Source organism: Columba livia, chromosome 1, assembly GCF_036013475.1.
Source record: "Columba livia isolate bColLiv1 breed racing homer chromosome 1, bColLiv1.pat.W.v2, whole genome shotgun sequence".
Taxonomy (NCBI): Eukaryota; Metazoa; Chordata; class Aves; order Columbiformes; family Columbidae; genus Columba; species Columba livia.
In genome coordinates this window covers 27,654,976-27,727,064 of record NC_088602.1, presented here as the reverse complement: position 1 = coordinate 27,727,064, position 72,089 = coordinate 27,654,976, and positions in this window count along the sequence as shown.

Below are 72,089 nucleotides of genomic sequence, written 5' to 3'. Positions count from 1 at the left end.
AGAACATGACTGAATAGTCCCTGTCTATGTGTTACACTGTTCTACTGGTTTTCTCTTATCAAATGTATGCTCCTGTAATCCTACCTTTTGAAAGCAGGTTTTACATATGTCTCCTGGTCATCAGAATGAGTGCTGAGAACAAATTAAAAGCCTCCACGTGAAACCCCGGGTTCAGAGTTCAGCTGCAGTGGAACCAGACCTAAGACTTTGCTGATTTCTTGATTTTTGTTGGGGGCAGGGAAGAGGCAAAGGCAGGGAGGGCAACAGCCAAAGGAAATCACAGTTCTCCAGCCTTTACATTTGGCTCCTAACTGTCCAGCACTGATGTGCTCCTGTTGTCTTTGTGGTTTTGCTTGTTGTGCTTAATAAAGTGATAAATATGGGATAGTTGTGTAGTATGATAAGCGCATGTGAAAAAATGAATCTGTTTAAGCACAGTAAATTAAATCTCTGGTTCTTATTCCCATAACAAAAGTCTATTTATCTCAATTTAATTCATCTTGGATATAAAGACTGTGGTACAGACAAATAAAGACACTCCACATACTGTTTCTGTTTATTACCAGAAATCTATCTCAAAAGACATCTGTTAACATTTTTAATCAAATTGTAATCTTCAAGGAAATTTTCAACAACAAATGGATTAGTTTATTTATATTATAAGTTCCTCAGAAATCTTGGCCATTTGGATTTGATATGCTTAAAAGAAAATATTTTGTAAAAAGATTATATTCATACAGTGAAGTTGCATCATTCAGGGACAGGTCCCATTTCTCTTTTTAAAACCCAAATGGCTTTTTGGAATTAGGAATCTGTCTGTGTAAACAGTGAGCTTACAAGCACTGCTGCAGGCGGGGAAGTCATCCAGCTCACAGAGGACACTGTGTGTCACCATAGGACTTCCAGCAGACACAAGCACACAAACCTCGAGGGCCTAGGCAGGAGTAGGTGCAGATGGATAGTCCTCTGCAGCTGCCTCTTCTGCATGGCATGCCAGGGAGTCTACATTTCTCTCTTAATTTGGACAGGCAATGGTTAGATATCTAGTTGTAGGTCTCACCTGCACAGCATTGAGTTCAACTACATTGAGCACAGATGGCTCTCATACTCAACACCACAGCTAGGGTCATACCTCTGCCTTGCCAATTGTACAGGGTGTTTCAAAAAGATGGACCAAATATCACAATGGTAACATGTTACAGTTACACAAAAATTTCCAACCTGTTTAATGAGTTATCGAGTTTTAGTAACCTTTGTATAAATGTTCCATTTTCCCTCCACCTGCTGTGTGGACAACATCAAGACAATAGTTTAATTTGTATATAGTGATTTCAAATTTGGTCCTATTTTTGAAACACCCTTTACTTCTTTTTCCACACAGGAACAGCCACACAGCAAACTGCCAGGAATCACCAGTTTCTCACAACTGCAAAGTTTATCTCGTCCTCTCTTTCCATAATTTCTTACTTTGTACCCATGCATTCTGACATCTGAGACTAAGATTTCTTATGACCAGTTTGGATTTCCAGTCCTAGTATACTGTAGTTCTGCTATTGATATCTTTCTCTGTGGAAGACATGCAGATGTGGTACTTAGGGACACAGTAGACTTGACAGTGTTGAGTTTATCTTTGGACTTGATCTTAAAGGTCTTTTCCAATCTAAATGGTTCTACGATTCTATGACTCTATGAAATATACATGCTTGAAATACTGTGCAAGAGGCATGTAACTCCTCTGGCCTGCAACTCTTAATATCTATATTCTATGTTAGCAACCAAGTTACATTCTATGATATGAGTTATTTTGGCCTCCTAATCAGAAAAACAGGTCTCTAGCAGCAAGATCTTATTGACACCTATTTCTAAGATTTATTAGATGAGTTTTTATGTGACTGTGTATTCCAAAAGCAATATTATATAAATCTATATTTGTACATATATATTTCTATCTGCATTTATACACATCAGCAGTTACACTGCTCTGTCACTGAGATTCTTTCTTCTAGAAAGAAGTACAAGCCCATCTCAGCTTTTTAGGCTATGGACATATGGTTAATGTAATTAATCTAATTTTCTCATGATGTGTTCTGGGGACTTTAAGATCCTGTAATCATTGTGTCAAGATCGTTATTTTATAAGGAAGCTTCCTACAGCTCAGATATTTACTCTACAAGCACTGCAATCCAAAACAATAAGTCCTGCAGGCACCCTCTACAATACCAAGGCTGTATTTCATTTCAACCTCTGTTGCGTTGTTTTGAGGGTTTTTTGAGATAGTTTTGGACAATAACAGTGTTTATTCCTGGCTCAGCTGTGACATGTCCTGGCCATACTGAGGAAATCCCATTCACAGTAGAGAATTCACTGAAGGAATATTTCTGTTACCCTAACAAAATTCATTGTAGTTACCAGAAAAATAATAGTTCTAATAGTTTTTGAGTCTTGGACTGAAAGCAGCTGTCACTTCAAACAGCAAATTTACAAACTTTGAATTAAACTGATTTTACAAAAATGCATATTTCCTCATACTCCCTTTTTTCCTGGTAGAGAAAGGTCACCCTTCAGAGACATGTGTACTTCTTCCTTGCTCAGGGTGCCAGAAGGTGGAAATCAGCAATTGCTTTTAAGAAAAGGACATGCATCCTTCAATATGTGCTGGGCAAACCAATGCATTTCCAGTCCGTTCCTTGGTCATATTTGGTCCAGAGGAGTTTAAAACTAATAATGCAGTGTTCCATATAACCATAACAATTCACAGAGCTAGCTTGTCCTCAAGAGCAATTACATTTAAGCTGTTATTAAATTACAAAGGAAAAAGAAACAATCCTAGTTTCCTATTCTCATTCAGATGTCTGCAAAGTTGTTTGCATTCTAGTCTCCAGTGGTCAGAAACTGCTGTGTCATTTGGCTTTTCTTAACATTTGCCTGTGTTAGAAAGGAAATAACTGAAGTAGTTTGACAGCTAAGAGAAGAAAATATACCAGAATAATTAATGTCAAGTATCAGGACTGGCAAGAAGAAAATGTAAGTGATGTGGCCCACCCTTCCTCTCTGCCCTATATTTGAAGTGCTGAAGGTGCCAGACACATGTTGTACCTCAGTTCTTCTTGTGCTCTGCCTTACACTTCAGCATATTGCAGCTTTAAACAATAATTTCTGCCATTCAACCACTTCCTGTACAGTCTGTGTCTGCATTTGTTGCCTTCATTCCTCACCAAGCAGATTTGTTAAACAGCTCACACTTTCTCCTATTTTGCTGCTTGTACGGCTCTCTTTTTTGACCATTGTCTTGCTGACGTGATTCTCTCTAATACTTTACCATTTTTAAATGAGCACATGTACCACGGTTGATAGATCTCAAAACTCTTTGCAACTGCAATGGCACCCATTAGCTATATTTGAAGCACCTATTCTGAGACAGGAATTCAGTCTATCTATCTTCCAGCTCTCAGCAGCACCATCTAAAACAGAAGACACTTTGTTCAGCCAGATGGTTCCAAGTTTGTTAAAGTTATGGGCTACATATCCTAAAGACCAAGTAGTACTCACAGAGGAACTTGTAATATCACAGAAGATCACAACTTGAGACCAAAACTTTAATTTGTAGATGTGATTGTATCAGACTTAAGTGACTAGTTTGGGGGGTCTGGATTTAAAATAAGATATAGAAGATGTAAGGTATACAAGAAAAGATCTCTAGTCTACCACCTCCACCAACCCTGGGTTTTGGTTTATTTACTGTCATCAGAAGGTGAGTGAATTGGTGTGGTGGTTCTTTCAAGACTATCTAGCAAGAAATCCAACACTGATTCACCACATGTACCCAACCTCATGGCAAGTTACGGTTCCCCTGTAAGTGCTGAGGATCAAAACATCTAAATATCACATTCATGACTTCTCCCTTTCCCAGCAATCTCTGCAAAGCCTTATAAAATTTACAGGAAATGGAATCTGAACTCATTAGAAATTAAAAATACAATTACTCTTTTCACATATATTTGATTCTGAACCTCACTGTACACCACATTCGGTTCAGATTTTTAAGGTCAGTAGTACTGGTGTACCCATACACTACAAACCCCACACTAACATTCACAGATATCCTTCCCACCATCATGAAAACTGATGGGCAGTACTGGTGGTCCCAGTTAATTGTTTTTACATTTGCAAGTAAATGGCATGTTGACATTTTATCTCTTAGTCAATAAGACAGATAACACTGTAATAATAACTAGTAATGTTTTATTGGACTAACCAACAGTAAAGAGGTAATGCATACAATGATGTTTAAAAGCACATGGATAGACTGGATGAAGTTGTCTATCCATTTTTCCTTTTGCAACAACAAGCAAACCTGGAGGATATGCTAATATTTGTACCTACAACTGTCAAAAAATACAGATAGTTATGCTATTGATTTGTTGTTTCTTGATATTAATAGACATTGTATAGCCTCTGAAAGATCTCAGTAGAGTGTAAGACTTAAATGCAATGTGATTTTTAAATGTATTTTGATGAGCTGTTTCTTGCACTATAATTCAGATTTTGCCAAAACTCATAAAAAGGAAAGAATAGTAACAAAACCATACTTAAAAAAAACACAAAATCCTGTTGCTCCTCTGGGAGGTTTGAACCCTATGCAATCCTTCTGAGTACAGCAACTATTTCCAGTGCAGCACTGTAGTTAGATGAGAAGTTTTTGAGGCTGAATGATGTCCATGAGTAATGTAGTGCAGTGGCATAGCACCATGTCATGCCAAACTAATCTTGTTAAAAATACACTATTCACACAGGTATTTCAGTGATGTGCTCAATGCAGCCATGAACCATGAGAGTACTTCCACAGGACGCTGTGATTTGCTGTACGGATCCATCACTTGAGTTAGGTGTTATGAAACAAATATTGTTTATGAAATACTGTTACCATAAATACTTTACTAAAATTGATAAATAGGGAGTGGGTTCTTTCACTTCCATGTGAACACTCTCCTTAGTTCCATACTTTAACCAGTAGTATGAATTTGAAATACTTAGGTACTTCAAAAGAATTTGTAAGATATCTTACTGGCAGGTACAGAGAAATTTATTGTCTCCAGGTTTTTCAATTTTCTGTGCTGTTTATTAATGAAGAATAGCAAACTCAGAAGCATCAGATATTAGGAATTAGTTTGTGGTTAAAATAATATAAGATTTAATTAACAATACAAGCATACTTCCAACTGTTTTTGATCTAGCAGCAGCCCCTTAAGAAACTTTTATCAGATATTGACGGCGTCTGTTGATTTTAATGCTGAGAATTTTTCCTCATTGAAAACGTTGCACACTTTCTTCTGATTATCAGAGCATTTCCAAAGTGCTTTCCACTAGACCATCTGAAGTGAAACTTTGCCCAAGGCAATTTTTAAGATGTGAGCAGTTTCAAGTAGCTTGGCAGATCTCTAATTCTTTCCCTAACTGTCATTACTTCATCTCCCAGCCTCTTCAAAATGTGGAAACTGAGCTGGAGCTGTTTTGCCCAGCACAAGAGCATGTGTAATTACCATCTGTGATTCCAGAGACAAAGATCAGGTGACTGGATGTGTCTGCTGTTGTGTTTTATGGAACAAAAAAAACAGCTGCCCAAGAATGGCTGAAAGTACAAAATTTTAGAAATATCAGTACTTTCAGAGTTATCCTCAAGTTAATTTGTGCTTAACTCACTCATGGGTAATGCCTGTAGACTGACAGCCTTTGGTTCAGAGAAGCTATAAGAAAACTGTTGAAGAGCTTTAAAATGTTCGTTACACTGAGGGGAATGATATCCCACAATTAGCAAAGCAGAACCATCATGGACCTGATGCCAGAACCATTTGGTATCTTTAGGAATAAACACATTTCTGTGCCAATGTGGATAAAGCTGGTCTATTATATATGTGTAACATTTAAGGTATAATAGCTTCTAATTATATTTCAGCAATCTCTAAAACTGTACAATTACTGTGAAATAAATTGTATTTATATATGGTTACAATTAGTGGCTCAGACCTGGAAGCAGAACAACGGTTTTCAAGAAACTTTCTCTGCACACTGGGAATCAGGGAGTTTACAGAGAAATCAGATTCCTCAGGAACTTTGCTAAAGTAAGCACTTATATAAAGTAGAAAACACTGTGAGAAATAGCTTGTGTGGTAAAAAGAACCTAATAAAATTTAATCATATAAAATTCAAAGCCATATGTCTGCATGATATACTAGTTAACCTATCAGTTTTATATTATAGCACAGTAATGGAAACACAACAAACCACCAGGGTTTAAAGGACACCCTGCACCTAACATAGGACAAAACCAAGAATTAAAAAAAGAAAATATGCCGCCTCTGCTCCAAATTGGTTACAAAGGTTTGTATTATAGCTCCTTGCATCAGTTCAAAGAAGAAGACTCAAATACTTGGGTCTTTCTCTGTTTCAACCACGGCCCAGAGACTCCTTACCTTCCCTGGACCCCTGCTACTTTTTCTGGGTAAATTTGTCCATGGATTGTGAATAAGAGATCATTCATACCCTGCCCTTTTCTCCTTGTGTTTCTTCCCAAGAAGCCAGACTGAGGTTGGATATTGTATTGTACTGTCTTTTGTCAGAGGCAAAATTGAGTCACCCTAGTTTATTGTCCTCCTTTATTCAGCTTCTCAGGAATCATTCAGTATAATGCTAAATGGAAAATATCCAAAGTGGAAAATATCCTCTAATTTTTTATTTTTTTTTCTCCATCAGAGTGCATTACCTTATTTCTATAACCATCTTCCACTGACTTAAAAGAATTTGCTATCACTAACTCCTGAAAGGAGTTGTGGACAAATTCAGGTACCTAATCAACTTTGTTCATAGAATCGTAGAATGCCTTGAGTTGGAAGGGATCCACAAAGATCATTGAGTCCAACTCTTGTCCCTGCATAGGACAATCCCACAGTTCACACCATGTGTCTGAGGGTGTTGTCCAGTCTCTTCTTGAACACTGTCAGGCTTGAGGCTGTGACACCTCCCTGGGGAGCCTGTTCCAGTGCTCCACCACATTCTGGGTAAAGAGCCTTTTCCTAATGTCCAACCTAAATTTCCCCTGGCACATTTTCCTGCCATTCTCTCAGGTTTTATTGTTGGTTGCTGTGAGGTCTCCCCTCAGTCTCCTCTTTTTCAGGCTGAACAAACCAAGTGACTTTAGCCGCTCCTCATACGGCTTCCTCTCCAAACCCTTCATCAAATTTGTAGCCTCTTCTGGACACTCTCCAGTAGCTTTATATCTTTTTCATCCTGTGGCACCCAGACCTGCACACAGTGCTCCAGGTGAGGCCGCACCAGTGCAGAGCAGAGCGGGACAATCACCTCCCTGCCCGGCTGGCAATGCTGTGCTGGATGCACACAGGACACGGTTGCCCACTTGGTTGTCAGGGATACTGTTGGCTCGTGTTCAACTTGCCATCAACCAGAACCCCCAGATCACTCTCCACAAAGCTGCTTTCCAGCATAGATGATAGTATAGAGTCTTTAGAGTCTCTGCATATTAAATGAGAAGAGAGGATGAATTAGCACTTCAGTAAGTAGGACTCAGGTAATCTATTTTTAGATAATCACAGTATAAATGTTTATTGTCTGAGCCAGTGATTCTAGACTCTTTTCATTGTCAATGGGAAGAAATAAGCATCTGCATTAGGATCAACTACTCTCTCAAGGTACCTAAATCAGATATCTAAAGTGTGGTAAATTGTTCCTGCACATATTTCTCCATACCTGTTGCTGACTACAGAAGGAGTTTAGCACCACTACAGACCTTACCTGATATGAGGTGTTACATCTGCACAGAATTCTTGCTTGGACAAAGCAGAATGTGTCACCAGTTGCCATACAAAAATAAGCATATACTTTTCAAAGGAACTGGACACACTACACCAGTTGGAGCCTCAACAGGGCAGAGTAGAGGGGCAGAATCACTTTGCTTGGCTTACTGGCCACGCTCCTTTTGATGCAGCCCAGGATACTATTGGCCTTCTGGGCCACAAGCACACATTGCTGGCTCATGTCAAATCTTTCATCCATCAGTACCCCCAAGTCCTTCTCTTCAGGGCTGCTCTGCAACATTTCTTCCCCCAGCCTGTATTGATACCAGGGGTTGCCCTGACCCAGGTGCAGTACCTGGCACTTGGCCTTATTGAACCTCATGAGTTTCACAGGGACCCACTTCTCAGTTTGTCTAGATCCCTCTGAATGGAATCCCATCCCTCAAGTGTGTTGACCACACCACTCAGATTGGTGTCATCTGCAAATTTGCTGAGGGTACACTCACTCCCACTGTCTATGTCACTGATGAAGATCTTGAACAGAACTGGTCCCAAGATTTCACCATATTTACTGTGCATATTTCAACTTTCCACATCTTCTTTTTCTGCCATTATACTATACTTACACATAAGCAACTTAGAAAGTTGTTTGTAAGCTGTCTTATTGTGTCTTATCATTGAGACAGTATTGACAGGTAACGATCAAGGCCTGTTTCCATCAAAACTTTGACTCAAGTTAATGAGTCTATAATAAGTTTTACTTAATGCTGAGGTACATGTCTTTAACTTCCGCCTAAGCGTTAAGCAGAAAATGAGATTTTTTTGTTATGGAAAATATTCAGACTTCAGAAAAGTTCCAAAACTGAAACACGAGTTACAAAACTGAAACATGAGTTCCAAAATATTTCTGAAATGCCGCCACAATGCCTCACAGGAGCACTTAACATGACAACTCATGATCCCACCCTAATGTCTAGACAGGGTGTCTTTCCTAAACTACATCTCCCATCATTCACCACAATTGATTGTTGTTAATATGTTCAGTCATAGGCAATGATGTGTGACTGGTAATAAAATTTGCAGGTCTAGTACTGGGCATAGAAATGCAAAGAGGTTTCTAGGACAGTCAACATCAAGTATGATGAAACACCACATTAGGACTATAAGAGGATCAAAATATTACTGATTTATTTCAGACAAAATCTTGGAGTTTGGAGCTGTTTTGAATGAGGATACAGAACAAATCCATTCTCCTTTGGTTTTCACAGAGGCACTGATGACTTAGACTTATTAAGATGTTAGTAAAAAGACCTACAACAATACATTGTTTGCCTGCCATGAAGGGTCAAAAGGCTGAGTCAGGCATGAAAGCATTTTAACATCTGTTTTCAAGGAATACAGATTAATTTAAATGTTAATACTTACTGACTAAACCACTCTTTCAGTAAAACATGCTGTAATTCACATATTGCCTCTGTGATTTTCAGATGGCAGCAATTCAGCTGTGTTTTATTTCCTGAGAAAAACAATTTCTCAAAGCACAACCAAGAAATTTAAAAAATAGAATATTCATGCATCAGGACTAAAACTATTAATTACTTGAAAAATGCACTTAATTGCCCACTGAAATATTTGAGGGTGGTATAAGTATTTTCAGCTGCTGTTCTGTTAGTATTTCTTAAAAAACAATGTTTAAAAGACATTTTCATTTATTTTTTTCCAGATCTAAGAGCATTCAGCACTGTACTTAACTCATCATTCACTACTATGGATAACTCATCATTCTCTAAGCGTTCAAGTTCTGACTTTAGATGCCATTTGTGCTACTGTCCAGTAACTTTATTCTAGATCCTTTTTTCTGTATAAGTCTACATAAAAAGGGCTTTTATATTATAACAACCATGGGGAATTTTCAAGGGTTTTTAATATCTTAAGGAACTTTTAAAGCCTTCAAGAAACAGAAGAAGGAAATTCTAGCTGAGAAGCACTAGACATATTATTGGTCCAGTACCTAAATGACAGGTTTCAAAATGTAGCTGTCAGCAGGTATTTGGAAAACACACATGCAGACATTGTTCAGGTGAGGTCCTGCAAGAATCAGTCTTCCCATGTGTCACAGTCCATTCGGTGATGGATCCGTGATGGTCCATTTACCTTGATCTCGAAGCGCAAAATTAAGGCAACCAAAAAGGAAAGGGGTTAGAATTCAATCGGTGTTACTTTATTATTTTGCCTGTAAAGTGGCACGCGATAGAGAGAGAATAAGAAAAAGGGAAAGGAAAAAGAAACAGGGAAAGAAAAAGAAAAAGGTGGGAATGAGCATTGGTTTACCACCAGACGAGTTCCAAAGGCGTCCCTCTGTTCTCCAGTCCCGTAGAGTCCTGCCAGCCCTCCGTCATGGTTTGGGATCCTCTGGTGGGAAGATCTTAACAGTGTCCATTTGGGAGTCATCTCTTATGCTTCTTCAGCCCCCTCACTCCCATTGTTTGAGGCCAGACTCCGTCTTTGTTTTGCCACCCAGGCTTAAACTGTGAAGGCTTGAAAAGTCCTCACCTCTTTTGCAGGACTCATCTGCACTTGCATGGTCTGCATTCAGGGGTCTCTCTCTGGTCCATTGGGTGACCTCAGGACCTTCAGCGAGCTTCTGGGCATGCTCTTTTTCGTTGGCCTTTGTTTGAGGGAGGAGGTGGGGGGACAAGGTGTGACTGAGGCTGCAGGTGAGAATCCATCTTCTGGACGGCAGCTATTGTCCCTGGGTCGAAGAGACCCACATAACTATTGTTTTTAGGAGATGGGGGCTAGTTTGGCTGAGGCAGCAGGCAAAGTCCATTCAGCAGCCATTGTAAGCAGTAGCAACCCCAGATTGGAGAAACCATTGCAACACAATGCTTCTCCTCAGGCCACTCTCCAAGTCATTGCCCATGTGTTCTTTCCGTCATGGCTTCAGTTCTCTCAGTTCCTGATGATGATGTTTCAGGCAAATACTGCTCCATCTTGAGACCGACTCTTACACCATGCCACATGACATTCCAAGTAATGAACTGAAAGCATAAGCCTTTACTGCTAGAGACTGAAAATAACACAGAGATTTGAGGTATAATTCATGATAATCAAAATCTCTGTTGCCCACTTCAAGTGGAATAAAGAATATGTTTTTCAAATATCACAAGACTTGAAGTCAGAAATTGTTGAGAGGACACTCTATCCTTGCAAGAAACATCTGAGAAAGACTAGGGAGCACACAACCAACCTGAAAAATGTGAGCTCCAGGAATCACAGAATCACAGAATCACAGAATCGACCGGGTTGGAAAAGACCTCAGAGATCATCGAGTCCAACCCTTTGTCCAACTCTAGTCCGTTTACTAGATCATGGCACTAAGTGCCATGTCCAATCTCAGTTTAAAAACCTCCAGGGACGGCGAGTCCACTACCTCCCTGGGCAGGCCATTCCAATGCCTGATCACTCTCTCTGTAAAGAATTTCTTTCTAATATCCAGCCTAAATTTCCCCTGGTAGAGTTTAAGCCCATGCCCCCTTGTCCTATTGCTAACTGCCTGGGAGAAGAGACCAATCCCCACCTGGCTATAACTTCCCTTCAGGTAGTTATAGAGAGTGATGAGGTCACCTCTAAGCCTCCTCTTCTCTAGACTAAACAACCCCAGCTCCCTCAGCCTCTTCTCATAGGTCTTATGTTCAAGTCCCTTCACCAATCGTGTTGCTCTTCTCTGGACCCGCTCCAGCACTTCAATGTCTTTCCTGAACTGAGGGGCCCAGAACTGAACACAATACTCCAGGTGTGGCCTCACCAATGCAGAGTACAGGGGAAGGATCACTTCCCTTGTCCTGCTGACCACGCTGTTTTTGATACAGGACAGCTGATAGCTGGATAAACTAAAATTGTCCTTGGCTGCACAGCTGGCATGGTGCTGCACAGCTGCATGGTGCTGCTGGGTGCAAACCAAAGGCAGCTCAGCTGAAGGAGGTTCAGCAAAGAGCTCTGCAAATGATTACAGCAGTGGGTCATGAGCTTTTTTCCCCTGTGACCCTTTTTCCAAGAATTGCCATCCCTCTGCCATTTCCATTTCTGACTTCACAAGTCCAGTGGGGACAACAAAGCCTTATTCAGAAACCACTCCATTACAGGGCTGCAAAACTTGTCTGACACTGGAAGACACAATAATTTACTTCAGTCTAGGTAACTCAAAGGCACATGGTGCTGTTTGTTCCAAGGCTCTAATTATTTACACAGGGAACAGAAGCTTGATAATGGAGGACTTTGCAGACAGACATATGACAAAGTCAATCTCCTAGGCAGAATTAGCCAGTCTGGTTTTTCTTTTGGGTGATCAAAAGACATAGTGCAATGATTTACCAACAGCCATGGTATCTCTTAGTGCCTCTTTCAAACCAGGAATAAAATTAAAAAAAAAAAAAAAAAGAAGCTTCACTTCAAACAGCAGTGAGTTCAAAGAAAACATACAACCAGGTGTAGGAATTGAACATTCAGAAAGATTCTTCAGCCTCTTCAGTTCATTTGTGACCTAGTTTCAACTTTGGTAGTATGGGACTGTGCATACCAAGCATATGCTCCATCTTATTGGCCTTTAGACAGCTGCAGTGTAAACATTTGTACCAGAGCTCCTGTTACCCTCAGCTCCCTTTGGAGTCAATGGAGAGAAATAGGGACCTCAAGAGTGTGAATTGTCCAACCACACATAGATTTCTACTTTTGGACAAAACGTTTCAGAACAAAAAAAAAGGCCTTTTCCTTCTCCACTGACTATACAACCAGCTTAGCTGGAAGTACCTGTATCATAGATGTCTATATCTGCTCTGAAGAATGTAAGCCTGAAAGTTTTTCCATCAGAGATAAGGAACCAATCCTTAAGTCTCAAATGCTGAGCAAAGTCACTACTGTTTTTTCCGCAGCTGAGCTGTGGCTGTGTCAGAATTTTAAGATTTTCTGCATGGCAATAAATTTTTGATTCAGTGGATCATTTAAGTTGAGGCATTCATCCAAAAGCAACAAGCCGGCAAAACTGGTTATGTGGTGACAGGTTGTAAGCAGATTCTATTTGTTTCCTGAGGCAAGTCAGCTGTTATCCACCCACATCTGAAGGATAAGAGGCACTAAAAAAGGACTAAAAAGCTCCGTAAAGGACCAAAAGCCTTCACAAGGTGAAACGACTTCAGCAGCAGTGTCTTTGGAGATAGAGCAACTGCTGCATCCATTCTGGGAAAGGTTTAATTTATAATAATTTCTCTCCATTTGTTAGTGTCATAATAAAATTAAACCCCAGGAAGAAAACAGAAAGTGTTCTTGAAGGTAGAAGTCTTGTTGAGAATAGTTTCTTCCAGTGTTTCCGCATGCATTGACTAATTTGCAGCAATACCTGGACATAGAAATCAACAAAGAGCTACATAATGTTATGAAAAGTAGTTCACAGATCCCACTTCAACATCATTAGTCATTTCTGACTTAGTATGAAGCTTCTTCTTCAGCCATCCCTCCAGGGGCTAGCTAAGTCTTGCCCAACCCTTGGAGCTCATTCAGCAGTTAGTAAACTAGAGCACTTTTGATTGTATACATGGTAAACCCAAGGGATGGGGCTCAACACTGCAGCGGTGACGGTTCCGTTGAGCTGGGATGACCCTTACAATCAGTGGGGGGGAACATGCACAGCTAGAGCCCAGCTTTACTTATTCCAATGTGTAGTCAGTAAACTGAACCAGAGACATGTTGTTCTCCCTCCACCGACTCTAAATGAAGTTAGGAACTAATAGGTCAGTTGAACCTTTCAGAAGTAGTGAAATGAGTCCTGCTCAGTTGTCTAACACCACCTAGCATATTCCTGTCTAAATACAAAGCATGTCATAAGGGTCTGCTGCTTGCTTGATCTGTATGTAGAAGACCCATCATTGCAACTGTTTTATATTAATAAATAAATAAATAAAGGTCTGTGCAGGCTGGCTGGCATTAAAAGTTGCCTTTTCACAAGAGCCTGAACCTGTCTAACTGCTGGTGGCACTGGCACCAACCTTCTTGCTGACCCCAGCTGTACACTCCTGGCCTCTTCTTTGTAACACCTCTGATTCTGCACTGAATGTTTCATATGTTTGGGGTGGACCGTCCTGTTCTTTTCACTTATCAGGTTTATTCCTACCTCTTTATCACATTAACACAAAACAGCAGAATTGGAGGCAGTGCACTGAGCAAATGCAAGGTTGTCTTTTACCAAAACCCACATTTCTACAACTGGGGTGCACTCACTGAAACTGGTGGGAGATCAGTTTAAAGTGGACACCAGGAAAATCCAGAAGGCAGTGATCTTCTGCAGTTTGTTGCTGCAGGAGGTGGGCTAAACAGAGAGTATTGGCAGGTTCAAAATCAGATAAAATTGATTGACAGCAGATCCAAAAAGAGAACAGGGTGGAAGGTATCTTCTTCTACCCCACACCCAGTGACGCAGGGTATATTTATCACGATCTGAGTAATTCATTATGGGCTTGTATGAGTGCTGAAAGGGGTACAAAAGGGGAAGCAGGACCACAAAGTGGAAAACAGGAACTGAGATAACAAGCAATATGAATGATCTGCATGTTATCTGCATATTATCTGCATATACTGTATCCAGTTCTGGACTCCCCAGTTTAAGAAGAAGAAGAAGAAGAAATTACTGGATGGAGTCCAGAGGCAGGCTATGAAGATGATTGAGAGCCTAGAGCATCTTTCTTATGAGGAGAGACTAAGAGAGCTGGGTCTGTTCAGCCTGGAGAAGAGAAGGCTGAGAGGGGGTCTCAGCAATGTTTATAAATATCTCAAGGGTGGATGTCAAGAGCATGGGACCAGACCCCTTTCAGTGGTGTCCAGTGATAGGATGAGGGGCAATGGGCACAGACTGAAGCACAGGAGGTTCCATCTGAATATGAGGAAAAACTTCTTTACTTTGAGGGTAACAGAGGACTGGAACCGGCTGCCCAGAGAGGTTATGGAGTCTCCTTCTCTGGAGACATTCAGGACCCACCTGGACACATTCCTGTGTGATCTGCTCTAGGTGAACCTGCTTTGGCAGGTAGGTTGGACTAGATGATCTCCAGAGGCTCCTTCCAATCCCAAGCATTCAAGCATTCTGTGATTCTCTGATTAACCTTAAGTGGAAACAGTCCTATTAATTTCAGCAGTGGACTTTGCAAAATCTGGAGATTTTACCTTTTTTTTTTTTTTTCCCAGAACTCTGTCCTGCACAGTCTCTGCTGAGCAAATTTCTCTTTGACTTCAAGCGGTTTACCACACCCAGTCAAGTGATGATCACACTAAAAATCAATTTTATAATCTACTTCTGTTGAAGAAAATGTGTTTATCTCAGAATCAATGACTGGTTTATTTCAGAGAAAATGGCTTTGCTGATGATCCATAAAACAATCCCCCACTTTATTTACCTCCTATAATTAACCCCTTTTATTTGGAGCTAAAAATTTTTGTCCAAATTTTTCTTAGATAAAGCAAATCAAGCAGAAGCTACTCGCATATGGTTTTATAGACCTAATTCAATGGATTTTCCTTCAGCTTGTAAAAATAACCTATCTGACAAATGCTGAGAAAGTGAGTGATGCTTAGTATAACAGAAACAGAACTACAAATAAGAGTGCCATATTTTCCCTACACCTCCTTGGCAAAGTATTTGTAGCTAATAAAGCACATTTCTTCCTATTCCCTGAAATGGTAATACTTCCTCCAAAATTACCTTTCTTTGACATTTAATCTGCATAAACTGGATACAAACATGTTGTCTATACTTTCATTCTTGCACAATAGTACATGACTTTATATTACTCAAATAACATCTATAATGAACAAAACTATTTCTACTGAAGAGTTAAAACTGATGAATTAGAAAATGAAACACATTCAAAATCAACAGATTTAAAGATTGAATTGGACATATTTACAGATTCAATTATATGGCTGCCTGTGGTAGCTAAGTATGTGAACCAGTGAACCAAAGATCCTTCACAATCCTATGCCCTATGCTTTCCCCAGTGCTTTGTTTCCTGGCTGCAAAAAACCTGCATGATGTAGTTACTAAAGATTTAGAAACAGCTGTTCAAGACAGTAGAGATTATTTTCAACACAGGCCATATTTCTTCAGTGGATTATGCTGATTTTTATATTAGCTAGTAAAAACTGAACGAGGCTACAACTCATAATTTATGATACTGTATTAAAGACTTGGTGCTAAAAGTGCTCCTAAAAAAGGAAAAGAAAGAGCCAGGGCCTCTGGTACTGTTGCTCTAGAAATATACCAGCTGAGGTTTCAGAAATAAGGATATTTTTTTCAAACACATGTTTTTCAGAAAAAAAAAATGCAAATTCCACTTGAAAACTTTTTGTATATTTGCTTTGCTTTTAATGAACTAAAATCTCTTAAGTACATTTGATTAAAATTTCAAAATGAAGCATTTTAATTTTTCCACTCAAGGTTACTCTTCATTTTTAAAAATCTTCCAGTTTGTTTTTTAACTAAATCCTAGAACTAATTTCCAAAATGTTAATGAGTGTGGGAAAATACTCTTGCTGCTTTTTGCTGACCAGAAATTTAGGAAGAGTATTGGGAAAATAACAGACAAGATATTTTCATGTGTGTGATTATGTTTAAGAGAAAAAAAAAAGATTATTAAAGTGAACTCAATGTTTGAAGACCATCTTTATTTTGAAATGTTGTCCCATTGTTAAAAGTTGTTTTATCCCTTCCACCTCTTCTGAATAAGTGAAAATGGATTTGAAACAAAACAAGTATTGCTTTACAGAGGAGTCTGAAGTATGGTTCTGGTTATTACTTTTGCAAATGGTCCCTAACTTTCTGACGAGCTGAGCCAAAAATATTCCGTGTACATGTTTGACTCTGCAGCTGGGTGTTAATTTCTGTTGCTTTAAAGGAGACCAGAAATATAGGCTTGATGGAAGTGTTTGCAGGCCAGGTGTTATATGCTACTGGACTTGTGTCAAGGCTCATGGACACTGCAAGTCTGCCTCCCTCTGCCACCTGCTCCTAACACCCCGAAAACACCTCTACAGCAGACGCCAGCTGGCCAGCGAGGCCGGTGCTTCCGCAGTCAGACAAGCAGGCAGAGCTCACATGCCAGTTGTCAGTGCAGGGTCTCTTGCACTGCCCTGTAACTACAGGAGCGTTGTACAGCATGACCACGAATTCATAGAATCATGGAATGTCCCGAGTTAGAAGAGATCCACAAGGATTATTGAGTCCAACTCCTGTCCCTGCATGTGACAACCCCACAGTTCACAACATGTGTCTGAGGGCATTGTCCAGTCTCTTCTTGAACACTGTCAGGCTTGGGGCTGTGACACCTCCCTGGGGAGCTTGTTCCAGTGCTCCACCACCCTCTGGGGGAAGAACCTTTTCCTAATGTCCAACCTAAACCTCCACTGGCACATCTTCCTGCCATTCCCTCAGGTTCTGTCATTGGTCACTAAGAGAAGAGTTCGGCACCGCCCCTTCCTCCTCCCCTTGTGAGGAAGTTGTAGCTGCCATCAGGTCTCCCCTCAGTCTCCTCTTCTCCAGGTTGAACAAACCAAGTGACTTTAGCTACTCCTTATACAGCTTCCCCTTCAAACCCTTCACAAACTTCTTAGCCTTCCTCTGGACAGTCTCCAGTAACTTTATATCCTTTTTATCCTGTGTTGCCCAGACCTGCACACAGTGCTCCAGGTGAGGCCGCACCAGTGCAAAGCAGAGCGGGACAATCACCTCCCTGCCCGGCTGGCAATGCTGTGCTGGATGCACAGTTGAAAGAAGCCCCATCAGAATCACCTAACACCGAAGTTATGGAAGCCATACAGCATAACTTACTGCTCCAGATCCTTGCCCAGCTCCAAGGTGCAGGCCCCATGGTGCTCTTCAAGGGAGCTGCAGCACAGAAGTGCCTTTGAAACAATCACAGCATTTCAGGCTCTAATGCGTGGGGACTTCTAAGAGCAGATCACATGCATGTTACACAGTAAGACTGTCTATGTTATTTTTATCATTGAAGAACAAATCTAATTCCATATAATATTATGTGGAAATTTGAGAGATATGGGGTCATAATGCTTTTTGAGTATAGTCAAGAGTTATGTATCCAGTCTGACACACTGAACAACCAGCCTGACTTACAAAAGTATGGCTGTTAGATACCTCCTACTGCCAAGAAAATGTCAGGTACTTTTAGATACTGCTTTCGGATTTAAAAGTCAAACAATATACAGCTATTCCAGAACCTTACATTTTAAAGCCTACAAATAAATAGAGATAATTTTTCAAATTTCAACATCCAGCTTTTGCCCTGAGGAAGCACTTAGAGATGAGATCTGAAGGTCTTAGCTAACTTCCCTCTGAAACAAGGCAGAATGATGACCTAATTCAACATAATACTGATATGAGTAAAAAAAAGTTGCAAATTGCTTGCTTCTTTCATAGAAAGTGGCAAAATAATTTTTGCACCCATTGACTAAGTAAATTCAGAACTGGGTGAACAAGAAGCAATGGGAAAAAAGAAGAAATAAATATCTTTTTCCTAAATGTCTAAAACCTTTGCAGGCAACATGTGTGACACCGCTTTCATTTCATCATTGTTGTGTTCTCCCACCATGACTTAAAGTCAACATATTAGCATATTATTCCTGACATTAATTAACCAAAGAGAAGACTCATCAACAGTTAAATCAAGGTGTTTTGGAGTAAAACTTTTTTCAGACTCTAGTAAAATTCAGAACAACAACAACAACAACAACAGAAACAGTTAAAAACATTTTTTTGCTGCCAAATGCTCGATGATATAATACAGGAAGAATGTTATAAGATACATTATACATTTCAGAGGCAAATTCTATCTGTATGCTTTTCAAAAAATCACACATTTAGCCTCATGTGATAAAAGTAATGAAAAATAAAAATTAAGTTCATTTTCAGAAATAATTTCATTAGAGAAACAGAAGATGAAAAATAAATTCATTCCAAGAAATGCATAATATTTAAGAAGCTCTAAGAGACCCAGAATACCAAAAATTTCTGGAACTACATTTCAAAAGACAGAGAAAGATAGAGAGAAGTAAAGACAGACAGACACAAGAAAGACTTAGGTACATTTAAATAAGTAAACTCAGTAGCCAGCAGAGAAACATGACAGAAATGTGGTTTTCGCATGTCAGTGCAAGTGATTCCTTTAGAAGAAAAAAGTTTTCCTTCCTTCTGGTCACACACAGAAACTGGCAGCCCCAAGTTTATGAGAATAGTCTCTCCAAGAACTTGAATGTCTCCCTGGATGGTCCCAAAGCACCTCAGTCCCAGGTGAGCAGGGGCAGCCACAGCCCGCTCCATGAGGCTCTTCTTCAAAGAAAAACTTCCTCTTTCTCATTGTACGTGCCAGATGAATCCTGGAGATCTCTTTTGGGAAGACCACTAGTCACCTTTGAGATACGATAGAGTAGTAAACGCTTGTGGTCAGGAGCAAGGCAGAGATGCTGAGGCAACCCACTGCAACATGAGACACCCAGGTTGGGATTCGGCTCCTCTGGATTTACGCAGCTATAGTGCCCCCCTGGATGTTGAAAAATTGCTCAGATCCTATTAGAGTTAGCTGAGAAATAAGTTGTCCTGTTAAAACAAGTACCATGTGTGAGGGACTATTATTTTTTATTTTTTTCTTCTTTACTATTTCATGTTCTAACCTTCCCATTTTGCAAGGTTCAAGAAACACGGAATGAAGTACTTCTTTAAACATTTCAATAAACTATGTCTGACATGTTTGCTAATTGCAAATAAACACTTGTTGTTTAAGAAATTCTATTAATACAAGACATTTCTAAAAAATACAAGGCATCTGCTCAAGTGAAGAGACATTTTAAAATGAGTTGTGAAACAGAAAATCCAAAGGTGCAGCTGTTCCTCCTGCATTCCCCTAAATTTCAGAGGGACAGTCTCTGGGAAATGAAAAGAGTGTAAGCAACAGGTTGTGCCCATTGCAAAATACCTGACTGCAGCTGATTCATTGTGCAGTGCTAGTTTCCCTCTGGAGTAATTTCAAGAGCACCAAGCATATGATACATCTTTGTGTGCTCTCAAGAGCTCCAAGCCAGTTGAAGAGGAAGAATGTCACTTTTTCACTTAAACAACCTTTTCTATTACATATGTTCATTCCATAATAAAGCCCGTCTCTCTATATTACATTACATACATGTACAAAGTGTACTGTCATTCTAGAATACCTGTCCCGTCTAACAGGGAAAAGCTCACAGTTTGTCTGTGAGACGCAGCTCCATACACACATTGTGTCTAATAGGGGAAGCCAGGGACTTGCTTGTGTGTTAATGCAATATGGAAATCACCTTAGCATTTGCTACCAGTTTTCTCCCACCTGAATCAAATGCCTTCACATGTCCACTTCATTGCCTGCATACATAGAGCAGTTGGAATGAAGTTTCTGCTCTTGGTAGCCACAGCACAGGGGTTTGGACTCAACCAATTGAGGCTGGCTGACAGCCTGGGAAGAGGTGTGTTTGCAGCGTGTCACCAAATGCAGTTGCCATAACCCTTGCCAGTGACAGTGACAACTTGCTGGATCACAGGCCGCTTGATCTGCACCTCAAAAGTGACACGTGACTCTCATGCATATGTCATGTCAAATGAGTAAGAAGCAATTAAAGAGAGTCAGAACATAGCATGAATTCTTTTGAAAGAATGTACACAGGATAGATTAGGTCGTCTGTATCAATATTTGTCTAATTTGAGAGAAAGTATCCCAGCTTCCTATAGAAAGTGTAGTTGCATATTATTTCAAAAAAGAAATGTGAAGAGTCTTGGAGAAAAGCAGCTTCTGTTCAGTCTCTAAGTGACAGCGTGACAGCCATAAATTACAATGTAATGCCTCAGATAATAAAAATTTTGAAAATCTTTGGAAGAAAATGCCACAGGGGTCCTACCACTCCATAGAAGAACACAACTGAAAGGGAGTTGATTCAAGGATATCAGTCCTCCAAAGTTCCAGCGATGTTGTGGACAGTTTGGTGATCCTTCGACTAGCTGATGATGCCAGCACAACATCATATCCCATGGACCTCCTCTATGCAGTACACAGCTACCTACAATAGAAATCAACTAACTAACTAACTAAACCTCTTGTCACAATGACATAAGAAAACAATTTTTGAAAGTCACAAACACGTGTGTGAAATTCATGTGTTCAGTACATGGCTACATACAGTGCTACCGGGACACCCATAAAAATAAGGAGGGACCAGCTGCGGATGGCAACGGTACAGGCATGAAGCATCCCGGGACACATCCATACACACTCGTGACCCAGAGCAGCTTGGCAAAGCTGCTGGAAAGCAACATGGCACAAAAGGTCCAAGCATCCTGCAGGACAGCAAGTTGACCAGGAGCCACGAAGGTGCCCTTGCCCCCAGGTGGTGGCAAGTGGTGGCCTGGACTGCAGAAGGCAAAGCACGGCCAGCAGCTGGAGGGAGGTGACCCTCCCCTCCGCTCAGCGGTTTCAGGCCAGGTCTGAGGTGCTGTGCCAAGGGATGGGCTCCCCAGGATGAGAGACACACGGGCAGATGCTGGGGCGAGCCCCCATTGCACCCCCCCCCAGCCACCCCAGCGGTTGGAATGGTCTGTGGTGTTGACCCAGCGTTGGCCCGGCAACACTTCTGTGCCAACACAGAGCCGCTGGGGAGAGCCAAGCTCCTGTCCAGCAGCTCTGCCCAGCACAGGGACGCCCATTGGCAGCCTCCCTCCAGCCAACTGGGCACTCATTGAGGCACTAGCCAAAAGCACCTCTCACCTCAGCTTTCTGCTGCACTTGTCGAGATGGGCCAAGTCAACTGCTGCCGCGGCTCCAGGTAGGATCCCCCCATGGTTAAGGGACACCTCAGCACAGCCAATCCCACGAGCATCAGACACTTTTTTCACCCCCAAATCCATCTGCTCAGCAGGGACGACCCTGAGCCCGTGCAGCAGTGCGTGCCCCTCTCGGCATTAGGAGAGCCACTGCTCCGGCAGCAGGTGCAGGTGACCCTGGGCCATGCGACCAAGAAGAGGGACCTCCTCCTCTTCAGCCGCAGCTTGGTCATCGCCAAGCCCCAGTAAGACTCACACACCCCAGCTGCCTTTCCTCCCAAGCCCTGGCCCTAGCACCAGGGCAGGGACAGCCCGGGAGCAGCCCCAGACCCGGGTACCCTGCTGCTGGATGCACCCATGGCCATGCCCATGTCAGGCAGACGCCAGAGGGGAGCCAGCGGGCTCGGCACCGCCAGGTCACTCCCTGCCGCTCCTCTCTGCAGACGTGGCAGCGACCCGCGCCCGCAGCTCTGCCTGGCCCTGTGCCGGCTGCAGGTGCTGGGCAGCGGGAAGGGGGCAGCCGGCGATGCCGCTGAGGAGGAGGAAGGTGAGAACACCAGCTCCCTCGTCCTGGTCTGGCCCTGCGGCTCCTGCATCGTCACCTTCTGGTGAGTCTCTGTGCCACGTTTCACTGCAGGGACAAGTCCTGCCCCACAGAGCTCTGTCCTGCCTCTGTGGTCATCCCCATAGGGCAGGGCTGTGCTCGCGCCCGCCTCTGCCCGCAGGCTGTGGAGCAGCAACACTCAGGCTGTTTCTCCTCTCTTTCTGCAGCTGCCGGGCAGTGAAGCAGCTCTGGCTCAGCACGCTCCTTGCGTAAGTCCAGCTGTGGCCAGCCAACATCTGCCCAGCCCCGGCCTCCGCACTGCCGCGGCTCTCTGCTCCGCTGCCCAGTGGTGCCCAGCTGCTTCACTGCAGCTTGCAAGTGCTGCCTGGGCTGGCAGGAGAGAGGCGAGCTGGCCTGGGTCTCACACAGCTCTTTCTTTGGCCTTTCCCTTCCCCACACACAGACCACCAGAAGGAGTGGAGGGAGCCCATGTCACCCAGCTGCCCTCCTTTAATGTGCTGATGAAGGAGCTGAGGGGCCGCAATGCTGTGAGTGTCCCTTGAGTTTCGATTCTGTCCCCAGAGATGACAGCAGCCCAGCAGCATGTGCAGTGTTTCTCACCCTCTGCTCTTTTCCCCTTGCCCAGGCCATGACCCTACACACCAGCAGCCTGGAGAAGCTCCTTGAGGACCAGGCAAAGGTCAGGACTACCCAGGGAGCAATCTAGGCTGTCCCCAGATTTCATACGTGGCAAGTGGCGAGTGCAGCTCGTTGAATGCCCTTTTTGCTGCAGGACAGTTTGGTAAGTGCCGTGCATTTCTTGCAGGCTGGTGCAGAGCAGCATAGACCACCCAGCCTCTCCTCCAGCAGCCCAAGTGGAGTTGGCCACTCAGCTGGTGAGTTTGGGGAAGACAGGGGCAGGACGGCCCTTCTCTCCTCCTTTGGCAGACGGGTACTTGTGCTACACTGGGGCTGCTGTTGCCCTTTCTGCAGGGCATGTCCATCCACATGGCTCTGCAGAGGGAGAGAGCTGAGACTCTGGGATCCCTCATTCTCAAATGATGCGTCTCCCACATGCTCAGTGGTGGGGGAACAGTGCTGAGGGGCTCAAGGACAGCTGGCTTGGCACTTCTCCTCCACGGCTCATTGCTCTCTTCTCCTTTGCAGCAGGCAGGAGGTGCAGGAGAAGGAGAGGGCTGCCCAGGCCCTCCCCGTGCCCACTGATGCCAGGCTGTGTGCACAGGGGGCTTCTCTTCGGCCGGCCCCTGGCAGCTCTGTGCAGCCAGGACGGCATGCTGCCCCAGACCATCCAGGTAAGCAAGTCTGGCCACCTGGTCTCCATTCTGCGGGCTCCTCTGGAGAGATAGTGTCCCCATTGGAGAGAGCTCACATGGGTGTTGGGGACAAGGCTGGCTCCTCCACACATCACCCACCTCCAGCCACCGCTTTCCTGCCCCAGTGACAGCTGCACATCCGTCCATGCTCCATCCTGCCCTTGAGGAAGGTTCAGTAATCCCAGGGCATGTCTCCAGACCAGTAATGATCTCTTCTGTCCCCTGCAGGACCTGCTGGCTCTCCTGCACCAGCACGGGCCATCCACGGAGGGGATCTTCCTCGTGACGGCCAGCGAGCGGGCCACCCAGGAGCTCCGGGAGGCCCTGGACAGCGGCGCAGAGGTCCACCTGGAAAGCCAGCCGCTGCACCTCCTGGCCGTCATCCTGCAGGTGAAGCCTGCTGACCTGGAGCCCGGCAGCTCCCGGCTCTGGCGCTGCTGATGGGACCCTGCCAGAGCAGGAGCCCAAAGCCAGGAGCAGCTGCTCAGCCGGAGGGCTGGGCTTGCTGCCTGTGCTCCCGGCGGCACTGCTCACAGCCTCACGCGCAGCCCTTGCCATTGCAGGACTTCCTGCGCAAGATCCCCTCCCAGCTCCTCCAGGCTGAGCTCTACCAGGAGTGGATGAGCGCCGTGCTGAAGACCAGCAGGCAGGAGAGGATGGCTGGGCTGAAAGAGTAAGTGTAGACAGCAGCTCACGTGCTCCTCAGGCACTGGCAGAGCCCGGCACTTCTTTGCAAAGACACAGCCTGCCTGAAGAAGAAGTTTTTTTGGCTGGCGACCTCTTGCTTCTCCTGCCACTGTGGGGTCAGGTTTTTGGGGAAAGTGGCACGGAAAAGCATTTCTCTCCTTGGAGCACTGCCCGCAGACACTGGGCTTGCTCCCCAAAGTGACTCTTGTCAGAAGGAGGTGGTGGCATCTCAGCCAGGGCACACATTCTGCTGTAAACCAGCCATAGCCAGGGAGCCTTCACTTAACTGGTCTTGGCTGAGATCAGCCTGGGACACCTACCTTGATGACATCTCCTTTCTTAACATCGTGTTCCTATTTCCCCAGGGTGGCCAGCAAGTTACCCAAGGCCAACCTCCTCCTCCTCAAAGACTTGCTCAGCCTCCTGCACACCATCGCCAGCAATGCCACCACCACCAGGATGACAGCCAGGAAACTGGCTGTCTGTTTGGGGACAGTCCTCCTCAGCCCACCCGAGGAGGACATGCTCCCCGTGGATGTCCTGGTGGAGGTGATGAAGGTACGTTGCATTTACCAGCCGGCTACAGCCTCCCAGGCCCACCCGAGGTTTGCTGTTCAGAGGTTCCAGGCTGCCTCCTCAGTTCAGCAAACACTGCTGGGGGAGCTGCTGGCAAGAGCAGCCCCACAGCTGCAGCTTCTGAGCAGAAGCCATGGTGGGGAGTGGGAGAGGCCCTTGGACCTGGTTGCAGCCACCGGGGCAGAAACCAATGGTTTTCTGTGTGCAGGTGACAGGGCTGGTGCAGCTCCTCATTGAGCACCACGGGGAGCTCTTTGAGGAGGAGGAGGAGCAGGCGGGGCTTGCCAGAGCGTCGGCCGAAGAGTTGCCAGTGCCAGAGGCAGACACCAAAGCTTCAGAGGTATGCGAGGCCCAAAACCCGGGTGAGAACAAAAGCATCCCCCCTTAGAAGTTGGGACTGCTGCCACAGGGACAAGCAAAGTCATCCCCCAGCTGGAGCTCTGCCAGAGTGCAGAGCCTGCTGTCCATCTTTTGAATTATAACACTGCTCTGAGTACAGGAAAGGTTTCTGAGGTGTCCAGAGATGGTCCCATAGAAGTAGCACACAGCTGCCCTTGGGATAATGTATCTGGCATGAGGAAAATTCTTACTGCGTCTGTACCCTGGCCTGGCCACTGAAGCAGAGATTAGTACAGCTCTTAGGTCAAAAGCCCTTGTGTTCATGGAAATCTCCCCAAACTTGAACAATCTCAGTCATTGCTATTGTAACACCAAACCCTAACTCCAGCTCTCAGGAGTCCTGCAGAGGAGAACTAGGAATGGCTATTGGATTTCACATGAAAGCACAAGCTGCTGCTTCTTCTCTCAGCCTTGTCCCTAATGCCTGTCTTTTTCCCCTTCGTTCCCCAGGCACTCAAGAGGTCCTGAAGAAATGCCTCAGACTGGACATGACTTGTTTTGCACAACATTCAGCAGTTAGTTAGTTAGTTAGTTTGTTCATTCGTTCTTTAGTTAGTTAATTAGTTAGTTAGTTTTTACTGTAGGTAGATGTGTTTTGAATGTATGTTTTTCACATATGAGTGTCTGTGTTTCATAAATTTAGAATAGGTTTTTAGCCAATATGGCGAGAGAGTTACATAGTCAGTTAGTTAGTTAGTTAGTTAGCCAGTTAGTTAGTTTCTACTGTAGGTAGCTGTGTACTGAATGCATATTTTTCACATACACTTTTGTCACTTTTAAAAATTTACAGTTGCTTTTTCTGCCAATATGGCGAGAGGTTTTGTTATTTACTTAGTTAGCTAGTTAGTTAGTTAGTTAGTTAGTTAGTTGATTTCTACTGTAGGTAGCTGTGTACTGCATAGAGGACATCCATGGGATGTCATGTTGTGCTGTCACTCATCAACTAATTGAAAGATCGTCGAACCGTCCTTGACATCACTGGGACTTTGGAGGAGTGATATCCTTGAATCACTTCCCTTATACCCAAATTCATCTATGGCATAGTAGAACCGCTGTGGCATTTTCTTCCAAAGATGTGCAGTATCTGTACTCTCTGAGGCATTTCCAGTGAACTTCATGGCTGTTGCGCTGTCACTTAGAGACTGAACAGAAGCTGCATTTCTCCAAGATGCTTCACATTTCCTTTTAAACAATATGTAACTACACTGACTGTAGGAGACTGGGATACTTTTCCTGAAAAGCTTACAATCCATTTAATGTTGCCAAGTTACTCTATTGACGTATATTGATAGAGATGACCTAATACATCCTGTGTATATCCTTTCAAAAGAAGTCATGTTATGTTCTGAGTCTCTTTGATGGCTTCTTGCTCATATGACATGACATATGCGTGAGACTCACATATCACTTTTGAGGTGCAGATCAAGCGGCCTGTGATCCAGCAAGCTGGAAGAAGCTGTGCTGCTGGATTTACGCTCACTGTCACTGGCAAGTGTTAAGGCAACCGTGTTTGGTGACACGCTGCAAACACACCTTTTCTCAAGCTGTCAGCCAACTGCAACTGGTTGAGTCCAAACCCCTGTGCTGTGAATACCAAGAGCAGAAACTTCCTTCCAAAGGCTCCTGTCACTGCACTTTTCCTGTTACCCAGCTGCACGTGCTGCAAAAGGCGCATGATGAGCTGCAAGAAAGAACTGAGCTGCAAGAATTTCCTCTAAGTATGTCGATAATGAAGTGGACATTGAAGGCATTTGCTCCAGGCTGGACAAAACTGGTAGCAAATGCTAAGGTGTTTTCTACACTGCATTAACACAAATGCATATGGATGGGCATGCATATATAAAAAACTGAAATGCTGCTCCTTGGTGTCTGTCTTCCCATATTAGACACAATGTCTGTATGGAGCTCTGTCTCACAGGCAAGCTGTGGGCTTTTCCCTGTTGGACAGGACAGGTATTCTAGAATGACAATACACTTTGTACATGTATGTAATGTAATATAGAAGCATGGTCTTTATCATGGAACGAACATATGTAATAGAAAAGGCTGTTGAAAAACGGAGATTCTTCCTATTCAGCTGACTTAGAGCTATTGAGAGCACACAAAGACCTATCGTATGCTTGGTGCTCTTGAAATTACTCCAGCGGGAAACTAGTACTGCACCCTGAATCAGGTATTTTGGGCACAACCTGTTGCTTTCAGCCTGTTCATTTCCCAGAGACTGTCCCTCTGGTATTAAAGAGAAAGCAGGAGGAACAGGTGCAACATTGTATTTCCTGTTTGGTAACTCACCTTAAAATGTCACTTCTATTGAGCAGATGCCTTGTATTTTTTAGAAATTTCATGTATTAATAAAATTTCTTAAAGAATACATGTATATTTGCAATTAACAAAGTTGACATGAGTTTTTTATTAAAATGTCAGAACCTTGTTATAATAATTACTATGCGTTGTGTTTCTTGAACCTTCAAAAATGGAGAAGGATAGAACAGGAAACAGTAAAAAAAAAATAAAAAAGGAAATGAAATTTTTAAAATATAGTTAAAAAATAAAAATTAAAAAAAGGGTCCCTTACATGTGTTACTTGCTTTTAACTGGACAGCATTTTACTCAGCTAACTCTAATGGGGTCTGAGTAATTTTTCAACATTCAGAGGGGCACTATAGCTGCGTAAATCCAGAGGAGCCGAATCCCAACCTGGGTGTCTCATGTTGCAGTGGGTTGCCTCAGCACCTCTGCCTTGCTCCTGACCACAAGCGTTTACTACTCATTCGTATCTCAAAGCTGACTAGTGGTTTTCCCAAACTAGATCGCCAGGATTCAGCCGGCATGTGCAATGGGAAAGATCAAGATTTCCTTTGAAGAAGAGCCTCATGGAGTAGGCTCTGGCTGTCCCTGCTCAGCTGGGACTGAGGTGCTTTGGGAACATCCAGGGAGACATTCAAGTTAATGGAGAGATTCTTCTCAAAAACTCAGGTGCTGTCAACTTCTGTGTGTGGCAGTTCAGCTGGGAAGGCTGTACTGTCCCTGAGGGGACATGAAAGCCTGGGCAATTCCTGAATTTTGTGAAAGATCATTTCTTCTCACAAGTGCTGGGCAGGGACAGGGCACCTGCCCCGAACCGTGGCTGTTCAGGTCTCTGGCTGCAGGGAGTGCCAGAGCCTGCTGCTGCTGCCGGGGGAGGGAGGCAGCATTCCACCTGCGCCAGGTGTGAGCAGCTGCAAGATCTGCTCAGCATGTTCACGAACCTTGAGGAGGAAGTTGAGACACTGATGTCCATCAGGGAGTGTGAAAAGGAGATCGACTGGTGGACTAACTCCCTAGCATGCCAGTCAGAGAGGCTCCAGGGGATACCCCCAAAATCTGATGGACCCCCTGCTCTGTTGAACAGAGCGGGGAGACCCAAGACAGCCCCTGCCCTGTTGCTGTCAGGCGGAGTTAGGGGACCAAAAAGATGATGAGGTTTGGAAGCAAATTCCAGTTTGGTGCCATGGGCAACCTTCCTCCCCACCTGCTTTGCTTCCCCAGGTGCCCATCTGTAATAAGTTTGAGGTCCAGGATCTTGAAGGAGAGGTAGGTGATGTGGTTCAAGGCCCATCGTCAAGGTCACATAGAAAGAGGGGGTTGACTCCACACCTCAAGACTGCCTCTGATAAGAAAGAAAGAATGGTTAATTGTAGTAGGCAATTCCCTTCTAATAGCGACAGAGGGCCCAATATGCAGAGTTGACTCTCATCACAGGGAAATACGTAATCTACCCGGAGCCGGATCAGGGATATCACCCGAGCACTCCCCAGCCTGGTGCACCCACCAGACTACTACCCACTGCTGATCTTCCAGACAGGTGGGGTGGAAGCTGCATCCCGCAGTCTGAGGGGAGTGAAGTAAGATTTCAAGGCACTGGGGCGGATGGTGAAAGAGTCTGCGACGCAAGTGATTTTCACTTCCCTCCTTCCATTTTTGGGTTTTGATGTGGGACAGAATAGAAAAATTCAGTCCATAAACGATTGGCTACAGGACTGGTGCTGCAGGCAGGACTTTGGATCATTTTGTAGTGGCTGGTTTTACAAGACACCAGTCCGAACAGTGATATGTGGGAAAGGTTCGTCTCACAGGGGCAAAAGGATGCTGGGACAGGAATTAGCAGGGCTCATTTGGAGAGCTTTAAACTAGATTTGAAGTGGGATGGGGATTTTACTCAGCTAACTTCAATGGGGTCTCAGTCATTTTTCAACATCCAGAGGGGCACTATAGCTGTGTAAATCCAGAGGAGCTGAATCCCAACCTGGGTGTCTCATGTTGCAGTCGGAAAAAGCAAGATTTCCTTTGAAGAAAAGCCTCATGAAGTGGGCTGTGGCTGTCCCTGCTCAGCTGTGACTGAGGTGCTTTGGGAACATTCACGAAGAAATTCAAGTTCTTGGAGAGACTGCTCTCAAAAACATGGGTGCTGTCAACTTTTGTGTGTGACAGTTCAGCTGGGAATGCTGTACTGTCCCTGTGGGGACTCAAAAGGCTGAACAATTCCTGAATTTTGTGAAAGATCATTTATTTTCACAAGTATGCATCCAGACAGCTAGGAGAGGTGCCCTCCTAGACCTTTAATTTGTGAATAAAGGAGTGATAGGTGATGTGATGGTATGTCAGGGACTATATTTTAAAGTTGTCTCAAAATTCATTTGCTTCTACCATGCCTTAAGCAATGACACGACCCCTGTGGCAGTTGCACTCAACCCCCTCCAGATATATCAGCAGCAGTTTGGCAAAGGCTCCAGGGGAGATAAAGGCCTGAGCCACAGCCAGTCCAAGAACTCCCTCCAGGAAACCCACAGGGAAGCAGAACTGCGCACTGAACGCCAGTGGCTTATGGGAGCACGAAGTATCGTGCATACTTTTCCTACTGTATGCAATTTGACTATGAGTCAACCACTTCATACTATAAATACAACAGCCTGGATGAGCCCACTTGGAGCTCTCCCTGCTACATAAGTGAGTTGTATGGCAATGGTTTTACTACTCAGGAGTCAGTGAATGAGCCCAATTCAAGTTCAAAATCATTTAGCTTAAGTAGATGCACAACAAAGCTAATGGATTATTTAGAGTTATTGGGCTGTATGATTTTTAATATACTCTTGGCTTCATGTTACTTAGTAGACTAGATTTACTAAAATTTTAAGCTCCTATTTACCAAAAGCAACTGCAGAATCCAATAAACACCTACAAGAAAAAGTCTAGCTTGCATTTTGCTGAGAAAAATGGGACTGACTGGGAAAAAACAATCCAAGACTAACGCAGAGACATTGCAGACATCTGCAGTGTGGAGCCTGTTTGCACTTCGCTAAGAAGAAAGGATTTATCCAGACAAAACGACACCTTCAGGAAATGGATCAAAAACAATGTCTATAACTGAACAAAACAGAGGCCCATGTGGTGTCAGGTAAAAGGACTCCAATGGGGAGCAAGGGACCTGGTGGCAAAATTTTGTTGTTGGACTGAATCTTGGTGTGAATGGTCTGTAAACATATAAAAGTTTGTCATTTTCTGTGCTTGAGTGGACCTCTGTGTAGGTACCTGGCTTGAGCCAGCCTTTTGTTATTTTACTCCATTAAATATTTTTCTAGAAAATTTTACTCCCTGAAAGTCTACGTTGCATGCGATTATGGGTCTCCCCTGAAAGTTTGTCTTTGGAGCTCTAAGTACAGGCTCCGGACTGAACGGTTGTCAGGGGAAGAAGAACCCTGAACGTTTGCATCGTGACAGATATACACGTCACCTGAGAGTTTACCTCCAGAGCTTTAAAACACAGCCCCTGGAGTGAACAGTCCTCAGGGAGAGAAGAAACCTGAAGGTTTGCCTCATGAATGAATACACACACACACACCTGGAAAGAAGGTAAGTGATATTTGGTTTGGTATATCTCCCTCATGCAGTAAATAATACAGCAAAACTGCCACAGAAATCTTTAAGGTTGCTCTTCTCTGTAAGAAATCTAAACATTGTTCGGCAGCAAACAGAACCCTAAAATCACCCCCCAGTGACAACCCCCCAGGAGCCCACCCAGCGACAAGCCATGGGAGCCTTCATGCCTTCACAGCTACGAGAACTTAGCTGGGTCCTCAGGGACCCTGCCTGTTGACAGCCAATGAGACACTTGTGTGGCCTCGGACAAATCACCTGCTGCCACCCAAGCACAACTGAAGAGGCAGGGGACCGGCACGCCAGGACCAAGGGGTGGGGGGCACGTGCTGAAAGTGACGAACCAGACATTATAAAAGGACCACACGACAGGCGTGCCGTGGCCCCTGGAGACCCCCAGCACCGACCCCAGCACCATGTGCACACGGCCCAGGGATGTGAGCAGCCGCACCTCCTGAGCGAGGAACCAGCTGCTCCCCTGGACACACTGCCTGCCTGACAGAGCAGCCCATTGGACCTTGTGTCCATGGTGGTAACTTTCCTCTCACCAACCTGTCCTCTCTGCATGCCAAATTTCCCGCTTTCTGTATTTTCTCGATTCCCTCCTGTTCTGTCGCCATTTTCTCTACCAACTTTCAAGACAGTTCCCCAGTTAGGCGACATCTGACCTCGAACTCACTGTGGACAATAACAAACAACGTCTCCAGCTCGGGACTTCCTAGAACGGACCCCAACATGATAGGAAGTTCTCTGGGGCACAGTGATCATCAAGAGGATGAAATGAAAACTTCTGGTTTAATGAGAAGAAAGGTCAGCTGAACTGCTACCCTGGATATCAGGAAGGCAAACTTGAAGCTACAAAGGGAGCTACTTGGCAGTGTCCCCTGGGACAAAACTACTTTTGAGGACCTAGAGGATCTATGAAAGATGGTCACTTTGAAAGAACAACCCTTGAAAAGGCCAGGAGCAAGCAGTGCTCTTGTGCTGGATGTCAAGCAAGCGGGGAACAAGACCAGCTCTGCTGAACAGGGAACTCCTCTTTGAACTCAGTTGGAAAAAGAAATGGGGTGATCTCTAGCAGCAAGGTCAGGCTTTACTGGAAGACTGCAGAGCTGCAGGTCATGTATGGAGGGAGAAATCACAAAAGTCTAAAGCTCGACTAGAGATGAAAATGGAAAGTGTTCTGTCAGACAACACCACAAAAGGTTTTCTGAAGTATGTTAGTATCGAGTGGATGTCTAAGGGAAGGATCAGATAGGTACTTGATAAAGATGGTCACCTGACAAATGGGGATGAAGACAAGAAAAAGGCTCAATTCTAGGCCCAGTTCTGTTCCATATTTTTAATCAATGACCTGGATGCAAGAGTTGAATGCACCATTAGCAAGTGTGATGAAGATACTAAACTGAGAGATGCTGTTGACTCTGGAGGGACAAGAGACCTTGCAGAGAGATCAGAATTGCTTCAGACTAGACCTTAGAAAGCATTGCTTTAAACGGAGAGTGATCAAACACTGGAAGAGACTTCCTAGAGAGGCGGTTGATGCCTCGTGCCTCTCAGAGTTTAAGAGACATATTGACAGTGCCCTTAGGAATACGCCTGACCTCTTGATCAGCCCTGAAGTAGTCAGACAGGTTGGACTAGATGTTTGTTGGCAATCGCTTGTGACTAACTCTTCTCATCTGTTCACACTTGATCCCACAACAGCAAAAGCTGTGCTCATGCTATAACCAGGCAGTCTCCTCCACATACCCACACACAATTATTATCAGAGTTAGACCAAGCAGACTTGTCTTCTTAAATGGCACCTTGGAACTTCCTAACTTCAAGTCCTTTCATGGTCTTGGCTTGCTCAGCAGGGTAGCTATCAATGTCTGCACACACAGTCTACTGGAGAACAGAGACCCTGTCTAAACACAGGCCTAATCATCCTTTCACCTCTTCTATCTTCCCATTAGCCCTCTGCTCGATGTGGAGTGACAAGAAGGTCCAGACTTGTGCCTGGGTCCTGACTGTAATGTTGTCTTTCTCTTGCAGCATCGAGTGGTGACGCTTTGCTTTGAAGCACAGTACATGCCAAGGATTGGTGGGAAGGAGGAGTCTGTAAAGCTGGGTTCAATGCTGCCCAGAAACCCTTGTAAACTGCCAGTGGCAGATGCTAAAATAAAAGTGGTGCGGGCTTCCCTGTCTCACTCTTGAGCCATCCAGTATTTCCTTCTTCACACATGATCTTTTCAAATCAATATTAATAGAGGAGGAGATATTGCAGTCCTGGGAATTCTTGCCTACCACTGCTCCTAGAGGGCTTACAGAAAGTGCTGTTGAATATTTTTTCTCCTTCCTCCCTTCCTCCCTTCCTCCCTTCCTTTCTTCCTGCTTTCCTTCCTTCCTTCCTTCCTTCCTCCCTCCCTCCCACCATTCTCCTTTCCTTTCCTTTCCTTTCCTTTCCTTTCCTTTCCTTTCCTTTCCTTTCCTTTCCTTTCCTTTCCTTTCCTTTCCTTTCCTTTCCTTTCCTTTCCTTTCCTTTCCTTTCCTTTCCTTTCCTTTCCTTTCCTTTCCTTTCCTTTCCTTTCCTTTCCTTTCCTTTCCTTTCCTTTCCTTTCCTTTCCTTTCCTTTCCTTTCCTTTCCTTTCCTTTCCTTTCCTCTCCTCTCCTTTCCTCTCCTCTCCTTTCCTCTCCTCTCCTTTCCTCTCCTCTCCTTGCCTTTCCTTTCCTTGCCTTTCTTTGCCTTTCTTTGCCTTGCCTTGCCTTGCCTTGCCTTGCCTTGCCTGTTTCTTTCCAACAAAAAGCCAAGACAGGATCACACAACAGCTTGGAGTCCAGTTTTTTGCTTCTCCTTTCTCCCCTAAATAGTTTTGAAGCCAAAGAGACCACAGGATGGGCTAAAGCAGGCACAAAGACAGCTGTCTTCTCTCTGCCAAACACCTAAAGCATCCCAGGAAGACTGGCAAGAGGGCAGGACATGTCTGCAAGCCCCAGGGCTGCCCTATTCTGATCTGCTCTGCTTTATGGACTTTACCCTCTCTCCATTCTTCACAACTTGGGCTTGATCACAAACTTGGGTACTGACAAATTTTGTGTGTCACTGCACAGAAGGAAAACTGGGCTCCCTTATTCCATGAGACTGCCATCACAACCTTCTACCTGCACATAATGTGAAGAAGCAGAAAGTTGGCATTAAAAAGCTGGAGGTAGGGAAACTCCATCTCTGAACTCTGTCACCAGGGTGCATCCTCTTTCTCCCCGTCCTATGACAAGATCCGTCCCACTTGGACCACTGCTTTGCCTGGAGGAAACATGCCCTCCTCACCCTCAGAACAGGGGCACCGGGACACCCAGAAAAAGAGGGTGGAACCGACGGCGGATGGCAATGGTACAGGCACGAAGCATCCCTGGACACATCCACACACACTCATGACCAAGAGCAGCTTGGCAAAGCAACGTGGCACAAAAGGTCCTGGCATCCTGCAGGACAGCAATTGACCAGGAGCCAGAAAGGAGCCCTTGCCTCGAGGTGGTGGCAAGTGGTGGCCTGGGCTGCAGAAGGCAAAGCACGGCCAGTTGTGATTTGGAGACACTGGTTGATTTCTATGGTGGTTCTTTGCTTGACTGCTGTTCAGTTTTCTTCTCCATTCTTACTGCAGCTGCACCCAGGCCTGGGGCAGAAACCAATGGTTTTCTGTGTGCAGGTGACAGGCACGGGGCAGCTCATTGAGGAGAAGGACGAGGACCAGGCTGGGCTGGCCAGTGCCTCAAGTGAAGAGTCGGCAGCACCAGAGACATCTGCTGAAACTTCAGAGGTATGTGAGGTCCAAAAGCAGGGTGAGAACAAAAGCCTCCCCTCTCAGAAGGTGGGAGTGCTGCAACAGGGACAATCCCTTTGGAGAACGTGTCTTTCAGGAGGAAAATTCTTACTGAATCTGTACCCCTGCCTGGCCATTGAAGCAGAGATTTGTACAGCACTTGGGTCAAAAGCCCTTGTGTTCACGGAAACCTCCCCAAACTTCCACAATCTCAATCATTAGTATAGTAACACCAAACCCTAACACCAGCTCTCCGGAGTCCTGCAGAGGAGAACCAGGAATGGCTATTGGATTTCACGTGAAAGCACAAGCTGCTGCTTCTCCTCTCAGCCTTGTCCCTAATGCCTGTCTTTTCCCCCGTCTTTCCCCAGGCACTCTGAAGAGATGGTTCAAGAAATGCCTCAGATTGGACCTTATTCCTTTTGAATGACTTAATCCACTTAGTTAGATAGTTAAAGTGTTTGTTTGTTCCTTAGTTAGTTGGTTAATTAGCTAGTTGGTTAGTTAGTTTTTATTGTAGTTAGCTGTTTTTCTACCAAGAGGTTGAGATAGTAAGTTAGTTAGTTAGTTAGTTAGTTAGTTTCTACTGTAGGAAGCTGTGTACTGAATCCATGTTTTCACATACATGTTTGTGACTTTGAAAAATTTACAATTGTTTTTTTCAGCCAATATGATGAGAGGGTTAGTTAGTTAGTTAGTTAGTTGATTTCTACTGTAGGTAGCTGTGTACTGCACAGGATGTCACATCGTGCTGTCACTCAGAAACTAGTTGAATGATCATCGAACCGTCCAAGGCATGGCTGGGACTTTGGAGGACTGAATCAATTCCCTTTAACTCATTTTCTTCTATGGCGTCGTATGACCCCTGTGGCATTTTCTTCCAAAGAACTTTCTCTTTTGCTATGATCTAATTACGTTAGCATTATTTCTTTGGCCGTCCAGATGGTCATGTTAGTATTGATCTTCCTTTATCATCCAGGTGGCTGGAACTGCACATCTTGCTTTCCCACAGTGCTGTGCCCAGCTCCAAGGTGCAGCACAAAAGTGCCTTTGACACAATCACAGCATTTCGAGCTCTAATACATGGGAGATTTTAAAGGTAGATCACACGCATGTTACACAGTAAGAAGGTCTATTATATATATATTTTATATATATAATATATACTCTCTATATATATTATATATATATAATATTATGAGGAAATTGCACAGATTTGGGGTCCCAATGTGTTTTGAGTATAGCAAAAATTATGCATCCAGTCTGAGACACCAAAAAAAACAGCCTGATCTACAAAAGTATAGCTGTTATATATCTCTTACTGCCAAGAAAATGTCAGGTACTTTTAGATACTGCATTTGGATTTAAAAGTCAAATGATATACAGCTATTCCAGAACTTACTTTAAATTACATTTTAAAGCCTAAAAATAAGTAAACGTAGTTTTTCAAATTCCAACATCCAGCTTTTGCCCTCAGGAAGCACTTAGAGATGAGCTCTGAAGGTTTTAGCTAGCTTTCCTCTGAGACAAAGCGGAATGTGGACCTAATTCAACATAATACTGATATGAGTAAAAAAACCTCACATATTGCTTGCTTCTTTCATAGAAAGTGGCAAAAAAAATTTTTACACCTACTCACCAAGTAAATTCAGAACTGAGTGAACAAGAAGCAAAGTGAAAAACAAAAGAAATAAATATGTTCTTCCAAAATGTCTAAAATCTTTGCAGGCAACATGCGTGACACCGCTTTCATTTCATCATTGTTGTGTTCTCCCACCAGGACTCAAAGTTGACATATTGCCATGTTATTCCTGACAGTGATTAACCAAAGAAGAGACTCATCAACAGTTAAATCAATGTGTTTGGCAGTGAACCTTTTTTCAGACTCTGGTAAAATTCAGAACAACAACAACAACAACAAAAACAGTTAAAAACATTTTTTAGCTGCCAAATGCTCAATGATATAATACAGGAAGAATGTTATAAGATACATTATATATTTCGGAGGCAAATTCTATCTGTATGCTTTTCAAAATATCACACATTTAGCCTCATTAGATAAAAGTAATGAAAAATAAAAATTATTTTCAGAAATAATTTCACTAGAAAAACAGGAGATGAAAAATAAATACATTCCAAGAAATGCATAATATTTAAGAAGCTCTAAGAGACCCAGAATACCAACAATTTCTGGAACTACATTTTAAAAGACAGAGAAAGATAGAGAGAAGTAAAGACAGACAGACGCGAGAAAGACTCAGGTACATTTGAATAATTAAACTCAGTAGCCAGCAGAGAAACATGACAGAAATGTGGTTTTCGCATGTCAGTGCAAGTGATTCCTTTAGAAAAAAAAAAGTTTTCCTTCTGGTGACACACAGAAGTTGACAGCCCCAAGTTTATGAGAATAGTCTCTCCAAGAACTTGAATATCTTTCTGGGTGTTCCCAAGGCACCTCAGTCCCAGCTGAGCAGGGGCAGACAGAGCCCACTCCATGAGGCTCATCTTCAAAGAATAACTTCCTCTTTCTCATTGTACGTGCCAGATGAATCCTGGAGATCTCTTTTGGGAAGACCACTAGTCAGCTTTGAGATACGATAGAGTAGTAAACGCTTGTGGTCAGGAGCAAGGCAGAGGTGCTGAGGCAACCCACTGCAACATGAGACACCCAGGTTGGGATTCGGCTCCTCTGGATTTACGCAGCTATAGTGCCCCCCTGGATGCTGAAAAATTGCTCAGATCCCATTAGAGATAGCTGCATAAAGTGTTGTCTGGTTAAAACAAGTACCATGTGTAAGGGACTCTTCTTTTTTATTTTTTTTTCTTTACTATTTCATGGTCTAACCTTCTCATTTTGAAAGGTTGAAGAAACACAAGGTGAAGTACTTCTTTAAACGTTTTAATAAACGATGTATGTCATGTTTGCTAATTGAAAATAAACACTTGATGTTTAAGAAATTCTATTAATACAAGACATACGTAAAAAACAGAAGGCATCTGCTCAAGTGGAGAGACATTTTAAAATGAGTTATCACAGAAAAAATCCAAAGATGTAGCTGTTCCTCCTGCATTCCCCTAAATTTCAGAGGGACAGTCTCTGGGAAATGAACAGGCTGAAAGCAACAGGTTGTGCCCATTGCAAAATACCTGACTGCAGCTGATTCATTGTGCAGTACTAGTTTCCCTCTCGAGTAATTTCAAGAGCACCAAGCATATGACAGGTCTTTGTGTGCTCTCCAGAGCTCCAAGCCAGTTGAAGAGGAAGAATGTCACTTTTTCACTTAAACAACCTTTTCTATTACATATGTTCGTTCCATAATAAAGCCGGTCTCTCTATATTACATTACATATATGTACAAAGTGTATTGTCATTCTAGAATACCTGTCCCGTCTAACAGGGAAAAGCTCACAGTTTGTCTGTGAGACGCAGCTCCATACACACATTGTGTCTAATAGGGGAAGCCAGGGACTTGCTTGTGTGTTAATGCAATATGGAAATCACCTTAGCATTTGCTACCAGTTTTCTCCCACCTGAATCAAATGCCTTCACATGTCCACTTCACTGCCTGCATACACAGAGCAATTGGAATGAAGTTTCTGCTCTTGGTATCCACAGCACAGGATTTTGGACTCAACCAGTTGCAGTTGGCTGACAGCCTGGGAAGAGGTGTGTTTGCAGCGTGTCACCAAATGCAGTTGCCATAACCCTTGCCAGTGACAGTGAGCATAAATCCAGCAGCACGGCTTCTTCCAGCTTGCTGGATCACAGGTTGCTTGTTCTGCACCTCAAAACTAATATGTGACTCTCATGCATATGACATGTCAAATGACTAAGAAGCAATCAAAGAGAGTCAGAACATAACGTGACTTCTTTTGAAAGAATGTACACAGGATAGATTAGGTCATCCCTATCAATATTTGTCTAATTTGAGAGAAAGTATCCCAGCGTCCTATAGAAAGTATAGTTGCGTACTGTTTAAAAAGAAACGTGAAGAATCTTGGAGATGTACAGCTTCTGTTCAGTCTCTAAGTGACAGCGCAACAGCCATAAAGTACAAGGTAAATGCCTCAGATGGTACAAATTCTGACAATCTTTGGAAGGAAATGCCACAGGGGTCCTAACACTCCATAGAAGAAAATGACTGAAATGGAGTTGATTCAAGGATATAGCTTCTCCAAACTCCCAGCGATGTCATGGACAGTTTGGTGATCCTTCACCTAGCTGTTGATGCCAGCACAACATCACAGCCCATGGACCTTCTCTATGCCCTACACAGCTACCTACAGTAGAAATCAACCAACTAACTAACTAACTAAACCTCTCGTCACAATGACATAAGAAAACAATTTTTGACAGTCACAAGCACGTATGTGAAATTCATGTGTTCAGTACACGGCTACATACAGTGCTACCGGGACACCCATAAAAATAAGGAGGGACCAGCTGCGGATGGCAACGGTACAGGCATGAAGCATCCCGGGACACATCCATACACACTCGTGACCCAGAGCAGCTTGGCAAAGCTGCTGAAAAGCAACATGGCACAAAAGGTTCAAGCATCCTGCAGGACAGCAAGTTGACCAGGAGCCACTAAGGTGCCCATGCCCCCAGGTGGTGGCAAGTGGTGGCCTGGGGTACAGAAGGCAAAGCACGGCCAGCAGCTGGAGGGAGGTGACCCTTCCCCTCTGCTCAGCACTGTGAGGCCAGGACTGTGGTGCTGTGCCCAGGGCTGGGCTCCCAGGACGAGCAGAATGCTGGGGAGATCCCCAGTGCACCCCCCCCCTGCAACCCCGGTACATGGAATGGTCTGTTGTGTTGACCCAGCGTTGGCCAGGCAACGCTTCTGTGCCAACACGGAGCCGCTGGGGAGAGATCAGCTCTTGCCCAGCAGCTCTGCCCGGCACAGGGACGCCCATTGGCAGCCTCTCTGCAGCCAACTGGTCACTCGTTGAGGCACCACCCCAAAGCACGTCCCACTGCAGCTTTCTACTGCGCTTGTCGAGATGGGTCAGGTCAACTGCTGCCGCGGCTCCCGGTAGGCTCCCCCCACAGCTCGGGGACACCTCAACAAAGTTGGTCCCATGGGATTCAGATGCTTTTTTCATGCCTGACACTGTCTGCTCTGCAGGGATGACCCTGAGCCCGTGCAGTGGTGCGTGCCCATCTCGGCATTAGGAGAGCCACTGCTCCGGCAGCAGGTGCAGGTGACCCTGGGCCATGCGACCAAGAAGAGGGACCTCCTCCTCTTCAGCCGCAGCTTGGTCATCGCCAAGCCCCGGTAAGACTCACACACCCCAGCTGCCTTTCCTCCCAAGCCCTGGCCCTAGCACCAGGGCAGGGACAGCCCAGAAGCAGCCCCAGACCCCGGCACCCTGCTGCTGGATGCACCCATGGCCATGCCCATGGCAGGCAGATGCCAAAGCGGAGCCAGCGGACTCGGCACCACCAGGTCACTCCCTGCCGCTCCTCTCTGCAGACGTGGCAGCGACCCGCGCCCGCAGCTCTGCCTGGCCCTGTGCCGGCTGCAGGTGCTGGGCAGCGGGAAGGGGGCAGCCGGCGATGCCGCTGAGGAGGAGGAAGGCGAGAACACCAACTCCCTCGTCCTGGTCTGGCCCTGCGGCTCCTGCATCGTCACCTTCTGGTGAGTCTCTGTGCCACATTTCACTGCAGGGACAAGTCCTGCCCCACAGAGCTCTGTCCTGCCTCTGTGGTCATCCCCATAGGGCAGGGCTGTGCTCGCGCCCGCCTCTGCCCGCAGGCTGGGGAGCAGCAACACTCAGGCTGTTTCTCCTCTCTTTCTGCAGCTGCCGGGCAGTGAAGCAGCTCTGGCTCAGCACGCTCCTTGCGTAAGTCCAGCTGTGACCAGCCAACATCTGCCCAGCCCCGACCTCCGCACTGCCGCGGCTCTCCGCTCCGCTGCCCAGTGGTGCCCAGCTGCTTCACTGCAGCTTGCAAGTGCTGCCTGGGCTGGCAGGAGAGAGGCGAGCTGGCCTGGGTCTCACACAGCTCTTTCTTTGTCCTTTCCCTTCCCCACACACAGACCACCAGAAGGAGTGGAGGGAGCCCATGTCACCCAGCTGCCCTCCTTTAATGTGCTGATGAAGGAGCTGAGGGGCCGCAATGCTGTGAGTGTCCGTCCTGTCTCCATTCTGTCCCCAGATATGACTGCAGCCCAGTAGCAGGTGCAGCACTTCTCACCCTCTCCAATTTTCCCCTTGCCCAGGCCATGACCCTGCACAGCTGGAGCCTGGAACAGCTCCTTGAGGACCAGGCAAAGGTCAGGATTACCCAGGGTGCAATCTTGGCCATCCTCAGATTTCATTCATGGCACATGGTGCTCATAGAACACCCTTTTTGCTGCAGGACTGTTTGGTGAGTGCAGTGTGTTTCTTGCAGGCTGGTGCAGAGCAGCGGCCACCACCCGGCATCCCCTCCGGCAGCCCAAGTGGAGTTGGCCACTCGGCTGGTGAGTTTGGGGAAGACAGGGGCAGGACGGCCCTTCTCTCCTCCTTTGGCAGACGGGTACTTGTGCTACACTGGGGCTGCTGTTGCCCTTTCTGCAGGGCATGTCCATCCACATGGCTCTGCAGAGGGGGAGAGCTGAGCCCCTGGGATCCCTCATTCTCAAACGATGCGTCTCCCACATGCTCAGTGGTGGGGGAACAGTGCTGAGGGGCTCAAAGAGAGCTGGCCTGGCACTTCTCCTCCACGGCTCATTGCTCTCTTCTCCTTTGCAGCAGGCAGGAGGCGCATGAGAAGGAGGGTGTTTCTCAGGCCCTTCCCGCACCCAGCAATGCCAGGCTGTGTGCACAGGGGGCTTCTCTTCGGCCGGCCCCTGGCAGCTCTGTGCAGCCAGGACGGCACGCTGCCCCAGACCATCCAGGTAAGCAAGCCTGGCCACCTGATCTCCATTCTGCAGGCTCCTCTGGAGAGATGGTGTCCCCATTGGAGAGAGCTCACATGGGTGTTGGGGACAAAGCTGGGTCCTCCACACATCACCCACCTCCAGCCACCGCTTTCCTGCCCCAGTGACAGCTGCACACCCATCCATGCTCCATCCTGCCCTTGAGGAAGGTTCACTAATCCCAGGGCATGCCTCCAGACCAGTAATGATCTCTTCTGTCCCCTGCAGGACCTGCTGGCTCTCCTGCACCAGCACGGGCCATCCACGGAGGGGATCTTCCTCGTGACGGCCAGCGAGCGGGCCACCCAGGAGCTCCGGGAGGCCCTGGACAGCGGCGCAGAGGTCCACCTGGAAAGCCAGCCGCTGCACCTCCTGGCCGTCATCCTGCAGGTGAAGCCTGCTGACCTGGAGCCCGGCAGCTCCCGGCTCTGGCGCTGCTGATGGGCTCCTGCTCTGGCAGGAGCAGCTGCTCAGCCAAAGGGCTGGGCTTGCTCCCTGTGCTCCCGGCGGCACTGCTCACAGCCTCACACGCAGCCCTTGCCATTGCAGGACTTCCTGCGCAAGATCCCCTCCCAGCTCCTCCAGGCTGAGCTCTACCAGGAGTGGATGAGCGCCGTGCTGAAGACCAGCAGGCAGGAGAGGATGGCTGGGCTCAAAGAGTAAGTATGGACAGCAGTCTGTCTGATCCACAGGCACTGGCAGAGCCCGGCACTTCTCTGCAAAGACACAGCCAGCCTGGAAAAGCTGTCTTTTCAGCCTGCCACCTCTTCTTCTCCTGCTACTGTGGGGTCAGGTTTTGGGGAAAGTGGCACAGAAAAGCATTTCTCTCCTTGGAGCACTGCCCGCAGGCTCTTACCACAAGGAGGTGGCCGCATGTCAGCCAGGGCACACGTTCTGCTGTAAACCAGCCATGGCCAGGGAGCCTTCTCTTAACTGGGCTTGGCTGAGATCAGCCTGGGACACCTGCCTTGACGACATCTCCTTTCTGAACATTGTGTTCCTATTTCCTCAGGGTGGCCAGCAAGTTGCCCAAGGCCAACCTCCTCCTCCTCAAAGACTTGCTCAGCCTGCTCCACGCCATTTCCAGCAATGCCACCACCACCAGGATGACAGCCAGGAAACTGGCTGTCTGTTTGGGGACAGTCCTCCTCAGCCCACCCGAGGAGGACATGCTCCCCGTGGATGTCCTGGTGGAGGTGATGAAGGTACGTTGCATTTACCAGCCGGCTACAGCCTTCCAGGCCCAGCCGAGGTTTGCTGTTCAGAGGTTCCAGGCTGCCTCCTCAGTTCAGCAAACGCTGCTGGGGGAGCTGCTGGCAAGAGCAGCCCCACAGCTGCAGCTTCTGAGCAGAAGCCATGGTGGGGAGTGGGAGAGGCCCTTGGACCTGGTTGCAGCCACCGGGGCAGAAACCAGTGGTTTTCTGTGTGCAGGTGACAGGGCTGGTGCAGCTCCTCATTGAGCACTATGGGGAGCTCTTTGAGGAGGAGGAGGAGCAGGCGGGGCTTGCCAGAGCGTCGGCCGAAGAGTTGCCAGTGCCAGAGGCAGACGCCAAAACTTCAGAGGTATGTGAGGTCCAAAACCCGGGTGAGAACAAAAGCGTCTCCCCCCTTAGAAGTTGGGACTGCTGCCACAGGGACAAGCAAAGTCATCCACCAGCTGGAGCTCTGCCAGAGTGCAGAGCCTGCTCTCCATCTTTTGAATTGTAACACTGCTCTGAGTACAGGAAAGGTTTCTGAGGTGCCCAGATAGGGTCCCATAGAGGTTGCATGCACCTGCCCTTGGGATAATATGTCTGGCAGGAGGAAAATTCTTACTGCGTCTGTACCCCAGCCTGGCCATTAAAGCAAAGATTAGTACAGGACAAAAGCCCTTGTATTCAGGGAAACCTCCCCAAACTTCCACAATATCAGTCATTAGTATAGTAACACCAAACCCTAACACCAGCTCTCAGGAGTCCTCCAGAGGAGAGCTAGGAATGGCTATTGGATTTCACGTGAAAGCACAAGCTGCTGCTTCTCCTCTCAGCCTTGTCCCTAATGCCTGTCTTTTCCCCCGTCTTTCCCCAGGCAGTCTGAAGAGATGGCGAAAGAAATGCCTCAGACTGGATTTCGTTCTAGTTCCAGAACATTCATAGATAGTTAGTGTGTTAGATAGTTAGATAGTTAATGTGTTCATTAGTTAGTTGGTTCGTTAGTTAGTTGCTTCATTAGTTAGTTGTATAGTTAGTTTGTTTTTATTGTAGTTAGTTGTTTTTCTAACAAGAGGTTGAGACAGTTAGTTAGTTAGTTAGTTAGTTAGTTAGTTAGTTAGTTAGTTAGTTTCTACTGTAGGTAGCTGTGTACTGAATCCATGTTCGGCACATACATGTTTGTGTCTTTTTTGTGACAATTTTCAGTTGTTTTTTTCAGCCAATATGGCAGGAAGTTTAGTTAGTTAGTTAGTTAGTTAGTTGATTTCTACTGTAGGTAGCTGTGTACTGCATGGAGGAGGTCCATGGCATGTCACGTCTTGCTGTCACTCATCAACTAGTTGAAGGATCATCAAACTGTCCATGACGCTGCCGGGACCTTGGAGGACTGATATCCTTGAATCAACTCCCTTTCACTCATTTTCTTCTATGGCGTCGTATGACCCCTGTGGCGTTTTCTTCCAAAGAACTTATACCATCTGAGGCATTTTCAGTGTTCTTTATGGCTGTCGCACAGTCACTTAAAGACCGAACAGAAGCTGCATTTCTCCAAGATGATTTACGTTTCCTTTAAACAACATGTAAATACACTGTCTGTAGCTTACAATGTATTTAATGTCAACAAGTTACTGTATTGAAAAGTATTGATTCAGACGACCTAATCTATCCTGTGTACATTCTTTCCAAAGAAGTCATGTTATGTTCTGAGTCTCTTTGATGGCTTCTTGCTCATTTGACATGACATATGCGTGAGACTCACATATCACTTTTGAAGTGCAGATGTCGCAGACTGTGATCCAGCAAGCTGGAAGAAGTTGTGCTGCTGGATTTACGCTCACTGTCACTGGCAAGAGTTACGGCAACTGCATTTGGTGACACGCTGCAAACACACCTTTTCCCAAGCTGTCAGCCAACTGCAACTGGTTGAGTCCAAACCCCTGTACTGTGAATACCAAGATCAGAAACTTCCTTCCAAAGGCTCCTGTCACTGCACTTTTCCTGTTACCCTGTTGCACGTGCTGCAAAAGGCGCATGATGAGCTGCAAGAAAGAACTGAGCTGCAAGAATTTCCTCTAAGTATGTCGATAATGAAGTGAACATGTGAAGGCATTTGCTCCAGGTGGGAGAAAGCTGGTAGCAAATGCTAAGGTGTTTTCTACACTGCATTAACACAAATGCATATGGATGGGCTTGCATATATAAGAACTGAAATGCTGCTCCTTGGTGTCTCTCTTCCCATATTAGACACAATGTGTGTATGGAGCTCTGTCTCACAGGCAAGCTGTGAGCTTTTTCCTGTGGGACGGGACAGGTATTCTAGAAGGACAATACACTTTGTACATGTACGTAATGTAATATAGGGAGACGGGTTTTATCATGGAATGAACATATGTTAGCACGACAATACAATTTTTGTATGTATGTAATGTAATATAGAGAGACGAGCTTTGTCATAGAATGAAAATATGTAATAGAAAAGGTTGTTTAAGTGAAAAAGTGAGATTCTTCCTATTCAACTGGCTTGGTGCTCTTGAGAGCACACAAAAAACTATAGTTTGCTTGATGCTCTTGAATTTACTAGTACTGCACACTGAATCAGCTGCAGTCAGGTATTTTACGATGGGCACAACCTGTTGCTTTCAGCCTGTTCATTTTCCAGAGACTGTCCCTCTGGGATTAAAGAGAAAGCAGGAGGAACAGCTGCAATCTTGAATTTACTGTTTGATAACTCATTTTAAAGTATTTCTTCACTTGAGCAGATCCCTTGTATTTTTTAGAAATGTCTTGTATGAATAAAATTTCTTAAACAACAAGTGTTTATTTGAAATTAACCAAAATAAAAAAACGTGTTTTATTAAAATGTTTCAATAGGTATTTTGCATTTATTTTTTTAACCTTGCAAAATGGAGGTGGTTAGAACATGAAACAGTAAAAAACAAAAAACAAAATAAAGAAATAGAAGAGTCCCTTACTACATGGTACTTGCTTTTAACTGGACAACATTTTACTCATCTAACTCTAATGGGATCTGAGCAATTTTTCAACATCCAGAGGTGCGCTATAGCTGCGATAATCCAGAGGAGCTGAATCCCAGCCTGGGTGTCTCATGTTGCAGTGGGTTGCCTCAGCATCTCTGCCTTGCTCCTGACCACAAGCGTTTACTACTCATTCCTATCTCAAAGCTGACTAGTGGTGTTGCCAAACAAGATCTCCAGGATGCAGTTGACACACGCAATGGGGAAAAGCAAGTTTTTCTTTGAAGATGAGCCTCATGGAGTGGGCTCTGGCTGTCCCTGCTCAGCTGGGACTGAGGTGCTTTATCACACAGTATCACACAGTATCACACAGTATGTTTGGGATTGGACGGGACCTCAAAAGATCATCTAGTCCAATCCCCCTGCTGGAGCAGGAACGCCTAGGTGAGGTCTCACAGGAACATGTCCAGGCGGGTTTTGAATGTCTCCAGAGAAGGAGACTCCACAACCCCCCTGGGCAGCCTGTTCCAGTGCTCTGTCACCCTCACTGAGAAGAAGTTTCTTCTCAAATTTAAGCGGAACCTCTTGTGTTCCAGCTTGATCCCATTACCCCTTGTCCTATCTATGTTGGCCACCGAGAAGAGCCTGGCTCCATCCTCATGGCACTCACCCTTTATATATTTATAAACATTAATGAGGTCCCCCCTTAGTCTCCTCTTCTCCAAACTAAAGAGCCCCAGCTCCCCCAGGCTTTCTTCATAAGGGAGGTGCTCCACTCCCTTAATCATCTTGGTTGCCCTACGCTGGACCCTCTCCAGCAGTTCCCTGTCCTACTTGAAATGAGGGGCCCAGAACTGGACACAATATTCCAGATGTGGTCTCACCAGGGCGGAGTAGAGGGGAAGGAGGACCTCTCTCGATCTACTAGCCACCCCCCTTGTAATACACCCCAGGATGCCATTGGCCTTCCTGGCCACAAGGGCACAGTGCTGGCTCATGGTCATCCTGTTGTCCACCAAGACCCCCAGGTCCCTTTCCCCTAAACTGCTCTCTAATATGTAATTTCCCAACCTATACTGGAACCTGGGGTTGTTCCTGCCCAGATGCAGGACTCTACACTTTCCCTTGTTAAATTTCATTAGGTTATTCCCCGCCCAACTCTCCAGCCTGTCCAGGTCCCGCTGGATGGCAGCTTCTCTCCTTAAGCCAGATGTTCCTTTGGGAACATCCACGGAGAAATTCATGTTCTTGGAGAGATTCTTCTGAAAAACTCGGGTGCTGTCAACTTCTGTGTGTGACAGTTCAGCTGGGAAGGCTGTACTGTCCCTGTGGGGACATGAAAGCCTGGGCAATTCCTGAATTTTGTGAAAGATCATTTCTTTTCACAAGTGCTGGGCAGGGACAGGGCACCTGCCCCGAACCGTGGCTGTTCAGGTCTCTGGCTGCAGGGAGTGCCAGAGCCTGCTGCTGCTGCCGGGGGAGGGAGGCAGCATTCCACCTGCGCCAGGTGTGAGCAGCTGCAAGATCTGCTCAGCATGGTCACGAACCTTGAGGAGGAAGTTGAGACACTGATGTCCATCAGGGAGTGTGAAAAGGAGATCGACTGGTGGAGTAACTCCCTAGTGTGCCAGTCAGAGAGGCTCCAGGGGATACCCCCAAAAGCTGATGGACCCCCTGCTCTGTCGGGCAGAGGGAGGAGACCTGAGACTGCCCCTGCCGTGTTGCTGTCAGGCAGAGGTTGGGGTCCAAAAAGATCAGGATTGTTGGAAGCGAGTTCCAGTTTGGTGCTGCGGGCAACCCCCCTCCCTACCTGCTTTGCTTCACGAGGTGCCCCTCTGCCCCTCAGGCCCTGGATCTTGAAGAAGAGGTAGGTAATGATGTGGTGCAAGGCCAACCTAGGAGGTCACATAGAAAGAGGGGGTTGACTCCATACCTCAAGGCTGCCTCTGATAAGAAAGAAAGAAGGGTAATTCTGGCAGGTGATTCTGTTCTGATAGGGACAGAGGCACAATATGCAGAGCTGACTCTCATCATAGGGAAGTTTGTAATCTACCTGGAACCCAGAGCAGGGATATCACCCGGGCACTCCCCAGCCTGGTGCACCCAACAGACTACTACCCACTGCTGATCTTCCAGACAGGGGCGGTGGAAGGTGCATCCTGCAACTGGGGGGAATTAGAAAGATTTCAAGGCTTTGGGATGGATGGTGAAAGAGTCAGGGGCACAAGTAATGGGCTTGCACCAGTGGGGCAGCGCTCTAGAATTGATAAAGGCTGGGAGGCCTCCCGTACCCCTAGGGTGAAATGGGTGTGCTCAACTCATTCCCTGAAATGCCTGTACACCAATGCACACAGCATGGGGAATAAGCAGGAGGAGTTAGAAACCTGTGTTCATTCAGGAGATTATGATCTGGTGGCAATTACAGAGACATGGTGGGACAGCACACGTGACTGGAATTTAGTCATGGATGGCTATGTCCTTTTCAGGAAGGACTGGCCAGCCAGGCAAGGTGGTGGTGGAGTTGCTCTTTACATGAAAGATCAACTATAATGTATTGAGTATTGTCCGGGCATGGATGAGGAGCGAGATGAGAGTCTGTGGGTGAGAATTAAGGGGCAAGCTGGCAGGGGTGATACTGTTGTGGGTGTCTATTGCAGGCCACCAGATCAGGGTGAGGAAGTTGATGATGCCTCTACAGACAGCTGAGAGCAGCCTCAGTCACAGGCTCTGGTTATTGAGGAGAATTTTAACTTCCCTGGTGTTTGCTGGAAGTACTACTCAGCCAACCACCCATAGCCCAGGAGGTTCCTCCACTGCATTGACGATAACTTTCTGATGCAAATGGTGGAGGAGCCGACTAGAACAGGAGCACTGTTGGATCTCATCCTCACAAGGAGGGTCTGATGAATTGGGTGGGTTGTGGCGACTAGAAACTGCACACACCGGGATGCAGACGGAGATGCACAGACACAGAGTTCTTGTTAGCAGTGAGAGCAGAGGCAGGCAGAGCTGAGCTCTCTTTTATTAACAGTTCTCAATTTATATGTTTATGTGTGACTGACAGCACCTTGGTAGCAACCTATGTGTGTACTTACGGACAGGCACAGTGGAGCACAAAAGGTGCTAAAGAGCCATCAACAGCCCCGTTGAAAGCTCCAGATCTCAGGGGAATGTGAATCTGTATCATTCTGATATGCTAATGCCTCTTCCTTTGGTGTCTTCTGTTTCTTTGTTGCCCTCTGCTGCAGTGACAGATGCTGTATCTCTGGTCCTGCGCCATGTTTGTCCAACTCATAGTCACAGAATCACAGAATCACAGAATGTTAGGGATTGGAAGGGACCTCAAAAGATCTTCTAGTCCAATCCCCCTGCCGGAGCAGGAACACCTAGATGAGGTTACATAGGAAGGCGTCCAGGAGGGTTTTGAATGTCTCCAGCGATGGAGACTCCACAATCTCCCTGGGCAGCCTGTTCCAGTGCTCTGTCACCTTTACTGAGAAGAAGTTTATTCTGAAATTTAAGTGGAACATCTTGTGTTCCAGTTTGAACCCATCACCCCTTGTCCTATCATTGGTTGTCACCGAGAAGAGCCTGGCTCCATCCTCCTGACACTCACAATTTATGAACCTGGAACACAAAAGTGTTTTTCCACTGCTGTGGTAGAAGAGGGAGGCTTAGTACGATTCTAAAAATTTAAAATATATATTGCATTGTCTAATTGTTCTTCAAGCATCATATTGCCCCTTTTTTTGTTTTAGTAACATCTGCTTCAGTGTGGAATGGGCCTGTTCAATAATAGCCTGTGCAGTGGCAGAATGAGAAATACCTGTGACGTGCGAAACACCCCACTGCTGTCAGAATGTTGCGTGGATTTAGCAGTGTATCCAGGACCATTGTCAGTTTTAGTCTGTTGTGGCACTCCCAGCATTGCAAAACAGTGGGTCCAGTGATGCTGAACAACTCTGCTGTTCTCACTTGTAGGAGCAGATGCACAAAGCATACCTGAAAAAGTCTAGAAACATATACATATTTCAAACCACCAAAAGATGAGACATATTGATACATGGAATTGACAACTAATTAACACTTAAAGAACTAACCCTACCCCACTAAAGACACTTAGAGAGCTAACCCTTTAACCCACATCACTGTTGCCTAGCCTTGCTTAACTCTGTGTAACTTATTATACGAAAAACAGGACTCCACTGACGCCTTGCAAGGATAACAAGCGTTGGGTGCATCCTTGATGCATCCTTTGGTGAACTAGATTACTTGGGCACAGGACAAGAGATACGCTAGTTTTAACCAACTCAGCAGTCTGAGACCTAACCAACTCATCACACTGGACCAAAGGTGACCGTGTACAGAGAAAGAGCACCCGTGTTCACCATCACTGCGCAGCTGCAACCAGGAGGAGCCAGAGGTGGAGACTATGGAAATGGTGTCCCGGAACTCATTGTAATAAGAACCGCCTTCTCGGGGACAGGTTTTGAACATGTATAGGCATTCCTAAAACGTTCATGAATATGTAACAATTTACTGCATTTAACCAGGCTCACAGCTACTGTAATTTTACACACGTATTAGGTGAAATGATTCCACATGTGTCCGGCGTCATAAACAAATACATACCCTCTTTATAACCTCAAGGGTTTTAAGGTCATTCCGCGCCTCATTTTGGCGAGCCAGCCAGGAGGGTGTTCTGCTTGCCTTTTTGAACAATTGGGAAGGGATGTCTTAGGCGCGCCCTGAAGACTTTTTCTGAAAGATCTCCAGTCCCCATTGTTCATTGCAGGAGCAGACAAAAGACCTCCGGTCACGATAGCGGATAAGGTATGTTGTAATAAATTTAATTTAAATGCATTTAATTGCATTTGGCAGCGAGCCAGTAAGGCATGGAGAGACGTCTCATGCGTGGCCACAGTTCCGCAGTGGGATAAGGTACCTGGGAAATGGGGCAAGTTGCTGTCTGTCTGTGGGTACAGCCGCTAGCAATCCTGGCGGTAGATTGAGCAACTCCACGATATCTGCGTCTCGATTCCAAGAGCCGGGATGGACTTTTGCTAATGACTAATTTAGCAAGAGTGAAGGGTAATGCAGAAATCATATTTTTCAGCTGCTGAAAAAGGTAATGGTGAAAAAGGAATAATTGTTCCATAATTATGTGTTATCTTTTGTAAGTGCCCGGGCATTCCATGCGTTCCATTCTAAATCGTAAAGTAACTCATAAATTGTAAGACCAACCAGCCCTGTCTGTGTGAGCTGTGTGAGTGTGTGCTACTTACAGTAATTGCTGTTTATGGTGGTACGCTTTAGCATGTGATCTGTATAAAGCAGAAGATGAGCTTAAAGCACCTTGATTTAAGTCACGTGACATATGAGTTAAAATTACAGTGCACACGATGTAAGAAAGTATATGCAGATATGTTTTTCGCCCTCCGAAATCAGGGACGTAATAACAAAATGGGAACCAGTTCCGTTAAAGTACTAAAACACCATCTTGCTCTTCTTAGGATGCATCCTTACACATTAGAGTAACTTAGTGGGGAAACCTGATAAAAGAAAGTTTGAAACAATGTTGTATTCACTTGTGGTTTGAATGTGGGGCTATGGGGCTATGTGGGGCTATGTGGGGCTATGACCTCAAAAACTAGCATGGTGAATTTACTAAGTATCTTACAACTAGTTACCACAGAACAAATCTATTGAAAGATTTTTGGTTTAATTTCCCAGTTTCATTAGAACTATGGATATGCTAGGGATGCCATTAAATTTTACCCTCAGACTGCTCCGTTCAGTACTACAACATCGCTGCAGTGAGGGGGAGAGAAAACGCCCCTTTTGCTGCCTTTTTTTCTTTTTTCTTCTTCTTACTCTTCTTGTTGCAGTTTAGATATAGGCAAGGCCACGCAGGTGGTGTTAATTGCTGGTGCTAAGTGGGAGCTTCCTGGTCCTGGCAAAACTCCTCGATTACAATGAGCTGAGTTTATCTTGCAGCTTGACACAGGCCTGGAATTTACGTTCAAGCTGTGTAGCACAGGTCTGGGATATTTTACTTTTTTATTTTTCCATTTCATTCCAGCCATAATACACTCTATACTCAATTCTAATTAGCTGAGCAATAGTTATATTCCTCTGCCCCATTTGCCTTTTGCGTTTTATTACAGATGTCAATAAACAGCATATTAACCATCAACACATCACTTTCATTTTCCTAGATCCAATTCAGGTCATATTCTAGCAACTTTTAAATACAACCTCTTCAAAGTTCACATCCATCATAGCATTTAGTTCTATTTCCCATACCTCCAACTAGGACATAAATCCAATGCAAATCAGAGTTCCACAACTTACATTATTTTCTGGTCTCAAAATTATTATATAACAAGAAAAGCAATTGCTCTAATGCGTAGGGATGCATCCTAAGGGGGAGCAAGGTGGTATTTTAGTAGCGGAACCAGTTCCCATTTTGTAATTATCTCCCCAAACAAAATTATTTTGGTACCAAATATAATTATGCCAATTAAAATACTGAGCTCAGATATGTAAACCAAATACCAAGTTCAAATATGCAAATGGATCACAAGCACACATATTCAAGAAAGTATCTTGATGTTTGCATTGCACCTTTGAACCACCTACTGCACAGCCAGGTAGAGGTGCCTCTGGGTCTCCCTGACAAAGCAGGTCAGTGCGCGCTGAAGCCCAACCAGCACCTGCCCTTGCGCTGCCCTAGCAAGCCAGACTGGGCAAGGCTTTTATTAGTGTCTCGTCTGGGGTGATACAACTGCCATCCCAAAATCAGGATTCTTTATCTCATACACATACAAAAGAGCCAAATTTAGTGCACTGAGATGAGTCACAGCCTATCACAGAGTTGCGCAAGTCTGGATGTTGGAATAAAGCTAGCATGCTAGAAAGAAAAGTGACAGGTGTTAGACACAAAATCTTATTATCACATTCACACAGCAAAGAACTGTAGTACTCACGATCTTCTGTATCACAGTATCACAGTATGTTCGGGATTGGAAGGGACCTCAAAAGATCATCTAGTCCAATCAGACTGCTGGAGCAGGAACGCCTAAGTGAGGTCGCACAGGAACATGTCCAGGCGGGTTTTGAATGTCTCCAGAGAAGGAGACTCCACAACCCCCCTGGGCAGCCTGTTCCAGTGCTCTGTCACCCTCACTGAGAAGAAGTTTTTTCTCAAATTTAAGTGGAACCTCTTGTGTTCCAGCTTGATCCCATTACCCCTTGTCCTATCATTTTTTGCCACCGAGAAGAGCCTGGCTCCATCCTCGTGGCACTCACCCTTTATATATTTATAAACATTAGTGAGGTCACCCCTCAGTCTCCTCTTCTCCAAACTAAAGAGACCCAGCTCCCCCAGCTTTTCTTCATAAGGGAGGTGCTCCACTCCCTTAATCATCTTTGTTGCCCTACGCTGGACTCTCTCCAGCAGTTCCCTGTCCTTCTTGAACTGAGGGGCCCAGAACTGGACACAATATTCCAGATGGGGTCTCACCAGGGCAGAGTAGAGGGCAAGGAGGACCTCTCTCGATCTACTAACCACTCCCCTTGTAATACACCCAAGGATGCCATTGGCCTTCCTGGCCACAAGGGCACAGTGCTGGCTCATGGTCATCCTGTTGTCCACCAGGACCCCCAGGTCCCTTTCCCCTACACTGCTCTCTAATATGTAATTTCCCAGCCTATACTGGAACCTGGGGTTGTTCCTGCCCAGATGCAGGACTCTGCATTTTCCCTTGTTAAATTTCATTAGGTTATTCCCTGCCCAACTCTACAGCCTGTCCAGGTCCCGCTGGATGGCAGCACAGACTTCTGGTGTGTCAGCCACTCCTCCCAGCTTAGTGTCATCAGCAAACTTGCTGATAGTACACTCTATTCCCTTGTCCAAATCGTTAACGAATATATTGAATAATATTGACCCCTGAGGCACTCCACTAGATACTGGCCTCCAACTAGACTCCGCACCATTGACTACCACTCTCTGGCTTCTCTCCTTAAGCCAGTTTGCAACCCACCTCACTACTCCATTGTCTAGACCACACGTCCTCAACTTAGCTGTGAGGATGCTGAGGGAGACTGTGTCAAAGGCTTTACTGAGGTCAAGGTAGACCACATCCACCGCTCTGCCATCATCCATCCACCTTGTTTCATTCTCATAAAAGGCTATGAGGTTGGTCAAGCATGACTTACCCTTGGTAAAGCCATGCTGACTACCCCCAATAACCCTCTTATCCTTGATATGCCTTGAGATGGCACCAAGGATAAGCTGTTCCATTACTTTCCCAGGGACAGAGGTGAGGCTGACCGGTCTATAATTACCCGGGTCCTCCTTCTTGCCCTTTTTGAAGACTGGAGTGACGTTTGCTTTCCTCCAATCCTCGGGCACCTCCCCCATTTCCCAAGACTTGGCAAAAATGATGGAGAGCGGTCCAGCAATGACTTCAGCCAGCTCCCTCAGCACCCGCGGATGCATCCCATCTGGACCCATGGATTTATGGATGTCCAGACTAATTGCTCCCTAACCCAGTCCTCATCGACTAAAGCAAACTCCTCCATTGACCTGGCTTCATCCGGGGTCTCAGGGATACAGGGCTCCCCAGGACAGCCTCCGGCAGAGTAGACAGAGACAAAGAAGGCATTCAGTAATTCTGCCTTCTCTGTATCTTCTGCCACCAGGGCACCCACCCCGTTCATCAGTGGGCCTACATTGCGTCAGGTATTAGTTTTATCTGCTATGTATTTGAAAAAGTTCTTTTTGCTGTCCTTGACCCCTCTCGCCAGCTGGGACCTTTCCGACTGGCACGTCAGGGTGTTACTCTACCGGTCGATCCCCCTTTCGCACTCCCTGATGGTCCTCAGCGTCTCAACCTCCTCCTTAAGTTTCACAACCATGTCGAGCAGATCTTGCACCTGCTCACACCTCACACAGGTGGAGTGCTGGCCTCCCTCCCCCGGCACCAGCAGGCTCTGGCACTCCCTCCAGCCAGAGACCTGAACAGCCACTGTTCTGTATGATAGCAAAATGTACATTTTGAGTCAACGGATTCTCATGACTTAGTAGTCTGTGAACTTACTGTACCATATAACAGGCAAAGACTTTTTAAACTGTAATATGCTTAAACAGATACCTACAAAGAAAACAGGTTAATAAGGAAAACATCTATGACTGCTCTGTTATATAGCGCTGTTGAGGACACTGTTTACTGACATGACCCTTATTACCACAAATAAAGCACTTAAGACTCGCTTGATTTACACTGAGCTGAGACAACGTGGCTGCTAATACCGGAGCCTGATATGTTTCAGTCCCTATATTCTGACAAACCTTAACGTGTTGCGTGATATCAGCGGCTTTACCTTTCACTGACCACAAAGCAGCCTGGCGGTCAGAGTTAGCATTGTCAGATGCCAGCTGAAGCAGCAAAACTTTTGCTGCATCTTCATTTTCAACCTGCCTTGCCATAACAATTTGCAATCTGTCAATGAATTTTATAAAAGACTCCTGTGGTCTCGGTGTTATTGTTGCAAACAAGCTTATGTGCTGTCCTGCCTCCCTAACCCGATGCCATGCCATAATAGCGAGATGAGTTGCTTGTTCAAAAACCTGCCCTGGAAGCCCAGCCTTCACCTGTGGAGTGATATACTGTCCGGTGCCTAGCAACATATCCTGATTTATCCCTGCTCCTGATGAAAAAATTTTCCAAGACCCGTTCAATCATAAGATCTTTATTCTCTAATTGCTACACAGAATATTGTGCTGGTGTCAAAATTGTTTTAGCAAGCAATTTCCAATCCCACGGAGTCATTATGTATGTGGCACCAATAACTTCAATAACTCCCATTGTAAAAGGACAGTGTAACCCATTCTCTTGCACAGATTTATTAACTCCTTAACCATTGTATAAGGTAGTCCACCATGTTCTGGTGGTTGTTCTGGTTTGTAAATAACTGGAAAAGGGAAAGAAAAACCGCTGTACTCCATAGCCTTTTCATGGCATTTTTGCATCACCCTTTTGTGTTCTGCTGTCTTAGTCAGGAAGGGGTTATTGGGTGCTCTATAAGCATCATTGAAATCAGGCAAAGGGGGTGCTGAGGGCAGAGTTTTAGACTCCTGACTCAGCTCCTCACAAATTTCTGCCTTCTCTTTACATAGCTGTGACGCATTAACAATGGATGTAAAACTGACTCTTTGAGATCTACAGAGCTTGACTCAGAAGGATTAGTGCTGTCAAGACTCAAATCATTAGCAACCTGCTCATTTGTGTTTTTCTGTCCATCCTCCCCTGTTTCCCTTGCACTATTTGCTATGCCGACTGCAACAGCGATAGCGCAGAGTACACAAATCTCCACGTTACATGCAAACCATCAGGGACTGCAAAACCTGAATTCTTTTGCACGTGTGTAGATATTCCCCGACCTGTTTCCAAATTCTACTCCCAAATGTCCCCTCACTCAGAAACCAAGCACAATTCTCTCTCACCCATACCAGCAGCGAAGCAACCTGCTTCTCACAAATGCGATACCCAGAAAAACGTAACATCTGCAGTAAAAACTGCAAATACAATTTAAGCGGCTTGCCTCATACTAACGCAATCCAGCAGCTCTCTCGTTCCACGAGGACTGCCTGTCCCTATTTATACCGTAGGGATTAATGTGGCCACAAATACAATCTACTCACCTGTCGGATTGCGTGGACGCCGCCAAATGCACTGCTCGATGAAGAGCCTCCAGGGGTCACACACTCACACGGGGCACCACTTGCGGCGATTAGAAACAACGCACACCGGGACGCAGACAGAGATTCGTGCACAGACAGAGATCTTGTTCAGGAAGGAGCGCAGAGCCGGGCAGAGCAGAGAGCTGAGCCAGGCTGAGGCCTTCTTTATCAGTCAGTGACAGTTTATAGGATTTACAGATACGGACCTGGACTAAGATGTTACATAAGGTGTTTTTCCGATAATTGTTATTAAAAACACACCACACAGATGTTATCTTTGTTTCAGTTACGTTCCCACTCATTCACAGACTGGGCCCAAGGACATTCACACATCATAGATATGGGGGCAGTTTTCCGACCCGAGATATCATTCTCACAAGTCTGAGCTATAACTCTCTACAATTATGAGAAACATACTTCAACACAATCTGTCCAAGGCCCTTTCTCTTTTGCTATGATCTAATTATGTTAGCATTATTTCTTTGACCGTCCAGATGGTCATGTTAGTATTGATCTTCCTTTGTCATCCAGGTGGCTGGAACTGCACATCTTGCTTTCCCACAGTGCTGTGCCCAGCTCCAATGTGCAGCACAAAAGTGCCTTTGACACTATCACAGCATTTCAGGCTCTAATACATGGGGGCTTTTAAGAGTACATCACATGCATGTTACACAGTAAGAAGGTCTGTGTTATTTTTATCATTCAAGAACCCATCTCATTCCATATAATATAATATTATGTGGAAATTGGACAGATTTGGGGTCATAATGCTTTTTTGAGTATTGCCAAGAATTATGCATCCAGTCGGAGACACTGAAAACCAGCCTGATTTACAAAAGTATGGCTGTTATATGCCTCCTACTGCCAAGAAAATCTCAGGTACTTTTAGATATTGCTTTCAGATTTAAGAGTCAAACGGTATACAGCTATTCCAGAACTTACTTTAAACTATATTTTAAAGCCTACAAATAAATAAACATAATTTTTCAAATTTCAACATCCAGTTTTTGCCCTGAGGAAGCACTAACAGTTGCATTCTGAAGGCTTCAGCTAGCTTTCCTCTGAAACAAGGCAGAATGATGACCCAATTCAACATAATACTGATATGAGTAAAAAAAAAAAAGTTGCATATTGCTTACTTCATTCATAGAAGGTGGCAAAATAATTTTGATGCCCATTCACTAATTAAATTCAGAAATGGGTGAACAAGAAGCAACGGGAAAAAATAAGAAATAAATATCTTCTTCCTAAATGTCTAAAACCTTTGCAGGCAACATGCACGACACCGCTTTCATTTCATCATTGTTGTGTTCTCCCACCATGACTCAAAGTCGACATATTAGCATATTATTCCTGACAGTGATTAACGAAAGAAGAGACTCATCAATAGTTAAATCAATGTGTTTGGGAGTAAAACTTTTTTCAGACTCTAGTAAAATTCAGAACAACAACAACAAAAACAGTTAAAAACATTTTTTAGCTGCCAAATGCCCGATGATATAATACAGGAAGAATGTTATAAGATACATTATACATTTCAGAGGGAAATTCTATCTGTATCCTTTTCAAAAAATCACACATTTAGCCTCATTAGATAAAAGTAATGAAAAAAAAAATAATTCAGTTTCAGAAATAATTTCATTATAAAAACAGGAGATGAAAAATGCATAATATTTAAGAAGCTCTAAGAGACCCAGAATACCAACAATTTCTGGAACTACACTTTAAAAGACAGAGAAAGATAGAAAGAAATAAAGACAGACAGACACAGGAAAGACTTAGGTACATTTGAATAAGCAAACTCAGTAGCCAGCAGAGAAACATGACAGAAATGTGGTTTTCGCATGTCAGTGCAAGTGATTCCTTTAGAAGAAAAAACTTTTCCTTCCTTCTGGTGACACACAGAAGTTGACAGCCCCAAGTTTTTGAGAATAGTCTCTCCAAGAACTAGAATGTCTCCCTGGATGGTCCCAAAGCACCTCAGTCACAGGTGAGCAAAGACAGCCACAGCCAACTCCATGAGGCTCTTCTTCAAAGAATAACTTCCTCTTTCTCATTGTACGTGCCAGCTGAGTCCTGGAGATCTCTTTTGGGAAGACCACTAGTCAGCTTTGAGATACGATAGAGTAGTAAACGCTTGTGGTCAGGAGCAAGGCAGAGGTGCTGAGACAACCCACTGCAACATGAGACACCCAGGTTGGGATTCGGCTCCTCTGGATTTACGCAGCTATAGTGCCCCCCTGGATGTTGAAAAATTGCTCAGATCCTATTAGAGTTAGCTGAGAAATAAGTTGTCCTGTTAAAACAAGTACCATGTGTGAGGGACTATTATTTTTTATTTTTTTCTTCTTTACTATTTCATGTTCTAACCTTCCCATTTTGCAAGGTTCAAGAAACACGGAATGAAGTACTTCTTTAAACATTTCAATAAACTATGTCTGACATGTTTGCTAATTGCAAATAAACACTTGTTGTTTAAGAAATTCTATTAATACAAGACATTTCTAAAAAATACAAGGCATCTGCTCAAGTGAAGAGACATTTTAAAATGAGTTGTGAAACAGAAAATCCAAAGGTGCAGCTGTTCCTCCTGCATTCCCCTAAATTTCAGAGGGACAGTCTCTGGGAAATGAAAAGAGTGTAAGCAACAGGTTGTGCCCATTGCAAAATACCTGACTGCAGCTGATTCATTGTGCAGTGCTAGTTTCCCTCTGGAGTAATTTCAAGAGCACCAAGCATATGATACATCTTTGTGTGCTCTCAAGAGCTCCAAGCCAGTTGAAGAGGAAGAATGTCACTTTTTCACTTAAACAACCTTTTCTATTACATATGTTCATTCCATAATAAAGCCCGTCTCTCTATATTACATTACATACATGTACAAAGTGTACTGTCATTCTAGAATACCTGTCCCGTCTAACAGGGAAAAGCTCACAGTTTGTCTGTGAGACGCAGCTCCATACACACATTGTGTCTAATAGGGGAAGCCAGGGACTTGCTTGTGTGTTAATGCAATATGGAAATCACCTTAGCATTTGCTACCAGTTTTCTCCCACCTGAATCAAATGCCTTCACATGTCCACTTCATTGCCTGCATACATAGAGCAGTTGGAATGAAGTTTCTGCTCTTGGTAGCCACAGCACAGGGGTTTGGACTCAACCAATTGAGGCTGGCTGACAGCCTGGGAAGAGGTGTGTTTGCAGCGTGTCACCAAATGCAGTTGCCATAACCCTTGCCAGTGACAGTGAGCGTAAATCCAGCAGCACGGCTTCTTCCAGCTTGCTGGATCACAGGCCACTTGATCTGCACCTCAAAAGTGACACGTGACTCTCATGCATATGTCATGTCAAATGAGTAAGAAGCAATTAAAGAGAGTCAGAACATAGCATGAATTCTTTTGAAAGAATGTACACAGGATAGATTAGGTCGTCTGTATCAATATTTGTCTAATTTGAGAGAAAGTATCCCAGCTTCCTATAGAAAGTGTAGTTGCATATTATTTCAAAAAAGAAATGTGAAGAGTCTTGGAGAAAAGCAGCTTCTGTTCAGTCTCTAAGTGACAGCGTGACAGCCATAAATTACAATGTAATGCCTCAGATAATAAAAATTTTGAAAATCTTTGGAAGAAAATGCCACAGGGGTCCTACCACTCCATAGAAGAACACAACTGAAAGGGAGTTGATTCAAGGATATCAGTCCTCCAAAGTTCCAGCGATGTTGTGGACAGTTTGGTGATCCTTCGACTAGCTGATGATGCCAGCACAACATCACATCCCACGGACCTCCTCTATGCAGTACACAGCTACCTACAATAGAAATCAACTAACTAACTAACTAAACCTCTTGTCACAATGACATAAGAAAACAATTTTTGAAAGTCACAAACACGTGTGTGAAATTCATGTGTTCAGTACATGGCTACATACAGTGCTACCGGGACACCCATAAAAATAAGGAGGGACCAGCTGCGGATGGCAACGGTACAGGCATGAAGCATCCCGGGACACATCCATACACACTCGTGACCCAGAGCAGCTTGGCAAAGCTGCTGGAAAGCAACATGGCACAAAAGGTCCAAGCATCCTGCAGGACAGCAAGTTGACCAGGAGCCACGAAGGTGCCCTTGCCCCCAGGTGGTGGCAAGTGCTGGCCTGGACTGCAGAAGGCAAAGCACGGCCAGCAGCTGGAGGGAGGTGACCCTCCCCTCCGCTCAGCGGTTTCAGGCCAGGTCTGAGGTGCTGTGCCAAGGGATGGGCTCCCCAGGATGAGAGACACAGGGGCAGATGCTGGGGCGAGCCCCCATTGCACCCCCCCCCAGCCACCCCAGCGGTTGGAATGGTCTGTGGTGTTGACCCAGCGTTGGCCCGGCAACACTTCTGTGCCAACACAGAGCCGCTGGGGAGAGCCAAGCTCCTGTCCAGCAGCTCTGCCCAGCACAGGGACGCCCATTGGCAGCCTCCCTCCAGCCAACTGGGCACTCGTTGAGGCACTAGCCAAAAGCACCTCTCACCTCAGCTTTCTGCTGCACTTGTCGAGATGGGCCAAGTCAACTGCTGCCGCGGCTCCAGGTAGGATCCCCCCATGGTTAAGGGACACCTCAGCACAGCCAATCCCACGAGCATCAGACACTTTTTTCACCCCCAAATCCATCTGCTCAGCAGGGACGACCCTGAGCCCGTGCAGCAGTGCGTGCCCCTCTCGGCATTAGGAGAGCCACTGCTCCGGCAGCAGGTGCAGGTGACCCTGGGCCATGCGACCAAGAAGAGGGACCTCCTCCTCTTCAGCCGCAGCTTGGTCATCGCCAAGCCCCAGTAAGACTCACACACCCCAGCTGCCTTTCCTCCCAAGCTCTGGCCCTGGCACCAGGGCAGGGACAGCCCAGGAGCAGCCCCAGACCCGGGTACCCTGCTGCTGGATGCACCCATGGCCATGCCCATGTCAGGCAGACGCCAGAGGGGAGCCAGCGGGCTCGGCACCGCCAGGTCACTCCCTGCCGCTCCTCTCTGCAGACGTGGCAGCGACCCGCGCCCGCAGCTCTGCCTGGCCCTGTGCCGGCTGCAGGTGCTGGGCAGCGGGAAGGGGGCAGCCGGCGATGCCGCTGAGGAGGAGGAAGGCGAGAACACCAACTCCCTCGTCCTGGTCTGGCCCTGCGGATCCTGCATCGTCACCTTCTGGTGAGTCTCTGTGCCACGTTTCACTGCAGGGACAAGTCCTGCCCCACAGAGCTCTGTCCTGCCTCTGTGGTCATCCCCATAGGGCAGGGCTGTGCTCGCGCCAGCCTCTGCCCGCAGGCTGTGGAGCAGCAACACTCAGGCTGTTTCTCCTCTCTTTCTGCAGCTGCCGGGCAGTGAAGCAGCTCTGGCTCAGCACGCTCCTTGCGTAAGTCCAGCTGTGGCCAGCCAACATCTGCCCAGCCCCGGCCTCCGCACTGCCGCGGCTCTCTGCTCCGCTGCCCAGTGGTGCCCAGCTGCTTCACTGCAGCTTGCAAGTGCTGCCTGGGCTGGCAGGAGAGAGGCGAGCTGGCCTGGGTCTCACACAGCTCTTTCTTTGTCCTTTCCCTTCCCCACACACAGACCACCAGAAGGAGTGGAGGGAGCCCATGTCACCCAGCTGCCCTCCTTTAATGTGCTGATGAAGGAGCTGAGGGGCCGCAATGCTGTGAGTGTCCCTTGAGTTTCGATTCTGTCCCCAGAGATGACAGCAGCCCAGCAGCATGTGCAGTGTTTCTCACCCTCTGCTCTTTTCCCCTTGCCCAGGCCATGACCCTACACACCAGCAGCCTGGAGAAGCTCCTTGAGGACCAGGCAAAGGTCAGGACTACCCAGGGAGCAATCTAGGCTGTCCCCAGATTTCATACGTGGCAAGTGGCGAGTGCAGCTCGTTGAATGCCCTTTTTGCTGCAGGACAGTTTGGTAAGTGCAGTGCATTTCTTGCAGGCTGGTGCAGAGCAGCATAGACCACCCAGCCTCTCCTCCAGCAGCCCAAGTGGAGTTGGCCACTCAGCTGGTGAGTTTGGGGAAGACAGGGGCTGAGTGGCGCTTCTCTCCTCCTTTGGCAGACGGGCACTCGTGCTGCACTAGGGCTGCTGCTGCCCTTTCTGCAGGGCATGTCCATCCACATGGCTCTGCAGAGGGAGAGAGCTGAGACTCTGGGATCCCTCATTCTCAAATGATGCGTCTCCCACATGCTCAGTGGTGGGGGAACAGTGCTGAGGGGCTCAAGGACAGCTGGCTTGGCACTTCTCCTCCACGGCTCATTGCTCTCTTCTCCTTTGCAGCAGGCAGGAGGTGCAGGAGAAGGAGAGGGCTGCCCAGGCCCTCCCCGTGCCCACTGATGCCAGGCTGTGTGCACAGGGGGCTTCTCTTCGGCCGGCCCCTGGCAGCTCTGTGCAGCCAGGACGGCACGCTGCCCCAGACCATCCAGGTAAGCAAGTCTGGCCACCTGGTCTCCATTCTGCGGGCTCCTCTGGAGAGATAGTGTCCCCATTGGAGAGAGCTCACATGGGTGTTGGGGACAAAGCTGGGTCCTCCACACATCACCCACCTCCAGCCACCGCTTTCCTGCCCCAGTGACAGCTGCACATCCGTCCATGCTCCATCCTGCCCTTGAGGAAGGTTCAGTAATCCCAGGGCATGTCTCCAGACCAGTAATGATCTCTTCTGTCCCCTGCAGGACCTGCTGGCTCTCCTGCACCAGCACGGGCCATCCACGGAGGGGATCTTCCTCGTGACGGCCAGCGAGCGGGCCACCCAGGAGCTCCGGGAGGCCCTGGACAGCGGCGCAGAGGTCCACCTGGAAAGCCAGCCGCTGCACCTCCTGGCCGTCATCCTGCAGGTGAAGCCTGCTGACCTGGAGCCCGGCAGCTCCCGGCTCTGGCGCTGCTGATGGGACCCTGCCAGAGCAGGAGCCCAAAGCCAGGAGCAGCTGCTCAGCCGGAGGGCTGGGCTTGCTGCCTGTGCTCCCGGCGGCACTGCTCACAGCCTCACGCGCAGCCCTTGCCATTGCAGGACTTCCTGCGCAAGATCCCCTCCCAGCTCCTCCAGGCTGAGCTCTACCAGGAGTGGATGAGCGCCGTGCTGAAGACCAGCAGGCAGGAGAGGATGGCTGGGCTCAAAGAGTAAGTGTGGACAGCAGCTCACGTGCTCCTCAGGCACTGGCAGAGCCCGGCACTTCTTTGCAAAGACACAGCCTGCCTGAAGAAGAAGTTTTTTTGGCTGGCGACCTCTTGCTTCTCCTGCCACTGTGGGGTCAGGTTTTTGGGGAAAGTGGCACGGAAAAGCATTTCTCTCCTTGGAGCACTGCCCGCAGACACTGGGCTTGCTCCCCAAAGTGACTCTTGTCAGAAGGAGGTGGTGGCATCTCAGCCAGGGCACACATTCTGCTGTAAACCAGCCATGGCCAGGGAGCCTTCACTTAACTGGTCTTGGCTGAGATCAGCCTGGGACACCTGCCTTGATGACATCTCCTTTCTTAACATCGTGTTCCTATTTCCCCAGGGTGGCCAGCAAGTTACCCAAGGCCAACCTCCTCCTCCTCAAAGACTTGCTCAGCCTCCTGCACACCATCGCCAGCAATGCCACCACCACCAGGATGACAGCCAGGAAACTGGCTGTCTGTTTGGGGACAGTCCTCCTCAGCCCACCCGAGGAGGACATGCTCCCCGTGGATGTCCTGGTGGAGGTGATGAAGGTACGTTGCATTTACCAGCCGGCTACAGCCTCCCAGGCCCAGCCGAGGTTTGCTGTTCAGAGGTTCCATGCTGCCTCCTCAGTTCAGCAAACGCTGCTGGGGGAGCTGCTGGCAAGAGCAGCCCCACAGCTGCAGCTTCTGAGCAGAAGCCATGGTGGGGAGTGGGAGAGGCCCTTGGACCTGGTTGCATCCACCGGGGCAGAAACCAATGGTTTTCTGTGTGCAGGTGACAGGGCTGGTGCAGCTCCTCATTGAGCACTATGGGGAGCTCTTTGAGGAGGAGGAGGAGCAGGCGGGGCTTGCCACAGCATCGGCCGAAGAGTTGCCAGTGCCAGAGGCAGACGCCAAAACTTCAGAGGTATGCGAGGTCCAAAACCCGGGTGAGAACAAAAGCATCCCCCCTTAGAAGTTGGGACTGCTGCCACAGGGACAAGCAAAGTCATCCCCCAGCTGGAGCTCTGCCAGAGTGCAGAGCCTGCTGTCCATCTTTTGAATTATAACACTGCTCTGAGTACAGGAAAGGTTTCTGAGGTGTCCAGAGATGGTCCCATAGAAGTAGCACACAGCTGCCCTTGGGATAATGTATCTGGCATGAGGAAAATTCTTACTGCGTCTGTACCCTGGCCTGGCCACTGAAGCAGAGATTAGTACAGCTCTTAGGTCAAAAGCCCTTGTGTTCATGGAAATCTCCCCAAACTTGAACAATCTCAGTCATTGCTATTGTAACACCAAACCCTAACTCCAGCTCTCAGGAGTCCTGCAGAGGAGAACTAGGAATGGCTATTGGATTTCACATGAAAGCACAAGCTGCTGCTTCTTCTCTCAGCCTTGTCCCTAATGCCTGTCTTTTTCCCCTTCGTTCCCCAGGCACTCAAGAGGTCCTGAAGAAATGCCTCAGACTGGACATGACTTGTTTTGCACAACATTCAGCAGTTAGTTAGTTAGTTAGTTTGTTCATTCGTTCTTTAGTTAGTTAATTAGTTAGTTAGTTTTTACTGTAGGTAGATGTGTTTTGAATGTATGTTTTTCACATATGAGTGTCTGTGTTTCATAAATTTAGAATAGGTTTTTAGCCAATATGGCGAGAGAGTTACGTAGTCAGTTAGTTAGTTAGTTAGTTAGCCAGTTAGTTAGTTTCTACTGTAGGTAGCTGTGTACTGAATGCATATTTTTCACATACACTTTTGTCACTTTTAAAAATTTACAGTTGCTTTTTCTGCCAATATGGCGAGAGGTTTTGTTATTTACTTAGTTAGCTAGTTAGTTAGTTAGTTAGTTAGTTAGTTGATTTCTACTGTAGGTAGCTGTGTACTGCATAGAGGACATCCATGGGATGTCATGTTGTGCTGTCACTCATCAACTAATTGAAAGGTTGTCGAACCGTCCATGACATCACTGGGACTTTGGAGGAGTGATATCCTTGAATCACTTCCCTTATGCCCAAATTCGTCTATGGCATAGTAGAACCGCTGTGGCATTTTCTTCCAAAGATTTTCAGAATCTGTGCTCTCTGAGGCATTTCCAGTGAACTTTATGGCTGTTGTACTGTCACTTAGAGACTGAACAGAAGCTGCATTTCTCCAAGATGCTTCACATTTCCTTTTAAACAATATGTAACTACACTGACTGTAGGAGACTGGGATACTTTTCCTGAAAAGCTTACAATCCATTTAATGTTGCCAAGTTACCCTATTGACATATATTTATAGAGATGACCTAATATATCCTGTGTATATTCTTTCAAAAGAAGTCATGTTATGTTCTGACTCCCTTTGATTGCTTCTTGCTCATTTGACATGACATATGCGTGAGACTCACATATCACTTTTGAGGTGCAGATCAAGCGGCCTGTGATCCAGCAAGCTGGAAGAAGCTGCGCTGCTGGATTTATGCTCACTGTCACTGGCAAGTGTTATGGCAACTGCATTTGGTGACACGCTGCAAAGGCACCTTTTCCCAAGCTGTCAGCCAGCTGCAACTGGTTGAGTCCAAACCTCTGTGCTGTGAATACCAAGAGCAGAAACTTCCTTCCAAAGGCTCCTGTCACTGCACTTTTCCTGTTACCCAGCTGCACGTGCTGCAAAAGGCGCATGATGAGCTGCAAGAAAGAACTGAGCTGCAAGAATTTCCTCTAAGTATGTCGATAATGAAGTGGACATGTGAAGGCATTTGCTCCAGGCTGGACAAAACTGGTAGCAAATGCTAAGGTGTTTTCCACACTGCATTAACACAAATGCATATGGATGGGCTTGCATATATAAGAATAAAATGCTGCTGCTTGGTGTCTGTCTTCCCATACTAGACAAAATGTGTATATGGAGCTCTGTCACACAGGCAAGCTGTGGGCTTTTCCCTGTTGGACAGGACAGGTATTCTAGGAAGACAATACTCTTTGTACATGTATGTAATGTAATAATGAGAGACAGGCTTTATCATGGAACGAACATATGTAATAGAAAAGGTTGTTTAAGTGAAAAATGGAGATTCTTCCTATTAAACTAACTTGGAGCTCTTGAGAGCACACAAAGACCTATGGTATGCTTGGTGCTCTTGAAATTACTCCAGCGGGAAACTGGTACTGGACAATGAATCAGCTGCAGTCAGGTATTTTGGGCACAACCTGTTGCTTTCAGCCTGTTCATTTCCCAGAGACTGTCCCTCTGGTATTAAAGAGAAAGCAGGAGGAACAGCTGCAATCTTGAATTTACTGTTTGATAACTCATTTTAAAGTATTTCTTCACTTGAGCAGATGCCTTGTATTTTTTAGAAATTTCTTGTATTAATAAAATTTCTTAAATAATACATGTATATTTGCAATTAACAAACATGACATGCGTTTTTTATTAAAATGTCAGAACCTTGTTATAATAATTACTATGCGTTGTGTTTCTTGAACCTTCAAAAATGGAGAAGGATAGAACAGGAAACACTAAACAAAAATAAAAAAGGAAATGAAATTTTTAAAATACAGTTAAAAAATAAAAATTAAAAAAAGGGTCTCTTACACATGGTACTTGCTTTTAACTGGACAGTATTTTACTCAGCTAACTCCAATGGGGTCTGAGCAATTTTTCAACATTCAGAGGGGCACTATAGCTGTGTAAATCCAGAGGAGCTGAATCCCAGACTGAGTGTCTCATGTTGCAGTGGGTTGCCTCAGCATCTCTTCCTTGCTCCTGACCACAAGCGTTTACTACTCATTCGTATCTCAAAGCTGACTAGTGGTTTTCCCAAACTAGATCGCCAGGATTCAGCTGGCATGTGCAATGGGAAAGATCAAGATTTCCTTTGAAGAAGAGCCTAATGGAGTGAGCTCTGGCTGTCCCTGCTCAGCTGGGACTGAGGTGCTTTGGGAACATCCACGGAGAAATTCATGTTCTTGGAGAGATACTTCTGAAAGACTCGGGTGCTTTCAACTTCTGTGTGTGACAGTTCAGCTGGGAAGGCTGTACTGTCCCTGAGGGGACATGAAAGCCTGGGCAATTCCTGAATTTTGTGAAAAATCATTTCTTCTCACAAGTGCTGGGCAGGGACAGGGCACCTGCCCCGAACCGTGGCTGTTTAGGTCTCTGGCTGCAGGGAGTGCCAGAGCCTGCTGCTGCTGCCGGGGGAGGGAGGCAGCATTCCACCTGCGCGAGGTGTGAGCAGCTGCAAGATCTGCTCAGCATGGTGACGAACCTTGAGGAGGAAGTTGAGACACTGATGTCCATCAGGGAGTTTGAAAAGGAGATCGACTGGCGGAGTAACTCCCTAGCATGCCAGTCAGAGAGGCTCCAGGGGATACCCCCAAAAGCTGATGGACCCCCTGCTCTGTCAGGCAGAAGAGGGAGACCCAAGACAGCCCCTGCCCTGTCGCTGTCGGGCAGAGGTTGGGCACCAAAAAAGATGATGAGGTTTGGAAGCGAGTTCCAGTTTGGTGCCGCGGGCAACCCCCCTCCCTACCTGCTTTGCTTCACCAGGTGCCCCTCCGTAATAAATCTGAGGTCCAGGATCCTGAAGAAGAGGTAGACGATAATGCGGTTCAAGGCCCATCTACAACGTCACATAGAAAGACAGTGTTGACTCCACACTTCAAGACTGCCTCTGATAAGAAAGAATGGTAATTGTAGCAGGCAATTCTCTTCTGATAGAGACAGAGGGCCCAATATACAGATTTGACCCTCATCACAGGGAAATATGTAGTCTACCCAGAGCCAGATCAGGGATATCATCCGGACACTTCCCAACTTGGTGCACCCAACAGACTGCTACCCACTGCTGATCTCCCAGACAGGTGGGGTGGAAGCTGCATCCCGCAGTCTGAGGGGAATGAAGAAAGGTTTCAAGGCATTGGGATGGATGGTGAAAGAGTCGGGGGCGCAAGAAATTTTCTTTTCCATCCTTCCATTTTCGGGTGTTGATGTGGGACAGAACAGAAAAATTCAGTACATTAATGATTGGCTACAAGACTGGTGCTGCAGGCAGGGCTTTGGATTCTTTCATAGTGGCTGGTTTTACAAGACACCAGTCCAGACAGTGATGTGTGGGAAAGGTTCATCTCACAGGGGCAAAAGGATGCTGGGACAGGAATTAGCAGGGCTCATTTGGCGAGCGTTAAACTAGATTTGAAGGGGGACAGGGTTGTAGCTGGGCTTGCACCAGTGGGGCAGCACTCTAGAATTGATGAAGTCCAGGCGGCCTCCCATACCCCTAAGGAGAAATCAGTGTGTTCAGCTCGCTCTCTGAAATGCCTGTACACCAAAGCACACAGCATGGGGAATAAGCAGGAGGAGTTAGAAACCTGTGTTTGGGCAGGAGATTATGATCTGGTGGCAATTACAGAGACACGGTGAGACAGCACATACGACTGGAATGTGGTCATGGATGGCTATGTCCTCTACAGGAAGTACAAGCCAGCCAGGTGTCGTGATGGAGTTACTCTTTACGTGAGAGAGCAACTAAAAGGCTGTCCTGGTTTTGCTAAAAACAAGTTTCTCTTTTAGTGAATTTGCCTGTCAGCTAAATCCTTCATATTAACTGCATTTTCCTGGAGAACCAGACACATGTTTTGGTAAACATAGCAGTGGAATGCAAACTTATTGATAAGCATGGATGGACATCTCGTGAGAGGGGCGACGAGAAACAAGAGACCAAGAAACTGACTAACTGGGTATAACATCCCATTCACATGAATACTTCATATAAAAGTGGGAGATCACAAGGATCTTGTTTGCTTTTCCCTTTTTCCCTTTTCCCTGCTGCTTATGGCAGACATTAGAAGAGGACCTTGCTAGTCGTCCCTGCGAACTGAGGCTTAGTGAGAGACTGAATCCAGCTCCGGTTGGCTGCAGAGTCTAATCCAGGACTTTGGTTGCCGGCTCTGCAGTTACTGAGACTTTCAAGATTGGTTTTGTATGTTTTGTATTATTTTCTCTATTCCTATTAGTAGTATTAGTAAAACATCTTTAATTTTTTCCAACTCTCTTCACTCTGTCCTTCTTTTCCAACCAATCGCCTCTCCTTAGTGGAAAGGGGGAAGAGGGAGGGGCAAGTGGGGGGGGGGGGAGAGGGGGTTAACAATACATCTGCCAGGGTTTTATTGTCACCCCGCAATCTTAACCCTCGACAAAGGTATTGAGTACTCTCCAGGCATGGATGAGGAGTGAGTTGAGAGTCTGTGGGCGAGAATTAAGGGGCAGGCTGGCAGGGGTGGTACTGTTGTGGGAGTCTATTACAGGCCACCAGATCAGGGTGAGGAAGTTGATGATGCCTCTACAGACAGCTGAGAGCAGCCTCACAGTCACAAGCCCTGGTTGTCAGGGGGGATTTTAACTCCCCTGATGTTTGCTGGAAGGACTACTCAGCCAGCCAGACACAGTCCAGGAGGTTCCTCGAGTGCATTGACAATAACTTTCTGATGCAAATGGTGGAGGAGCCGACTAGAACAGGAGCACTGCTGGATCTCATCCTCACAAGGAGGGTCTGATGAATTGGGTGGGTTGTGGCGACTAGAAACTGCACACACCGGGATGCAGACAGGGACGCACAGGCACAGAGTTCTTGTTAGCAGCGAGAGCAGAGCCAGGCAGAGCTGAGCTCTCTTTTATTAACAGTTCTCAATTTATATGTTTACAGATAAAGGGCTGGAACAAGAGGTTAGACCTTGCAGAGAGATCGGAATTGCTTCAGACTAGATCTTAGGAACCATTGCTTTCACCAGAAAGTGGACAAACACTGAAACAGGCTTCCTAGAGAGCTGGTTGATGCCTCATACCTCTCAGTGTTTCAGAGGCATATGGACAGTGCCCTTAAAAACAGGCCTGACCTGTTGGTCAGCCCTGAAGTAGTCAGGCAGGTTGGACTAGATGGTCATTGTCGTTACCTTCTGACTGAAAATTTTTCATCTGTTCACACTTGATCCCACAACAGCAAAAGCTGTGCTCATGCTACAACCACACAGTGTCCTGCATATACCCACATAAAATTATTATCAGAATTAGACCAAGCAGACTTGTCTTCTTAAATAGCACTTGAGAAACTTTTTCACTTCAAGTCCATTACAGGTCTTGGCTTGCTCAGCAGGGCAGCTATCAATGTCTGCGCACACAGGCTACTGGAGAACAGAGACCCTGTCTAGACACAGGCCTAATCATCCTTTCATCTCCTCTACCTTCCCATTAGCCCTCTGCTCAGCTGTGGAGTGACAAGAAGGTCCAGCTTTGTTGCCTTTCTCTTGTAGCATCGAGTGGTGACGCTTTGCTTTGAAGCACAATACATGCCAAGGACTAATAGGAAGGAGGAGTCTGTAAAGCTGGGTTCAATGCTGCCCAGAAACCCTTGTAAACTGCCAGTGGCAGATGCTAAAATAAAAGAGGTGTGGGCTTCCCTGTCACACTCTTGAGCCATCCAGTATTTAATACTTCACACATGATCTTTTCAAATCAATATTACAAGAGGAGGAGATATTGCAGTCCTGGGAATTCTTGCCTACCACTGCTCCGAGAGGGCTTACAGAAAGTGCTGTTCAATATTTTTTCTCCTCCCTTCCTTCCTTCCTTCCTTCCTTCCTTCCTCCCTTCCTTTCTTCCTGGTTTCCTTCCTTCCTTCCTTCCTTCCTCCCTCCTTCCCACTATTCTTCCTTTCCTTGCCTTGCCTTGCTTTGCCTTGCCTTGCCTTGCCTTGCCTTGCCTTTGCCTTGCCTTTGCCTTGCCTTGCCTTGCCTTGCCTTTCCTGTTTCTTTGCAACAAAAAGCCAAGACAGGATCACACAACAACTTGGAGTCCAGTTTTTTGCTTCTCCTTTCTCCCCTAAATAGTTTTGAAGCCAAAGAGACCACAGGATGGGCTAAAGCAGGAACAAAGACAGCTGTCTTCTCTCTGCCAAACACCCAAAGCACCCCAGGAAGACTGGCAAGAGGGCAGGACATGTCTGCAAGCCCCAGGGCTGCCCTATTCTGATCTGCTCTGCTTTCTGGACTTTACCCTCTCTCCATTCTTCACAACTTGGGCTTGATCACAAACTTGGGTACTGACAAATTTTGTGTGTCACTGCACAGAAGGAAAACTGGGCTCCCTTATTCCATGAGACTACCATCACAACCTTCTACCTGCACATAATGTGAAGAAGCAGAAAGTTGGCATTA